The sequence below is a fragment of the Ptychodera flava genome, chromosome 1, assembly GCF_041260155.1.
Source record: "Ptychodera flava strain L36383 chromosome 1, AS_Pfla_20210202, whole genome shotgun sequence".
In the NCBI taxonomy this organism is placed as follows: domain Eukaryota; kingdom Metazoa; phylum Hemichordata; class Enteropneusta; family Ptychoderidae; genus Ptychodera; species Ptychodera flava.
In genome coordinates, this window is record NC_091928.1 from 11,235,405 (window position 1) to 11,307,493 (window position 72,089).

The 72,089-nt window shown below is 38.1% G+C and overlaps 1 protein-coding gene across 1 annotated transcript; it reads right to left on the reverse strand.

Annotated features, from left to right (window-relative positions):
* Positions 1–9,997: 9,997 nt before the first annotated feature.
* Positions 9,998–49,408, reverse strand: LOC139130106 (arylsulfatase I-like). Its single transcript, XM_070695830.1, has 15 exons — positions 49,305–49,408; positions 46,203–46,314; positions 45,197–45,248; positions 44,712–44,815; positions 32,437–32,543; positions 26,448–26,512; positions 17,742–17,843; positions 17,280–17,343; positions 16,039–16,136; positions 15,447–15,589; positions 14,946–15,004; positions 14,628–14,746; positions 13,632–13,674; positions 12,997–13,089; positions 9,998–10,477 (listed from the first exon to the last, which is right to left on the reverse strand). Exons 3-15 carry the CDS (start codon positions 45,230–45,232, stop codon positions 10,302–10,304), a joined length of 1,209 nt encoding a protein of 402 aa, XP_070551931.1. The 5' UTR covers positions 45,233–45,248; positions 46,203–46,314; positions 49,305–49,408; the 3' UTR covers positions 9,998–10,301.
* Between the last annotated feature and the right edge of the window lie 22,681 nt (positions 49,409–72,089).

Sequence of the window (72,089 nt, forward strand, 5' to 3'; positions counted from 1 at the left end):
ACCGACATCTACATTTTGAAAGCGTAAAGACGCGTCTGGCGTCCGCAATTTTTACAGTGTATGATCGAAGCCACGCCTTAAAGATAACGTTTAAAATCCCATCCTTAAACATACAACGAGCAGAGAGTTGGAACAATGTGAGAGGAACACAGCGGACCCGAGACATTTAGACTATGGGAGAAGCGTATCTTGGGCGATGGCAACTGTCTAGCTTGTCTACAGGGAAATCAAGTCTATATGTAGTACCAATGAACTCTGAACGTCTCGTGTAGTCAATACACTGAAGATCCCCAGGTACCTCTCGGCAGCCAAGGCGAGTTCAACATATAAACTCCCTTTGAAAGAACGAATAGAAAAAGGGTGGTCGGAATGTAGTTACTACTATGAAGAGAAAAAATGTATAGTAACAACCTACTGTACTGTAATGTAACCCGATTAGCCCCTGCTGACCTTCTCTTTCTTTGTTAATTGAAGGTTGATGTACTGCCAGGTCTTCCGCCATTGAATTCACTGACTCACTATTGTATGTGTACCAAATATTCTAAGGCACACCTGCCGTTGTTACTTTCACGTCATCTTTTCAACTGAATCAAATCCGTACTATACTAACAACCTCTTTTTCTCTGGGCCCGACAACTCTTAGGGCGCCTTAAGATTATAGGTCCTAGTTTGAATATCAATACATTGACATAACCCATTTTGATTGAGTAACTCCCGTTATCGGATATCTCGGGTTGTTCCTGTGTGATGCACTAGTTAGTCCACAAAAATGTGTATCGGCTCAATGCCGCTTTATTCTCTGCCGCTCTTATCCCCACACAAGCTTCGCACATGGCAGCTGCCGAAGCGGTTCTGTTGAAGATTTCGACGCTCGTCACAAAATCAAAACGGTTGTGACTTACGTATATGCAGTGGTATATAACTTTGCATTTTTACTTTGTAATAAAATATGTCGCACTTAATATAATAATATAATAAGGGTGATCGAGTCACTTGCGACGTCCACTGTATCGAACCGTGCTCACTGTAAAAATTACACCATGGTTTTGATGGAAACCTTTTTTCATACAACTTTTTGTCAGAACCTTTGGAATGAAAGCCGACATTGTTAGTGATGATTGAATGGTCATTATATTATCTTCGAGTTGTAAGTTTTAAGTGTTTGAGTGTCGATATATTTGAAAAGTATCTAAAAATCCCACAAAATAATTTTAAAGGGACATATTAGTCATCAAATTGTGATTTTTTTTCCCATTTCACATAGGGGAGGGGTGATATTAAGCGATGTAGCATTGTAAATAGGCTTGTGACCCAATATATTTATTTGATGGATATATTGTGCAATATCTGAACAATAATTTATGTGCAAATAATCGAAATTGTTGGATTGAAAATCTGAATAATTCTACAAAGTATGCATGGATAAGGTGTGGTCATTGCTTTTAAATTTGCAACAGCTTTAACTTTTGTTTTGGAAGGCCTGAGAAGTGATAATTTAAATTCATATGCGTATTTTCAGCGGAAAATAGCTTTAACTTTCATATGCTATTCAATGTGGTTCACATGTAAGTAAAACAAGTGCAGCATTTCAAGAAAGGAACTGAAAGCAAATACATCGGGTTGGGCAACGCTAACGGGACATTAATAATTTCTATCATTCCAATAGGATAAAGTGGGTGTATTTCAAATCCTTCTAGCTGCCAAATCGATCTGGTGACGTACTGATTTTTGTCGTTTTCTCATCTTCACATATAAGTCTTACTATTAGAAAAAAAAAACGACAAAAATTGTTGGTAAAAATGAGTGGCTCAATCACCCATACAACAGATAAAAATATGGAGCCCCACCATACAAATCCAATGTTCCGGCATTCCTATGTCCGGCACATAGTTCGTGTCAAAATATTTAAATATGTAAAATCCTATTTGAAACGTCCATGTTTAGAGAGAAGGTGTACATTTTTACCAAATTTAAGAATTTTGATCCTATTCAAAAACTTTGATGTACACAAAATTTGCAATTAGAGCCTATAGTGCAAACCCTATAGTGTTCAGAAAACTTGAATATGATTTGGAACATTATGTCCGAAACTACTGAGATAATATTAGCAAAAAGTAAAAGTTCTACAAATTGCTATACACAACAACAAATCCTGTCATAGATGAACATATTCAACCTTTTTTTAAAATCCTGACAACATACCAAGAAAGTTGAACAATGCGAAAGGAAACTCACAGAAAGGAAAGCATTCGAAGCATTAAAGCTATCGCCGAAAAATAAAACCCAGGTAGTGACGGATTCCCCCCAGAATTTTACCTAGCATTTTGGAATAAATTAGGACCCCACATGGTAAACAGTTTAAATTACGCCTAAGTATACGGTTTGCAAATTTTCCAATACTAAGAGACACGCAGTTATTACACTTCTTCCCAAGCCAAATAAAAACACACTCTATTTACAAAATTGGCGTCCAATCTCACTATTAAACTCTAATTACAAAGCAGCAAGCAGATGTATTGCCATATGAATCTCTAAAGTTCTTCGATCCATAATACATCGAGACCAAAGAGCTATCATTAAAGGCAGGAGTATAACGGAAAATATTATATTAATTTCAGACTTAAAAAATATGGACAAGGAAGATTTATCAGGAGCAATATTATTCATAGATTTCACGAAAACTTTTGACAGCCTAGAGTGAAACATAATGCATAAGGCTTTGGAATTCTTTGGTTTCGGGCAGGTTTCTGTAACTGGATAAATGTATTTTATAATAGTGTACAAAGTTGTGTTGTTAATAATGGCTTCTCCACAGAATGGTTTACTCTAGAGAGAGGTACAAGACAAGGATGTCCTCTGTCAACAGCCCTATTTGTCATTCCAATAGAACTTTTACCGATTGCTTTTAGAAAATCAGACAATTTGGAAGGAATTGCTATTCCTCCAATGTATGAAAAAGAATTTCTGGCTTTGCAAATGATACGACCTGGCTTTTAGAAAATAAACAAGATATCAAAACAGGTATAGCAATTCTAAATAAATTCCCCATATGTTCAGGTTTTGAAATATATTATAAAAACAGACCTTTTATTGTTTTGACGGTTAAGAGATTATTGAAATACTCATGTGATTTTCCGCCCCTTTTCACAGAAATTAATGATCCTTTTAGGCTTCTTGGAATTTATGTTGGACACCATAAAAACACAACACGAGAAGCTAAATTGCTTGAATACGTACCCTAAAATAATTCAAAGATAAATAAGATGCATGGAAAGCCAGAGATCTAACATTAACGGGGAAAGTCACACTTTCAAAATATTTTGAAATTTTTCAAAAGTTATTTACACATTGAAGGCTTTATCTCTACCAGACGACTTTGCAAAAGAAGCCAATTCAGTACATTTTAGATTCTTATGGAAAGGTAGGAGGACATATCAATGGAAGACCTGGATAATGGAGGGCTGAAAATGAGAAATATCATAGAAATGAACAAAGCTTTGAAATTATCTTACTTAAATCAACTATTAAAAGAACGACTCCCCGTGGACATACCTACCAAATTTCTATTTTCAAAAGTTGGGGGAGAACTAAATTTCTGACTAAATTGCAATTGTCCTAGATTTTATTCCAATATTCTGACATATTTTATTGAACTTAAAACATCAACTATACAATCAGCCCAAGAAGCCTCAAGAGAATCCTAAAGTTCTTCAAACGATCCGCTACCTTTACATCATCTGTATCATGTTGCCCGGTACACTAACACCCGCTGTGTCTTACATGTTGCTTCTCAAACATCATTCTAATGAATTTTAAAAAAGTGGGAAGCAGAGCCCGTAATGTGCTCTTTTTGACAAAATGCTGTATAGACCGTGACATTTGTGAAATCTCTTGTTTTATTTATAGTTTAATTTATCCACGAAAAAAGTGAGGAGAAAATATATGTAAAGAATAATTAATGTGAATCCTTGAAACTATTTTGTTCCTTGTCTCGACCACGGCTTTAAATAATTCACCAGAGCACCAGAGCGTTGCCTTAATCACTGCTCTACTTGGAAAAACATTTCCGATACAAATGGAGTGTATAACACAAATTGACAAGCAGAATACTCTGTATTTCAACATGTTGTAGAGAGTAGATATTTTAGGAACATGTGTCTTTGAACAACGAGGAAATGACTACATTAAATATTCTCAAGATGGATTACATGTAATTGGTTTATCTTAATATCGTGGAGGAATCACTATGTCACTGAAAGTCAAGTTTTACAGACGAAAGTTTTAAATTGTTGATGCTACATCTACTATTAGCAATTAACTTTTTATATTATATCCAATCTCTCGAATAGTGGAAAAAGCCGCTTAATGTAAATGAGTGAAGTGTTGATTGTCATATCTTTAGGTAAGCGAAATTGAATATAATACACAGATCGATTTCTTTCTCTCCAAGGACCAGTTCTTATGATTTTACTTTCATCAAATTTCACATGATGATGAACGTAATTTTAGTCATTTCCTACTATCAGTGATTTAGTCCAACAAAATATTAAAACACAACTTTTGCTAAACGAAATTCCAAGTTTCAGCTTCTATACTACTGTTGCACTGGCGACTAGAACGAATTTACGCATAAGACGTAGCCGATCACTTCAATGTCTTCAAAGTCTTTTTAGGATTGATGCATAAATTTTAAATGTCCCTTTGGTAGGTAGATATCGCACTCATTTTCGTCGAAATGTCACTAAATACAAAGCCGACATAAATTTAGTTTGACGAACAACTGTACAAAACACAATCAGAAGCTTGCTGACCATACCATAACGACAGATGGACACTAAATCTTGACCGTATCCCATCCTTTCTTAATATATGGAGCAGATAATTTATGTTAAACCCCCCCCCCCATCCGTCCATACGGAAAAATACAGCTGGAGAAAAGTTTGGAGACATATGTCTATGACGATTTTCTCTTAAAGCCCAACTAGATTGTTGCGAATAAGCCGAATTGATGAATTATCTATCTAGCCACCTATATATCCTTTTTCTCTATCTGTTTGCGCGTGTATACAGAGTGTATATGTGTGTACATGTGTATTGCATGTGTAACATCTCTAAGCTCATGAAGTACCTGAAGTTTTTACAGGATTATTTTTGTGTAAATAGAAGATCAAATATTCCAAATAAAACCATTTTTAATTTCATCTCTCTGTAAATATGATAAAATGGTTTGTTTCTTTAGTCCCTAAATCTGCACGGTGACTCTAATTTTCGTTCGTGTTTTTTGTAGAAAGTTTTAGCAAAGGTTTATGTCTTTCAATTGCGAGGCGCGTACAAGCTTAACATGGAAATATATGATAACTACTGGGTCCTAGAATATTGTTTGGCTCTTGTTTGCTTCTCTGATATGACCTTAGACAACCTATGGTAAAATTTGTCCAGTCTCACTAGACTTTAATACTTTTTAGATCATATGTTGTTGTCACGAAGACTGAAACGATAATCCGACTTTTATAGTGGAAGTTCTTGTTTAATATAACTTGCAGTTATCTGTTATCACCACTGAAGCAGACATCCTCATTCAAAGCAATTGATCCAATTTTATCTATTTGCTGAGTCCACATCAGGAATGAAGAATTCGAAGTATAAAAAGTATGACGAATATTATCTTTCTCTTCCGTTACTATTGGTTGTTAAGCAACTTCTGTGTATGTCGGAAGACCACTTCCTCTGTTCTTTAACATTCCAACTTTTCTCACACAAAAGCTGAACAGGTTGGACCAGTCACAACTCTCTTAATCCTACTGTTCTCAATGTTTATCTCGTCAATATATCTATCACACGCTTTTAGCACTTTTTTCCAGTTTCCTGACGATGATGGGCACCTTAATTGCCCTTTAAAATGGTAGGTGAGGTTGAAAGCAACATTGTAATTACAAGACTCGTCAGCAATTGAGTGAAACACAGGAAAACATGACACTGCATGAAAACCCAATAATTCAGATAAATTCACATTAACGAGTTGCCTATATTATAGTGTAATACACGTGAATTCACATGAATACAGGCTTGCTGAATACAAAAAATGGATTCTTGACTGTATTCATCTGTATATGCACTCTTCAGCTAAAATACAGGCAATAATCCATGTGAATACAGTAAGTATTATAGGGTTTTTATGCAGTGAGACACATTACACATTTTCAGCGAATGCAAACTTTTAGGCCGTCGATGACTGTAACTGCTGGACAAAGAGTGCAGTTAATAAGGAAGTAGTTGTAGCTGAGGAATGACTGTGAATATGTTCCGTTCACTACGTTACCCTCAACCGTGACAATGGAGGGAAACGGTGGCTGAACACTTATCGCCGTCATTCCAACTTTTCCCAACACAGAAACTGAACAGGTTGGACCAGTCACACCTCTCTTAATCCTACTGTTCTCAATGTTTATCTCGTCATTATATCTATCGCATGCTTTTAGCACCTTTCCCCGTGTTCTTGAATCTGGTTAGTCAAAATTGGCTGTTCTGGCCCTCTTGTGGAAAGCAACATGGCAGTGTACTTCAGAAAAAGAAAGACGTTTAAGTAGGAAAGATCAGGTTAGGTTACTCTCGGTGTTTTCCTCTAACCGTGGGCTACTGTCAACATAGCTGGTGCACAATAGGTACGATTCTGTGTGGAGCTATGTGTACATTCACTACGTTACCCTCCACCACAATGAGGGGAAACATAGTGGAGAACACAAAACACCGTACACAGACTTAGGTGGCTTTAAAGTTTGCCAGGATCAAAGACTAGATGTACAATATTAAAACAAGGGCCTCGGCTACTCTTCTTGAGTCTACTCGCGCGCTAGTCCGCTCTGCCTGGCAGGGCTATGTATAATATGGCTACGGCGTACACAGAATCCTAGTCGAGCACCCTTGATTCATACCGGCCGTGGGGCTTATAGCTGGCCATCGTCCTTCGGTTGATACCATGTATGACAGAAAATTAAATACTAAAAGTAACCTCTGTGGTGTTATTTTTCGGTCACGTGTACGTTAGTCCATGGAAGCAGTTCTCTTCTACCTCCATGTTCAGTCACTCGCTACGATAATGGAGCCAACAGTGGAGCTCGTACTTCCATGCTATATATACGTCAAGCTTTGTGTAATTGGTCATTAGCCTACATGCTCACTGTGTTTCGAATGTCGTTATAAACGGCTTTTCTAGGTTTGCATAGTTTCCCTGTTTTATGAATGTCAATGTTGTATTTGAAGGGAAATGTGTGAAACCAACAAATTTGTCTTGCTGTGTTCGGAACGGTAACTGTCGAGTCACACGTGACAAAGCGTAGTCTTAATAGCGATCTTTTACTAAAAGAACGTGAAAAACGAACGGGCTCGTCGTGTTTCCAAGTATGCTATTGGTCAGCTTTCGTCACATTTGCATGTCTCGTCGCAAATTCTGCAACCCGGTTGAACAGTAGCCTAATTAATTAGTAACCGTCAATTCTTTCCGTAGTCTTTTCGTCGCATTATACTATTCGGGTACTGCTTTGTGTCACGGACAAGACAATGGGCAGAAAGAGTTGCTCAAACGGACCATTCATTACTGCGATTGACGGTGACATCAAATTATCATGTAGGGTTATATATCTGGAACCTTGGATTAGCGATGAGATTTCCAGATGATAGGGTTCACATCCTGAGTAGCACGACTTCTATAGATTAGGAGGTAAACCACTCGTTTTTACTGAGATAAAATACTGAGTACACGCACAATGTATCGTAATAGTAACGATGGTTTCCATTCACTTATATTAAGTAACCAGGCTAACGAAACTGGTTGATTGAACAAAATATTGCGAGATTTTCCCAAGCGCAGTCTTCGTACTAAGTTAATGTGGTGTTGAGCAAGAAAGGCGCACACATCAGCAACTACTGAACCAACGGGGTTGGCGGTACAATCCTTTTCTTGCTTCGTTGGTCTTGAAAATATGTGCTTGATGTAAATGTGGTACCGATTAAAATCATGATTGAATATTATGCGATACACCCGATTCTCACCAACTAGTTGATTCGCTGGAAACTTTGTCATAAGCGGATACTTGTTAATTTATCCATCATTAGCAAATAAATGTGTATCATTCGAAATATCCAATGCCATTCCAGAGTCGATGCACAACAGCAACCGAAATTATCCCTTGTTATTTTAAATGACACAACAATCTAGACTGTAGTTCTTTCCCCTGGTGTCACAGATTAGGTACTCACCACATGGTATCGAGAATATCGTGTAAGTGGATTTTGGCCGCAAAACTGACAACAGGGAATGCGTCTTGTGACAGTTCGAGACACAATCGCCGAAACCCATCCCAGAGAATATTCATAACGTCATGCGATTCTGAACAGCCAAGCAACGCGACTGTGACGGTTCCACAATGTAATTTTATTTGATTACAAAATTGGGCTATTCAAGGGATTTTTCTTGTCCTTTTGACCGAGTTACCATCGAAACCAAAATAGATTTTAAAAACTCTCCCTTATTGCAATGAAGAAATACATCTAAGGTGATAGATGTGCGACGTAATATTCAGAGATGTTAACGCTGACCTCTATAGGCGACGTGAATGTATCAAGGGGCGACTCGAGTTAAACAGGTTGTGTTGCCCACAACACTTGAAACACCGCATGCTTTCCAAATGACAAATCCCTAGAATTGCAGGAACACGATGACAGGCGTGCATTTATATCGACACTCATTCACAGTCCTGCTATCCATCTGTCATACGCGAAGCTATTCTCTGATTGGAAGGCATGCATCAACCGCTACCATGGCGGCAATACAAAGCAGTGTCTGAATATTATAATGTGACGAAAGACGATGAAAGGTGATGAGTCCTCATCGGCTACTAATTAATTAGTCTTCCGTCTAATCAAGATGTAGATTTGGCGACGAGATATGCAAATGTGACAAAAGCTGACCAATAGCATGCTTGGTAACACGACGTTCTCGTTTGTTTTTCACGTTCGTTTAGTGAAAGATCGCTAATTCACTGCCCATGTGTTGGGGTTGTCAGCCTGATGTAACAGCCATTCCCCAGATTTCCAATGCATATAAATGTGTGCGTAAACAAGAAAAGTAAACTCATGAATGTTAATAGACGTGTTGGATATGGCCTATTTGGGCCAAATAGGCCATACCCACCACGTCTAAATCTGTTGGGGAAAAGCTGTCACGTATACAAACCTAGGTTGCTGCAAATTTTGCCAGGATAAAAGACTACATGTACTTTAATAAAAAAACAACTCAGCTCAGTACCACCCTGGCATCTACCCGGGCGCAAGTTCGCCCTGCGTGGCATAAGCTGTATAATACGGCTACGTATTTCGTTTGCCATAGTTATTGCAGAGTACTCTTGACTCATACCGTCCTAGGGCCAATAGGTGACCATCGCACATCTGTTGATACCATGAAATAATACTTTTTAGTAAATACTAGTAGTAGCCTCCGTGGTTTTATTTTGCGGTCACGGTTACGTTAGTCCATGGATCAGAGGAAGTGAAAATTATTTTCTACCCCAGGGTAAGTCGTTTGCTAAGATCATCGAGTCAGGAGCGTAGGTAGTACCACGGCCCCGTGGTTGTACATTCATGCTATACGGCAAGCATTGTGAAATGTTTGGTTAGTGCATGCTCACTCTATTACCCACACGTTGGCGTTGCCAGCCTGATGTAACGGCCATTCCCAAGATTTCCAATCGATATAAATGTGTGCGTAAACAAGAAAAGTGAACTCATGAATTTTAATCGACGTGGTGTGTACTGCCGTTTTGCCCCAAATAGGCCATACCCACCACGTCTAAATCTGTGTGGGGAAAAGCTATCATGAATAAATGTGTAAAATGTATTCACACACGACAATGACTTGGATTCTCGCTGCGAAATGACGGAATTACAATGTGCTTGGATCAGTGTAAATGTGGAGAAAGAGAAAAAATACAACACACAAATCACGGGTTGCAAGGATATTTATATTTCTACAGACAGACTGACAGAAAGTGAGTGATATAATTTTGTTCAGCAAAATAATCAAGAAAAACCAACTAATCAAAATACAATATAATGATCCTATAGTTAAATTATTGAAGTGATGTTGTAAGCAAACTTTCTACTTCTTCAATATTTATTTGAATTTTGACACCATTAATCAACTGATACAATGATGTGATCTCTTTGAACAACTTCGAATCATCATTTCGACACTTGATATATTTGAACCGGCTTGATCTAAAACTGGCAGCTCGCAAGATCTTTCTCTAACACCACCCAGGTGAGAAGGCACCGCCAAAATTTTTAGGTGATGCCGCTTCTTTTGTCCGTGGCACGTGCACCACCGGGTAGGCAGTTTCTTTCAGTTCTTTAAGCCTTGCCATCATTTCTGCCAGTTTTGTAGGCATTGCCTCGCTCAGGTCGTTGCGTTCGGTCGGGTCATCTGCTCGTAGTAGAAGATATCGATGGTTCAAAAAGTGGTGTAAAAATATTACACTTAGTTGATTTAATAATTCGCATGGGAATATTAATCACGCAGATCGGCTGTACACACGTCAATCGGATACAATATGCAACATATTAGCATAAGCGCTAGCGAGTGCTATGTTAAGCGCATTGTGTCTGATTGAATTTGTATGTGCCTGGGAGGTGGACCAATATATTATAATATATAATTAAATTGATAATGTGTTTCTAACGTAATTTCTAGTTGTTGTATCTGGAACTTGACAGACCAAAAAGAAGAAAAAAGCTATATTTCAATCGAACAAGCGTCATTGAGAAAAACATAGAAGCCCGGCAGCAAAGGTCCTGAAATGGAACTGAAGCAGCCGATGAAAAGTGACATATACGGCATGGTGACGTCCCTCTGCGTTCCATTAGTCCTATTTCAAATTGACCTACGATTTATGTCTGACACACATGCCAGAAAAAGTGATTGGTGTTTGCGGTCCTATAAGTCCGCTTACAGCTCCCTGATTGGCTGGATCCTTTCTCTAATGTCTCATTATAGTAGTGATCACCTCACGGCACTGTGATTGGTTACCTTGTATCCTTGTCTTAGCCTCGTCCTGTAGTGTTCGCTGCCTGGTAATGTAGTTTCCCATTCCTGGATACCGTAGTGGTTACCAGTTATTTAAATTATTTGCACCTTGTATGTCTTTCGATCCCAACGTACAAGACAAAAACAGAAGGCCGCTTTCGCCAGAGAAACAATGCGTGTCTATTCGGCTTTGAATGCCAGTTAGTAACGATTGAGTTTTACGGTCGCTGGTGCGAACTTACCTTTCTTCTACAATACATTTGATCTGAACAGAAACATTTTGAACAATATGAAATCTACCGACTGCGAAACGATAGGGTTTGTGATCTGTGTAACACTTATGCAATACGAGTGATCGTTTTCAATTTCCGAGCACGCACAGCTTGCGCGTGCAAATACAGAACTCTGATTGGTACTAATGCGAAAAGACCTACTGTATTATTCGCGATGTACAGTGGTTGGTACACCACAGTTGGCCCGCTGCTAGCTCGCCAAGGACCCATTGCTGAAGTGTCGGATAGTAGGACAGCCTTTTGAGTTACATTCGTTCCCTTTTGGTTGGGAGAGCAGCAATGAATGTAAATTATTAGCAGTGAGTACTCAAGATGAAAGAATTCATCTTCTCATTTCATTGCAGTATTTCGATCAATTTTTGTTAACCCCGTATACTTATAACTATTTCTGCGTCAAAATCGTCAACTTACTTAAATCAGCATGGCCCTGTACAATTCATCCTTTTTCCTGGTTTTAAATGCTATTGGTATTTCTCAAAACTGAATCGAAGTATCAGTAAATCTATCACATCAACATTTCTCCTCGAAAATATTTATATTTACAACATCACTATTGAACGTCTCAATTAATGGTGACATTGGTCATAACGAAGACGATGTTCAAAATTTCGCCAGTGTCTTTTTAATACGGGAAATAATGATCGTTCGAGTCATGATTTAGGTGCACGTACACTGTAACCATTGTTAATGTTATGCAATCGGTTCCACCAGACTTCTTTCCACATTGTACAGGATATCATAACCGGGCCAAACGGTTCCAAATTTACGCAAGGACTCGGAAATGCATACAGTATGTGTGCTACCTATTACTGTGACATCAAAATATTACAATTAAAAGGGCGAATCGCTGAACATCAAACGTGCAGAGTAAATAAAACAACCAAATTGAATGGCTTCATGTTTCTTGTGGATTTTAGGCCCTTGTCTTTGTCTTCACGTCGTAGCCGAACCAGTTGCTGACACCAAGAATGACTGGTTACTACAATGATTTCCAGGAAGTAACAGGACACTCTATTACGAGGTAGCGAACACTACAGAACGAGACCATGACAAGGACAAAGGACACCTAATCACATTGCCGTGAGGTGATCACTACATGATAATGAGACCCAAGAGAAAGGTTCCAACCAATCAACGGGCTGTAACCGGACCACATAAAACCGCAAACATCAATCACTGTGGCCGAGACATATGTCTCGGACCTTACTTTTATGGAACAGGACGTCTAGATCTGATCAACAACCGATTTGAAAACTTACCACGCCTTTAAAACAGCTGCTGTATAAGTGTATTTGTTCGAACCTTTCCTTTTCCATGTTGACTAAACGTGGCTAGTTGCTGGATCCTTTTTATCATTGATACATATTTCAATTTTCTACAAGCACAGGCTCCAATCAGAACTACACTTCAGCTTACTATAACACTGATGTCTTATATAACTTATTTCAACTTACGACCCCTGCAGATTTCTAGTCGAACGTAACAAGGTTGTTCGTCTAAATGTAAAACAAAAAACTATCACAATGGTTTGGAATGTAAAAAAACCCCGCTATTCTGTCCTTATGCAACAGTATTTAACCATGAAAGACATCATTTGCAGGTACTAGAGTAAGCCCCAAGTCTTACCTATTATATTAAACAGCCTGGTGAAGGCTTTATAAATGCGGCCATTTTCTATGCCTCCTAGGCAATCGTTTTCGGGAGGAGGCACCCAATCACCTTAAAAAAGAAGTATGTTCGTCAATTAAACAGGTCAACAAAACCATGTATTCATTAGCTTTATAATGTCATATCGTAAATGCGATAGTTAAATGACTCTATCATAGGATTTTTAGAATATGATTCACATTATATTCAGCTGCGGTAATATTGCAAATTTATGACAGCAATTAAATCAAATAAAGTGAACAAAAGTAAACACTATAGTATATCATCATTTATCAGTACAGGTATGCATTACATTCTGGGTGGTTATGCAAAGTCCTGCTTAATTTTCATCATAAAACACTAAGATTATCCACTAGCTCAAGGAGAAAATGGCGCCTCAATTCTATGGTACAGGGATTCAAATAATGACGGCTCCCTTATTTACACAATTGATGGTTTTGTAATGCTATGTGAAAATATGATGAGATCTTAAGATTTCGATAGAAGCAATTTTTCACGATTACAAACCTTAATTTGAAGGCAAATTTATGTGAAAAGACCATATAGGGCATAGGCGTGTGTCAATTCCCGATAACGAGAAAAAATGCACTTACTTGGGTTACCGGCCTTTCCGTGTATTAGCTTATAGTCACCCACCCTGAAATATGACGAAACAATGAATGTAAGGTATCGTAATTTGAAACCTATTGTTACATCTCAGATTATCGAAGAAATGTTTTCAGATGAACTCAATTCTCTTCGAGATATCTATATGAGTCGGCACTTTTTAAAGCAGTGAGGTGTATTAAAATGAAATATTAAATGGTCAGACGATAATGTTTTTGACACAAATTGGCGGAGGATGATTCTATCAGGCTATGTATAAAAGTCAAATTCAGCAAGAAAATGTGTACTAAAATACAGATATCCTTACTGGAAAAGATATATCATTCATGTTAAACTAGCTAAGGGACGTCTTTTTTACAAAACGAAGGCTATATGGGAAACAATCGCCGTATACTGATGCCAAAGATTATTTGTTGTAAATTTTGACGTTTCTAGTGATAAGCAACATTTGGGCTTGTTGAGTTCTGCAAAGCACACCAGACACTTAATCAAACTCCACAGTATGATAACACGCGTGCGAGGTTAACATTGTACGGACGTGCGTACAACAAAACGCATTCAGAGGAGCGTATCAACTCTTTCTCTTTTGTAGTCCCTCTTGTCCTCCACATCCATATGTCATGTCCTCCACATTCATATCTCAAATAGTACAACTAGACAATTCATCAGAATATAACCCGAACGTCACAGAGCGAAAGGATTTGTTATTAAGTGGAGGCGTATAAGGTAAAATGTGTGGTACCGATACAAAATAATATTGTGAGTTTCCACAAGAGGAAATACACTGTTTGACACACATCGCTGAATGATGAATTCACAATTAATGATGTAATCTATATAAGTATTGAAAGAAGATTACAAAATGTAAACCGAAAATAAACGGTGAAAGAAGAGAATTACAGCTTGAATGAAATAACGCTTGTAGATAGAGGTCTAACTTAAAAGAAAGATGATTGAATTATCGTTTGAAGTCTTTGTTCTTTCCTGATTGCTTGATATGGGGGATCTTCTTCGACGTCAATGTTGTAAACAAATTCTGTACGAGGAGATTGGTCGCCTTTGGATACTGTGTCCCAAACATTAAGACCGTCCATGCCTTGGTCTGAAACGAAGTATTAACATAAAAGTTGAGGAGTAAACAAACAAGTAGGTGAGCAAAATATCAAAAAAACAACAACAAAATAACGAGGAACTGTACAATTTCCATCCTATCTCTTCCAATCACAAATAAACGACACCTTGAAATGTACAAGTTTTCTAAGAGTAATTGCCTTGTAAATAACAACTTTGACAATGTTTACCTGATTCGCCGCCAGCCACGTGCACCAAAGTAGGAAACCAGTCAACGATATGTATCATCCTGGAAGAATACATGATCAAAAATTATCATCAGATTTTCAACTTTCAATTGTCCCTAACGACTCGTGATCAATAATAAACGTCAGATTTTTCACTCGGAATTGTCCCTAACTATGTGGTGACAGAATCATTGAAATTCAAGAAGTTTACATTTGACAGGTATTTAATAATCTACTGTTATAATACTGACTATCTGTTTATCTGTTTGCCCATATCTTTGTCAAACGTTATGCTTTCTGTCGGTCTGTCTGTCTGGCTGTCTACTAGTGTGCTTTATGTATGTATGTATGTATGTATGTATGTATGTATGTATGTATGTATGTATGTATGTATGTATGTATGTATGTATGTATGTATGTATGTATGTATGCAGGCAGGCAGGCAGGTAGGTAGGTAGGTAGGTAGGTATTTGGTTGTATATTCTTATGTATTTACATATTTACCCATCGTTTACATAGCCAGTCTTCTCTAGCATTGGGCCATGAGCAAAATTAACAACCCGCGTGCCTCCTTCCCATAAGGTTTTTTTCGAACCACGTAATGGCCAGTTGTTTCCATCTTTTCCTTCAGCTGTTGGTCCGCCGTTCTAAAACAAAACGATAAAAAAATAAACAAAAACACATATGACCTTTGCTATCTCGAATTTGTCGTGTCCCTATTCTAATCCAAACACACAGAAATACATTTATTGATTTCACAATTATGCATTCAGGATTAAAAATATATCATTAACCTTAAGACTATCGGAAAAGGTACCACTTAAGTGTCATGTTGACAGGCAACATTTGTATAAGTCCTCGAAAGGGTGTACGGCGCCAACTGCGATTATAGTTTGACGATCGGCAGTTCAAATTATGCAATCTTTGATGCGCTTTGCTTGTTTGCTTATTACATTTTTAATTCGTCTTCTGACACCTAGCTACAGTTTTAGTTAATCTTGATACCAGTAGTTTGGCGGTTATTCTCAAAATTCATTCATCTAACCAATTATATGTATCTATCTCAGCACGCCTTTCCTTCTCATATTGTACGTACATCTGATAGGAATATCAACAAAGTGTTGTTCCATAACCCATGTTCCTTGAAGGCCTCTACTACAACAGCTACTGTGTCATCCATGGCTGTCGTCATTCCTTGAATTTAATACAAAAGGAGTATATGTGAGACATTTATTAGTGAACACGGAAATTGTTGGCACGATCCCCTTGAAAAGATTAACAAACGTCTAAGGATCTGCGAAGATTTAAAAGGAGAGTTTACAGGACTAATGCCATTGTGTTATAGGTACTCTTCTTGTAAAGGGATTGGAATGATTTCACATCACTAGAAAACAGAGTCCTTACAATTAAAGTTTACAGGGATATTATCACATTCACGCTTTTGCGAATACACGTAAAAAATCACAAAGTATATAGTTAAATGCAACAGCTAAAAAAAAGCGTGAAACACTGTTCCTCTGCTTTTAGAATTCTCCTATGTCATTGTCGGCCGTACTTACTCTGAACACACTTTTTGTTAGGAAAAAACCAGAGGAATGGACCTTGAAAGGGCATATCTGTGAATAAAACATCAATTTTACAAAGTACGTGTCTTTCAGTGCTATCATCAGCACTATCAGAAGCACCATCCCTTTCTTTGAAAGAATCATACTGTGTCAGATCATGATCATGATGGTCATTGACATCATTCGTACACCATGGTCATTATTTTCATCGTCTCTGATGCCACCGTACACTATTTATTCAATTTAATCCCCAGCTTCATGGGGTTCACGCACTTGCACAAAGTGACTAAAGGGAAAAGTCCCTCAGATATACTTAAGTAGGATAAAGGTCACCTAAGGTCATAAAAAACAGTTCGAAACGAGTGGTTTAATGCATACTATTACCCACAGTATCAAATCACGAAGTTTCTTAAGTTACTGAGAGAGAAAGAAATGGGTTGTGGGTCATTTGATATCATCTGAATATTTAAGATATAATTTTGTGCTGCTTCTGAACATTATGCATTATGCTTCTAAACATTATGCAACTAAACATTATGCAACATAAACATTATGCACCAGTTCCTGTAGTTCCTGATATTTGTTAAGTCAATGTTCATCCAAGGGAACTAAAAAGTTTGAAAATTTAACGGTCGAATACGTACCATAACTAAAGAAAGCAAACCTGTTTGTTGATAATGAGGAGGGGTGGGTGAGAATTTGTACAAGAAATGCCAGACGAAATCAACTTCAAAAGAAGCGTTGTTCATATTGTTTCTGGCGATGCCCTTACCAAGCTTAATTCTTCGTCCCATATTGCTCACAAAATAGAACTTTTCAAGGTACTTGTCTGGCACCTATAATAATGGTAGAGAAAAGAATTACAGTCATAAAGCAACGATCTCAAACAATACAAGCACTCATTACGGGTTTGCATTGCAGTACTGAACTTACCTCATTCACATAATTAAACAATTTAAATCTTTGCTGGTTTAACCTCTCTATTTATGGATACAAAAGAGATCTCAGACACTACTGTGCTCTGCTAACGAGCATCTTCGAGTAGTTTTGTGAAGGATGTGACCCTCGAAAGAGTGGTATTGTATGTACATAATTCTAACACAATCTTCTTTATTGTTGCTTTCCAGGTGATATACTCGATACGCTAAACCTGAACAGATCGCAAAAATGAAATATACACATGGAAAGGGGCATCTGACTCGCATTAGAAAATTGTTTATGATAAACAATGTACCTGAAATGGTCCGTGCACGCTTTGCAATGACAGATACATAAACATTGGTTCATTCTTGTCGTGATTGGCCACGTAGTTTGCAGCTTTCTCTGCAAAAAGTTCCTATGGGGTCAAAGTAAATAAAAAACATCATATTTAAACTTGTGCACAGATTCTCCTAATGAAAGATGGCTGTACATATTTTAATGTATTAGTCAATACCAAGGACATTTGCTTGTCATGCTCCGAAGAGCATGTCGAAACGCAAAGTGATAGGTTATATATCTTTTACGAACTGTGCTAAACTCATGCTCTTTTAATAGGTAAATTCTTGTCCTTATATGCTCAAGGTAACAAGTCGTTGCATGGGCCACATTGAGAAAGGTTTTCAGAACTATATTCTAGCCAGCAGAATTTTGAAATAAGATCAAGGTACGTATAAGGTGTATATTTTATAGCTTTGTCAGTATTAATGAATTTTTGACGACACCTATAACCCAGCATAAGCATTTAGGCGGAAGAGAACTTAATTCGTACATTGAAAAAAGCCATATACATTGCAACAAACCGAATGAGGGGTGCGAATATAAAGAGATGAATTTATCCATTTTTTTACTATCGGCGACAAAAGCAAGTGGACAACATGGTTAGTCACTGCGACGTGACAGTGAGACATGACTGCCGACGTTTACATATAATACAATTAATCGGCTGTCCACAACAAGCATAACAGATTCACCAGAAATAAGGTATAAAAAACAAAACAAAACAAAATATGCAATTACGGGGAATTTTTTTTATAGTTTATATCGTTGTAGAGTGTTTTGATAACAAGCTCTACCCATGGAATTTTGAAGACCTTCTAATCATGCCACTTCGAGAATGTTATGCATCAACTGGCAAAAATGGTCAATTATTGTACTAGAAATCCTCCCATCTGGTTTTCGAGCATCGTTTCATCACAGCATTACATGTCCACAATGCCACGCAAAGATTAACGATAGGAAGTTTCAAGTTACAAACTATGTATTTCGTGGAGTCGACAAGAGTATTAAAGCTTATGGCAGCGACACAAAGAAAACAAAACGCATATCGGCTATGGTGACAAGCAGACACTTTCGATGACTCCTGTGCTATCAATTGCACATAACGATGGCCAATGATGTAAGGTCTTGTTCAACTCCACGTATCACCTCGGGACAATGAAGATCAAAGAAGATACCGCTGAAATTTGAAATGTAAACTCGTTCCCGATACGGCCGTGCGCCATCCTGTTTGCCTTTTTTCTTCCCCGAATGAGACCTCAGTTGGTAGGGCATCCGAACTGAATTCGGGGGACGTGGGTTCAAGTCCTACATGGGTCATTTTTTCGAGCCCCAAAAATTTGCTGTGCATAGACACTCAGATGTAGTTGTGTGTTTTAGTCCCCACGGACGAAGTCCGGGGGGACTTATAGATTGGGTCATGTCCGTGCGTGCGTGCGTGCGTCCGTTCACGCAGATATCTCAGACATGCCCTGGTCAATTTCTTTCAAACTTTGCACAAGGATAGTACCCTACCCCATACAGATGCATGTCAATTTGTTTTACAACGCGATCAAATACAGGACTTTAGAGGACTTTTTAGTTTACACTTCCATAGACTCCCGTGTATAAGGCAGTTTTGCATAGAATTCCATGTACCAGTATGAGGCCAAGTAAAATAAAAATTTAGTTTCTCATCGTATTCATATTGCAAAAAAGGATGCAGTGACACAGTTTTTAGCCCCACGGATGAAGTCCAGGGGGCTTATAGATTGGGTCATGTCCCATTATTTTGACAAAATGTCACCTGACCTCAGTGACCTTTGACCTCAAATATACATATTTGTCCATAACTCAGTGATCAAAAGTGCTACACCCTTCATATATGGTATGATGGGACACCTTATGACGCCACATATTGTACCTCATTAATTATGTGCATATCTAATTTTGAGCGAGCCAATAGAGCTAGAGGTCTGATTTTTGGTATATAGGGATAATTTAGCAATACAATTTTTGGACAATATATCACGTGACCTCGGTGACCTTTGACCTCAAACACATATTTGTCCATAACTCAGTAACAAAAGTGCTACACCCTTCATATACGGTATGATGGGACACCTTATGATGCCACATATTGTACCTCATTAATTATGTGCATATATAATTTTGAGCGAGCCAATAGAGCTAGAGGTCTGATTTTTGGTATATGGGGATAACTTAGCAATACAGTTTTTAAATGTCACGTGACCTTGGTGACCTTTGACCTGAAATATACATATTTGTCTATAGCTCAGTAACCACAAGTGATACACCATATGTTATGATGGGACACCTTATGACATCTCATATTGTACCTCATTAATTATGCGCATATCTAATTTCGAGCGAGCCAACAGAGCTAGAGGCCTGAATTTTGGTATATAGGGATAACTTAGCAATACAATTTTTTTGACAAAATAACACGTGACCTCAATGACCTTTGACCTGAAATATACATATTTGTCCATAACTTAGTAACCACCAGTGGTACACCCTTCATATTTGGTATGATGGAAGACCTTATGGCGCCACATACTAATTATGCGCATATCTAATTCTGAGCCGGGCAATAGAGCTGGATGTCTGATTTTTGGTATATAGGGATAGCTATAGGAAAGAACTTTTTTGACCAAATGTCATGTGACCTGTATGTCCTTTTACCTAAAATATACGTTTATGTTGACTCAATAAATAAGTAACCACAAGTGCTATTTCCTTTATTTTTAGTAGGATGGAAGACCTTATGACAACACAAGCTTTACCTCATTAATTATGCACATATCTAATTCTGGGCAAGGGAATAGAGCTAGAGGTCTTATTTTTGGCATATAGGGATTAATAAGCAATACAATTTTTTTTTCAAAATGTCACGTGACCTTGATGACCTTTTACCTTGATTATACATATATATGCATAACTCAGTAACCACAAGTTCTATACCCTCTAATTTTGATAGGATATTAGACCTTAAGATGTCACATCTTGTACCTCATTTATTATGCGCATATGTATTTCTTGGCTGGCCAATACAGCTAGAGGTCTGATCTTTTTTCCCGATTTAGAACCATAACTTAGACATGCCTCATGTGTTTCAAATTGGGAACAACGACATAGACGTATGTGCCCACAGATCTCAACATATACACTGCAGCGATACTTCTTAATGACATTTCCCTGCCCCATCAACACTAATACTCCTATTACAAGTGGGGACTATGTCATTGTCAATGACTTGTTCAATTTAGTTTCTACATTAAATTTCCATGCTAAGCAAAACTGGGGAACCTGTAATATATATATATATATATATATAATATATATATATATATATATATTATATATATATATATATATATATATATATATATATATATATATATATATATATATATATATATATATATACTGTTAAAACAAGGTTACACCAGAGCCAGACTTGCCTCTACATTCAAAGGCTTTTTTGGCAGGTATCGCAAGTTGGTTGATAAATGCAATATCTCTCTTTGACAAATGATTGCTGATGGCATCAGTGGCATTAGATCTTAGTTAGTGACCACTACCTATCTGACTTACTGATTGATATATGGCGGGTGCCACATGTGGGGCAGGATGCGCTTACTATTTTCGAAACACCTGACATCACTTCTTGGTCTTTTGGCCAGAGGCCCATATATCTTTCTTTCATGAATTTGACTTTGTTAGTGTACCGTCTATTTACAGTCTGTTCTGTGCTGTTTTGTGTCTATGTTTACAACTATTGTCTTAGGAATTCTGACCTAGTGTTATTGGATTATGGATTAGTGTGATTGCTTATATATATATATATATATATATATATATATATATGATTGCTTATATATATATATATATATATATATATATATATATATATATATATATATATATATATATATATATATATATATATATATATATATATATATATATATATATATATCCTCGTTTTCCAAACAAGAAGGTCACTTTCTAAATGTAAGCTTACTTTTAGTCGCAACAGTATTTACATACAGAAAGTGGCGTTCAAAATGATCCTCATACGCAACTAGGCGAGTTTGTTTGGCAGGGATGACACCAATACACATGAAGTGGTGCCTATGCTTTGCAAGTGTATTTGAACCCTCCCTATTTTGAGGGATTGTACGTTTGCTACAGACAGTATGTGTTTTCTAAGCACACACAGTACGTAGACACAAGACGGTCTCTGAGACACTCTCAAAGCCCCTCACTGCAGCTGGCTGTGCATTTGTATTGCCTGGCTAAGCAAGAGCCGGCTGAGTTGGTGAAGGCTCGTGCTCATTAAGCCAGAGTAACAGGCTGCACCAGCTCACAAAGAACGAACAGGGCTATGCAATATGTACTAGGCGAGGGGCCAGGCTATGAGCGAGTCCAGACACTAGCTGAGTGTGACTTGCTAGCTCTGCGTGGCGCACGGTTGTGTCATAATATTCCAAATTGGCCGAGAGAAATTGATATTTCACGCTCACGAAACGTTAGCGTCCTTGGACGCGATAAATCAAGCTTCGATTCCTCTTTCTTTGGACTATAACAATACTGGTGCTACGAAATATCAGCACGGTATGGACAACGTGGTCTCATCGTTTACAAATTTAAAAATTCACCCTGTAACTATGTTTCTCACAGAGGTATTCTGCGTACTACACCACGTTCTATTGTATTTCAAGCATTTGTAATGTTGGGCTGTCATTATCATTTTCATTTATTCATGGTGTGTTTTAAAACAAAAAAATTGTAGCTTGTCACTCAACGGAAAGTGATAATTTACACTTATATATCTTTTCTTACGTCGGTATAAATCAAAGTATTGTATCTCATCTTATTTTATTCTTAATGGCGTCGGTATCCGACATAGCCAAGATGTTGTAAAAATGGACTGACTATAGGTAGATACATTTCACTTAGGGACCAACCCAGGCAGATACACTCACAGACAGACTCATGTATCAACGGCTGGGCCGTGACGCCTAGCCACAGTTCCATGCGTAATACACGTTCAAGTTCTGCGTCGTCAGTTCCAGCTTCTTTGCATAAGTTATGACAGGGGAGTGTTAATTAACCGGCAATGCAACACCAAGCGGAGTCATGGCCGGTGCAGTTTGTATCCCCTATCGATCTTATCCCAGCCCATGCTTCCCCAGGATAGATCGGCAGCTATAGTTGTTGATTCGCTTCTGTTGCCTATTACGCCCCGTCACAAAAACAAAGTTACTTTTCGGCTGCGTTCACAAAAATGGTGATGTAATGAGTTTCGAAAATTGAGGAAGTAGAGGGGGACTTGAAGGTTAAGCTCTCTTAAAGGGGGATTTGAGTTTTGGTTTCCTTTCATTTTTACGATTTCTGAAACAAAAGCCAGGAAGCTCGGTGATTCAAGAAAAATAAACAACATTTTAATGACATCCAATGGTTCTAATGTTAGAAATCATTGTACAAATTTTAGAACCGTTTTGTCGCAGTTAATGACTTTTGTATCGAAAAAATCTAGAAGGCATGAATGCTAAAGGTTAAATTGAAATAAAAACAAGTTGGTTTTGTAACGGGGATGAGCTACAACTGTAATCGGTAGTTTTTTATAAATATTTCTATGCCATGTATCAAATGCAGTTTCTTGCTGTCTCTCAACAATGAATGTTTGGCGACAAAGCCCGCATAAATAAATACTTGTAATAATCGAATTTAAGTCGACACTGAAAGTAAATTGTCATGACACAAATGCTCGGTAAACATACACATGGTGTGTGCAAGATGTATACGGGACAGTTCGACATGATGTATGGAGAAGAAGAACAAAATACTGTCACAATTATCAAAGTTAATACAACTGCTGCCCTGCTACTGCTTACAGGTAGTGAAACTGTCACTGCCTATCGACAGAGACAGTGATAGCTGTAACTCTGATGTAGATGAAGAGTTTCAGTCAAATGACGCCCATGAAAGTGAATCATATTTGTACACAAGATCAGGCCAGAGAGCAAGACATGGAAGACCGAGAGACTTGACACTAAGTATATCGCTAGTTTTTGAATTCTTGCATACTAAATAAACAAGTATTAAAGAAAAAAGATGGTTTCACATTTTCTACCAATCAAACAATGAAAAATCACTGTTTTCCCCGAAAATCACTTAAAACCAGTATGTGAAACCATCATTGCTAGTACATGCTGTGAATGAAATTTTCACATTCTCATCGTAAATAACACAAAAGTAAAATTGTTAACAGAAAGGAGTCTAATTTAAAAGAAAAAAAGCCATCACTGACTAAATGGAATTATTTTTCATAAATTTGTCATTATTCCTTCCAATTGTCTATTAATTAAAATGTTAACTTGATAGAATGTTTTAACCTTCAAGTATTGTCGACTTTGATAAAAGTTTTTTTCTGTAGCATCTGAGTCATATATGTCTTAAACTTTTGAAAACATGCTCGGTAGGGTACCGTGCCGAGTTTTTTACTATTTGGCACTTCAGGAATTCAAAATTTGCATACTCTCATAGGATTGTCATTTAGTGTGCTCTTCAGCAGGTGCCGTGCGGACCTCGCCAGAGTTTGGTTTACTCAAGCCATCGCTTCTTCAATTACTGATACATTTTAAGTCGTTTGAGGTACTTGTGCAGGGCATTTGTTGACAGAGTGACAGGCCACTTTTTTTCGGAAATGTTGGCATTTTTCTGACTTAGAAGACAGAGATGCAAGAACAATACAAAATTGTTTGACTTGTAAGTCGAAAGAAAATGACGTCCCTAAAACATTCATAATGACAGACAGTATAAAATGCGCAACTTTCAAAAGTCGCACATTCCGATAACCATGCCAGAAATATGATATCTTTTTACATAAAAAACAAATGACTGATATATGTACAACCTACAGGGCACCCCAATCTATGATGAGAGGCGAATTATATACCTCATAAGAAAATAAAACAGCTGTCAGACAAAATTGGCTTCTGGTGCCTTTTTATACCTTGCCGAGCTTTGCCGAGGTTATATCGGCAGCTCTAGCTGCCGATTCGATTGCGGATTTCAACCTTCGTCATAAAATCAAAGCTATTGTTACTAATGTCTTTACAATATATAAAGTATGTAAGATTTATATTCTTGAAGGTATTAAAATATGTGTTATAATAATATGTTGTACTTTAGATAAATGATAAAAGGTTTAAAACGGATGAAAATCTGCCAATTAGGCTATGGCTATTTATTATGCATTTTCAGTTATTGGATGTACATGTTCAGAACATTTGTTGGCAGTCTGACTTGACATTAATAACCAAAATGTCAGCATGAAACATTTGTAACTTTTCAACACTTGAAAGTTTAACCATGGCTGAAAATGGCATTTAAAGACATCCATATGACAGACAGTATTACCATGCCAAAAATCTGGCCTTGCTTTGTATGAAGCATTGTGAGCGCAACGTTTTGTCAGTTGCGACCATCATTATATCAACATCTGGTAGTCAATATCTTGTTTCGAAAATGAGGATGTAATATATTATATATATATATATATATATATATATATATATATATATATATATATATATATATATATATATATACATATAAAATTTTCCGATTCAATATATATCTTAAAAAGTTGTTACTCTGTACCAAGATCGAATGTACATTTAACATTTGATATGCAATCCAAGTCTGCATGTAAACTTTCGAGCTGTATCCAAGTCGACACTGAATGTACAATATCCATCAAGGCTGAATAGAAAATTTTGCAGCCGTATCGAGCTGTATCCAAGTGGAGGCTCTATGCATGTATGTGTATCCCCGGTTACGAAGTAAGTCACATGATTTGATCTTCCCTCCCATCCTTGATTGCTGGTATCTGCCACAGTGCAATGCGAACACACAGCTACTGCGAGGAGTGGTGCTTGTGCGGGCAGAAACTCGGTCTAATATAAGGGAATTAGTTTTCTTTGCCAGTAACGAAGACGACGAAGTTGGTCTTTCCACATGATAGTGTATATTATTTGTTTTTACATTTGGCGCCTCGTACAAGCTGGTGCAGAAGACAACTACCCTTTTCACGCCCGGATGTATGCCACTGACAAAGACCGTTATCTATAGCAATTCTTTTACTTTTTACTGTCTATGGTTTGTATAGAAACTTATTTTGAAAGTTATGGAGTAGGAACTGTTTTTATCGTCTTGTTTTCGTGAAAATTACAAGAAAATTAAAAGTTTTCTTTTTCTCCGTATAGTAAAAACGGGTAATCGACAATCTTGATTTCAGGTGTCGGTAATTATTACGATGTGTATTTTGCAAGAAATGGCTTCTAATTTTCTTCTTTGTAATCAACGAGAACGGTTTTAAGCTTAATGAAGGTGCAATGAATGAACAACATTTCTTGGCGCGTATTATCCAAGCCGGACAATAGCCCTAATTTTTTTCATTTAAGTATGTTGAAATACAAATAATTTAACTTTTAGCACAAATTCAATATGAACAGTATGCAAACTTGAAGTTATTCATAAGCGGACAAATTCGGTACATAACAATACCATAAGTTTGGGAAACTAAGCTGAATAAAATTTTGGAGCACAAATATAAATTTAAAGCAGCATGAAAAAGAGGAACGAAATTAACTTTTTAGCGAATGCTCACCGCAGAATAGACTCCATCTTGGTCAAAGTCAGGCGTAAAATCTTCTCGTAAGTCCAAGAACTTACCTACAAATATAGATATGATCACATATGATGGTGTTTAAAAGAGTTATGCTGCAATACTACTTCAAGTAACAGACAGGAACTGAAAATTCTCACGTGTTTCAGTATATATTGCATGTGTGTATGTTTAAAGTATGCAACAATTTTGAAACCTCATTTAAAGTGATATGATCGATATCATCAATAATAATCACCACACATTAATTACAAAGGTCATTAAGTTTACAAATATGAGATTATACCGTACATATTTCTTTGACTGATGTCATTGTCTCGGCACTTAATAATAAGTGTAATTGCATTTGGTCAGGCTTCATACTACAGGCTTTACCAGTCTTTATATGCTAAAGTGTGCAAGCTCATTTGATATGCCAATTATAAATTGGATGACACAAAAATGCAAATATCTTTCACTAATATATCACAATTGTCTATTCATAGCAAGTTACATAAACGTTTTTAGACTACTACCACTCTCAGTAAAGTTAGTTAAATATGCAAATTAGTAACTTGCTGAAGTTAATATGCTAAACAACCTTAATTGATATCTTATATCATAGTTAATATCATAGTTTCTTCAGTTTACATAGCAACTTCAATCGACTTTGATCAAGTTAATCAAGATTTAACATAATTCAAAAAGTTCATCGAATAAGTAATAGTAGTTGGATATTCTAGGATATCAAACCGACTTTTGGTTATATTATAACATATTGTCGTCGATGAAAATAGCACGTTTCGTCAACTTTCGTGACGTCAGTCAAGATATACTCATAATAAGGAAAGTTTTGTTAACATGCAAATTAGTGATTAGCACAAGAAAAATGCTAAATGGCTTCAATAATGTTATATCGTAGTATTTTCAATGTGCATACCACATTTTGTCAACTTTGATTTAGCCAATCGAGATATATGTCTCTAATTAGGAAAGGTCGTTGAATATGAAAATTAGTATATGTTTTAGAAAACCTAAATTAACATTTGCTTATTATAGCTTCTTCCACTTTCAGAGCAAGTTTCGTCAATTTTGATCAAGTATCCCTAACAGGAAAAGTTCGTTATATATGCAAAGTAGTAAAAGGTGAAGTAATATGCATAATGAATTTAAATCATGTTGGTTGATTAAGTATCTTTAATGTATTGACTTTGATCAAGTCATTTCAGATACATATCCCTAATTAGAAAACTTATTTCAATATGCAACTTAGTGATAAGTTTATCTTAAAGTTTTAAAACAACTTTCATGACTGTTATATCAGTGTATCTCAAATATATATAGCAAGTTTCGTCAACTTTAATCATTCCAACGCAAATATATGTCCCTAATTTGGAAAGTTCGTTCATTATGCAATTTTTTGATATGCTGAAGTGAAAATGCTTTATGACTTCCTTTATTGTTTTAAACTTGTATGATCAAAGTAAAAAGCATTTTTCGCCGACATTAATCTAGTTATTCCAGGTAAATATCCCTAATTTAAGTTCATTGAATATGTATATTAGGATTTGACTGAAATACAAATTCTGAATGACTTTCAATTATGTCGTATCATAGTATCTGCAATGTAAGCTTATATAGCAAGTTTCGTCAACTTTGTTCAATCCAATCAAGATATATATCCCTAGTTAGGAAAGTTCATGAAATATGGAAATAAGGAAACCAATTGGCTGAAATAAACATACTTAATGACGTTTAAAAATGTTATATTGTAGCATATTCAATGTACATAGCAGTTCATACATATACACCAATTAGAAAAGTTCTTAATTATGCAAATTATGAATAAGTTTAAGTAAACAATGCTTAATTACCTTTAATAAGATTGAATCATAGCATCTTCAATATACATACCAAATTTCATCAGTTTAAATAGAGAAAATTTAGATATATAATCAGATATGTAACCCCGTTGTGTCCTTTATGGCGGATAAATCCTTGTGAGATCAAGAGTTGTAGCATACCTCATCCAATTCTGTGTAGCCGTTCCGAATGTATGTTTTTTCCTAAAATTATTAACTTTGCAAATGAGCATGAAATATTTAAGCCATACCCACCAAAACAGATCAAATCTAGCCATTTAAAAAAATCTAGGTGCCTGGTTTGATTATAATCCGATCAGCAATTCTTGATATATCGTGGCCACACCGACGGACAGACAGACAGACAGACAGACAGACAGACAGACAGACAGACAGACAGACACACACACATCGATGCAAAATAAGCTCATATCTGTGAACACTTGAGCTTAAAACGATTGATTATAAAATATCCATCTGACCAGTTTTCTTCTTATAAAAAGCACTGGGAAAGTTAATTTGGCATACAATTTTAGCAATACAGTGAAGCAATTGAAAGAACGATGACAAGATTGTTTTAACGCTACATGATATATTCAAACACTTTCAACACAATTTTTGAACGGAGCTATGTGGATTTTATACATTTAGTGTTAATTTGCATATATATATATATATATATATATATATATATATATATATATATATATATATATATATATAATATTATATATATATATTGAACATCACTGTGGTTGAACACACGTTAAACACAGTAAGGTATTTAAAATTTGAACAGATTGAAAGGGGATGTTACACACTTGAACATAGCGTGCGCAATCAAACTATATTATTTAAACTTTTTAGATATGCAGAAAAGCTGATTGAAGCTTTTGTGCTTTCTCTAAATACCTTCCCACCTATAAATCTATGTCAAGTCCAATGTTTATCAAAATAAAAATTCGGAATTTATTGAAGTTTCATTGATGATGTGGTTTGCACGCGAATGACTCTTCTTGCAATTTCGTTTTGTTGTGTACAGATGATAGAATATTTTAAGAGCAAAACCCTAAATGCCAGCTTTGTCTCGGAAAATGCATAAGGCGTATTATGACTGAACCATCCGATTTGATACGGCAGCTATTCCAGTGCAAGTTGACAGTTTCGATGAGTATTCATATGATCAGAGGCGCACATGAAGCTTTATCGATGGCAGATGCCTTATGGCACATGTATCCCAGTATTGTTACATTACACCACGGCACGTACATATGCATAAACAACTTTCCTATAGCCGTATACCTTCTGTAGGGGGGGAGGTTAATGAGCAATGACGTCATTTTTTGAAGAGCGCCGCCATCAGCTCATGTGGACAGGTTTTGCTTGTCTTTGAATCACGCTCGATTCTGAATCAACAAGTGGCTGAAAACGTTCTGCACATGCGCAAATCGCAAAACAAAAAGACAACCTTGTAAACAGTGAAAACCCGGTGGAATTCTGTCATTTCTTTCGTAAGTTACATATTTTTGAAAATCGCTCTCAAAAATTTGTGATTTTCCGAAGTTTTCTTGGCATTTTTTCTGTCCTTTTTAGAGGACCTGGAGAAGATGAATGAGATTTTTCATGTGGAAAACGCTAATTTTCCCAGTGACCTGAATACATCACCTAACATTTCCACCCACAACCAAGTCAGGAACGCGACTGTAAATGTATGGAACGGTTTTTTATGCATAGCCTATTTTCCGTCTTTTGACAAATAGGATTGGCTTGTTTGACCTCGAAAATGGAGGAGGTGAGCGGTGATAGACCCTCTGAGGAGAAGCATATCTCGCTGCTGTCACGTTTATGCCGTGTGTGTGGCACACAAGGCCTAAAAAGCCTGCAAATGTCAACTTAAATGCCATGAACTCATGAAGGTGTGCCAGTGCCACCACAATGTTGATCACGTCCGTCCAGGCCTTACCGATACCCCCAGGGCAGTACTTACGTACGCGTACTATAGTCGGCATACGACCATAAAATTACCTCTGAAAACTGTTTCACGCTGCACAATTCGATGACCCCTGCTGGGAAGTAGTTATCCGACTGATGCAGTCTTTTTGTTGAGGCCATCCGTTTGTTCTCTATTGCCTTTATCAATGGGACAACGCGAAATGTTTTGCCGTCGCTAGCCATTGTTTACGTATTGATTTTGAAATTCGCTGGATATTGCGGGGTCAAGTCAGGTCGTAAGCCATGTGCGCATGAGCACAAAATTTACCCAGCAGCATCGGCGAAAAGTTATATGGCCATAGGGCTCTATGGGGAAAGTTGTTTGTGATATGTCAGGGGTTGTGAAATTCAGTCACACTCGGGGAACGACCGCCTGATGTGTCCGACCCATCCATACGATAAAAAATAGCGCGACTTCCGTTTTGATGCAAGACGGGACCCATACACCCGTGGCCACTTTAGTGTTGATTAAGCCTGTCTGGTGCTAGCAGAAATTCTGTTTGTATAAACGAAACAAAGTGGTGATCGGTGTAATAAATGTAAGGTTCACTATCGACACCCCACTGTTAGGATAAAGATAACGTTCTACTAAAACGTCTCGCCTGCCCAATTCAAATCGATCACAACTGTAGACACGCTGTAAGTCTGCACTCCGACAATGAACATCAATAACAACGGTCGCGAATATCATAGGGGCAAATCCTTCAGTGAGGACGTAGCAAGCTTGATTGTTCAAAATATAAGAGATCGTGGTGGCAATCTGGCACCTATCGAGGTACCACGAGGAGCTTACAAAGAAACAAGCAAGCGTTTTAAGATAAGCGTGGAGGGAGCCAGAAAAGTTTGGAAGAGATGTACATGTATCACTATCAGGACAAGTTCCCTTCAACCGGGATGATGGTTACACACGTGTGAATACATGTAATTGTAAAATGCTACCCCGACTGTACTTTACTCTTACCTTTTCTCTCGTACCAAGTGAAATTGGAGTACGTTTATTCACGGTTTGTAGGAAAGAAACATGGCTTAGTGCAAGTGAATGTTTATTTCGAAAGTTTTGCAGTCAAGACGGGCGATGTCTGTTCAAAGTGGCAGTTTCTCAATTCCCGCGTCTGAACAAAGTCTGAACACGACACTTGCGATACACGCTGTAGTATCGTTGGTATTCATTCACTGCAATATTGAAATCGGCACAAAATGTGTGATGTTCTCTAACACTGACTACATTTGAAACACATGAATTTTAGCAGATACTGAGTACTGATAGGGCAAATGCTGTGGTCAACATCATTTGTATACAGTGTATTTTATGATCACTCCCTAATTTCAGGCTAATCGGCGTGTCCACGGGGTACCGATAGTAGGATCATTATCACCACTGATACAGGGTAAAGTAACCGTTTTATCACCCTTCTGCAGACAGAATTTCTGCTTGTACCAGACAGGCTTGATCAACACTAAAGTGGCCACGGTTGTAAGACACGGCGCAAACGTTTTTAGACATAAAATACGATTTTGAACACAATCATAAACATTTCACATTCAGGGTGGCTTCATAATCGTAAATCCATTTTGTTCTATTTTCATTAGACTAAATATGACAAAAATATCGTGACCCTCAATTATTAGCAATTTAAAATGATTATAGCAAACAAACACGATGTATTTTCACTTGAAGTACATTGCAAAAGCAAAGGTGTTTCTGTTTGACAAACAGGATACAAGAGGAAATATATGATCTAACACAGTTATGAAAAAAACCCAGAAATATTACAATTTCTCCTTTTTGAAATTTGATTTTTTATTCTTTGTTTCATAAGTATTTCTTTTTTTTCTGTTTTGCTGAGCTTTTGGACACTTTCTACACTTGGATTTTGAACATTTTATGCTAAAATGTTTTAACGTCGCTATGTTTGTACTTAAGGTTTTAATTGTAATCGTTCAAATGAGGACAGGTAACTTCATCCTGCCGCCTGTTGTTAGCTCTTATAACATTGCATGAATGCGCAGCAATGATCGTATTTGTAATTATTTCATGACTTGCACTGACATCGATACTCTTTGAATCTGATATATTACAAAGAAGTTTACGTAAATGTTAATTAACCTAAGTTGCTTTTCTTCCAGAATACACTTACCGTTTTTGTGGGTGTAATAGTCTCCACCGGCAGTATAGAAACCGTAGAAGTGGTCAAAGCCTCTTCCATTTGGTGTATACTCATTTTTGCAATAGCCTAAGTCCCATCTAAAATGAAACGTAAAAATATATTTGCTTTGTAATTTTATCATTTGTACACGGCGTGCTCATATTTGTAGATATCAGCTATCCGGGAATCAAGTCTGTCTATCTATCTATCTATCTATCTATCTATCTATCTATCTATCTATCTATCTATCTATCTATCTATCTATCTGTCTGTCTGTCTGTCTCTGTGCTAACTTTGGCTACATCTGTCGTGAATTACATTATTGATTTATATTTTATTGCAATGTGTTATTATTGTTTACATTGTTATTCAGTCATTTCCTGTTCAAACCAGTTGTGTTCTAGTATTACACGCGTTCCTGTGGGAAACTGATACAAACTTTATGGACCAGGCCATTCTAGCCAATCACAACGCAGCCCGCTAAAATTGTTTTGTCCTACCGAGCCTATAGCATATAAGCACGCATGCCATGCAGTCTGCACGACGACCGGGCTTTTCCGGTACCATTGCATGACGGGTAATATAGGCAAGAATGGCGTCTTTCAGTGGCGTCATTGAAAGTAAACAAAAGCCAGCAATATCGCCAAAATAAAGACGCGGTTTTCTCATAAACTAAGGTATATTTTCACTGTTTTTGAGATTGTAAGTGTCGGCTATAGGTCTGAAGAATATTGTCGACAAATTTTTGGCAATATACATATTTTAAAATATAATTTTATCAATTTTCAATTGGGTAGCTAAAATTACTTGATTTTGAACGAACTCAACTTTCAAAACTTGTAATTTTTGGTCTAAAGAGACAATCGCCAAACTACGCCGATTAAACGTACCCCATTGTCAATGTAAACGTAAAATAAAGTCATCTGGGTCACTAGACACGCGATCGTTGGCAGAAATGGAGCGAATTCACATGTGTGAATATAGGGCAAAATACAAAAATTTTGTCAATTTGTGGCATAATCCTGCTGTTGAGCACGACGCTGCTTGAAAAAGGCTGCAAGTGTCACTTTTTGCATAGCTTCCACAGTACGGTAAACGGGTGCTAAAGTCCCGCCCGCTCGGCTGGTGACCTCACTGCACGAAGAAATGGAGGGTACATTTTCTATGGGGTTGACAGGACCTCTCTTTGAAACTTTGTAATTTTTGGTCTAAAAATCATGTTGACAATTTAGTATGAAAATAAGGCCTTTAGGTATTACTAATTGTTTAAAAATGATTAATCATTTCTCTGGTTCATTAAAATGTGTTCTCAGCACAGTTAACTTTTGAGCGAAACAATGAAAAACCCTAAAATTTTCAAGCCGATTATGTTCCACCTTAAGTACCGTCAGACTAATGCAAACCTCTCCAATCGGCAATGGTTTGCTCCTGGCAACATACAACTTCATGTTACTCATCGGGGGCTTGCCCCCTCGTCGGTAATTGCTCTGATTGACACGATTTCGAGGAACTTGCAGTGAAAACCATTGATTGACACATGTCAAATCCCAGTCGTAAGGGCGCGAAGCGCGGTACTAGCCAATCCCTTTCCACTTTCTTGAATGCAGCTTAGCTGATTATTATTGCCCTCAAAGTATGACTCATCAGCTATGCCTTAATAAGGTAAAATAGGCGTAGATAATCAAGAAAACACAGGCTAATGACGTGGCGGGAAAATCGCATATGTTGTAAACAAATGCTCGTGAATAGTATCACATGACATCTCAGAGCTGCGCCTATTGGTTTAGAGGCTAGACATAATGAGGTCATGCATAATGAGCTGTCGTGTATTACTCACTCGTGCGTGCTCATTCATAGCTTCACCGGCGAGCTACTCGAAATGCACAAAACTTGCACAATACGGAATAACTCGTCGGCGTATGAGCACATTTTCTGTATTAATGTAATGTAATAGAGGTTGCTAATTACAACTGCATTCAGAGGTAAACTTGTGGTAGCCCGTATTTGTTGAAAAAATCCCAACAACTAAAATTTCTGTCGATCTCACAACTGGTCTGCGATCGCAGGCAGTGTTGCAAGTGTTCGATCAAAGGGTCATACTGCTGCCCGTCACTGCCCTACAGGCAATTTACCTTCCAATATCTGTAATCAGTCGATATCTCTGTACCTGAGCCCATTACACTCTGTAAAAGCAAACAAAATAATAGTCCCAGCCGTCGTTTTCCCAGCGAGTGTCAACGATCATCTGTGGTATGTCCATGCATGGAGGTAGTAGACATGGTCCATGCAACGATGATCGTATCCGGTATCCACACACTCAGTGACACTGCCCGTCAGGAAATTATATGGATGACAGTTTTGAGACAGGATTCAGTAATTGTGAGTAAAAAGAGACGCATATTTTGTAGCTTTCTATAAATGTGGTAGTACTCTTTCGGGGCTGGTACACATCAGCAGGGGCTAAACAGCAGCTCTTTGGTGTTTTAGACATCGAATCTTGACAGTACGGCAGTCGACGGGTAGTTGGACCGGTCGGGATGTTCATGTGATCGCTACATTTAGACCTTTCAATGTAGGTTCGTTCAAACAAAGCCATTTTTGTACGGTTTGTACCTATCTTTATTTCTACTCTAGAAACATCATTAGCTTTAAATTTGATCAGTAACTTTAAGAACCATGTGAGTTTCCTATTTTAATGTTTTGATGTAGCATCGACAGCGGTCAACTGTCGTCGAAGTGTCAACCATTTATGCGGAGGGTGGGAAATTTAACTGTCATAGAACTCGTGCATACTGAGGTTGTCAACGTCTTCAAATCATCAAGAAAATAATTATTTTAATTGAATAATTACGAACAATATCAAATTATTGTAAGATATCTTCATATGATGAAAAAAATTAATTTTTATTTTTACCCTAGCGATTGAACCCACCCATTAAAGAAATGGTTTCTAACATAATGTCACATATGCCAATCACCCTACAACACCCAATCAAATCGCTGGTACCGGCCACACCTCAAAAGCCGGGTTATCGTGCAGACTGATGTACTTTTGGGCACTGTCAGCGTGAGCAGTCTGAAAGGAGGGTACTTCATTTGCATGCATAATTAGGGATTTAGTTCAAATTCGAACAGCGCCCTCTAGCCAATGAGTGACGGTTATGGCATTTTCGCCAGAATTTATCCGCAGATATCTCAGCCTTCGTTTAGCATCCGTCCTGTTTCCAGTTAGCGGCTGAATTGTACTCTTAGTTAGTGTTCGCCGATGATTTTTTATGGGGTTTTATCGATTCGTTTTTGCGTTAGCCTTATTTTCATGGTTTTCGAGCGACCGAAAATTCCGTTCACTAGACACTGCCGCAAAAGCATATCCAAAGTCAAATTTCCATGAGAAGTAGGGAGGGGACGTATCTTGAGTAGGTCCATACGATCTGAAAAAATCTCAGTGGCTTAAGCCTCCGTTTTTGAAATAAGTCTCGTTGAAGTTGACTATGCAGCGATGTTCATGTGTTAAATCTAACATGGCGACCTACAGCGCAGCGTGAGTGTACACGTAAACTCTTTCAGCTCTTTCTCGGTCCTCACCGGCTAGCCGGCTAACTTGGCAGATTTTTTCGGTTCTGTTTATGTTTTCAATGATTGTGACGAGGAAGCAAGACTGCAAGCTTGTGTTACCTCACTGGCCAACACAATCTGCCTGGCTGGCTTCTCGGTAAAGTCGTGGACAGTGCAAATGGAAAAAAAACACTACGGTGACAGAAGGGCTACGTTTATCACTGTCTGCGGCCGTACACGTAGTATAGTGGTAGACACCCGTCGTACTGACTAGCATGTAGCAGTGCTGTTTCGTTTATGAGTGATTTTTTTCCGTTTTCGCATTCTAGTAGCTAGCAAGCATGTGTAGGAAATAACATCGACTGCAAAAAATCTCCGTGGATAAATACGGCTACTCTGTATCCCGCACACGAGTACGTGAATATAGATGCGGCTAGAATGATAGCCGGTAAACAGCTGCGCGTTGCGGCCATCCCTGCTAGCATTACCGTGCGTGCTCGAACTAGACTGGCACATTTTATAACTCATGTAACTAGCAAAAAATTTATTGATGGTCATAATGTGACATTAATTAAATACTTTATTTATATATAACATCAGTGACCCGAGATTATAGGAGTAAACTTTGAAAAAAATGAAAGATTAATCGTGTAACATCCGCGCCGTGTGAACTACAAGTGGTTTGGTCGCGGTAAACAGCGTGGAGTGTACGTAGCGTAACGGGTGTTCGTATACTCATAGACCCTCGAGATCTACGTATACAGCGATATGGTAACTGCATGCCAACATTCAACACTGCCGCAAATACATGTCCATGGTCGCACGGTCATGAAAATTTCACCAAATGTTGATAATAGTTAAATGAATATTTTCTGAAATTTTCGGCTTGGCTTAAGACCTCTAAGGTCATTATCGAGCTGTTTTACGAAAAAGGTGAAGTTTACTTCCGCATTTGGCGGTCGACCTCGCCACCCACTTTGTAGCGATTTAAATAAAATCTTCTCAACTTTTGTGAGTTTACCCAAGGAAAACAGATCATTAGTATGTATGCTACAACTGAAAGCAAAAATTATAGTTCTAGCTATTGTACGTTTTGCTGCACGTCGATATTTAAAGACCACCCTTTCGCCGTATTTTATCCCTCACTGCAGTGGCGGTCAGCGTAACGAAAACGAGGCTCTCTAACACGAACTTTTATGCAAATTTCATAGGCTCCTTTCAGACTGGAGCGTGAGCGAGATAGCACATGTAAGTCATGTAAGGGATGGACCATTAGACCTTGGGAGGGGGGGTGGTCACAATGAAATTGTGAAAATTTTTTTTTTACTATTGTAAATTTCTGAAATTTTTTTTTTCCAATTGAGATTAGCTGTGCAAATTTTTTTTTTCAGAGTAAATTTTCAGATTTATAATTTTTTTTTTAGTTCGTCGCTGTCTGAAGATAAAGCGGCCACGCAAGCGGTCACGGGGGGGGGGGGAGGTCAGGAGAGGGGTGTCCCCCTGCTGCTGTTGGAGCTTTTGAAAAATAGAGATTAAAATGGTGTTATTTGGTGGCACTTGGGGAGTATTTTTGTGGGGGGTGGTCAGGAGGGGGTGTCCCCCCTCCTGCCGTTGGAGCTTTTGAAAAAAAGAGATTATAATGGTGTTATTTGGTGGTTTGGGAGTATTTTTGCGAGGGGAGTTCAGGAGGGGGGTGTCCCCCCTCCTGCTGTTGGAGCTTTTGAAAAATAGAGATTAAAATGGTGTTATTTGGTGGCACTTGGGGAGTATTTTTGCGGGGGGGGGTGGTGGTCAGGAGGGGATGTCCCCCTCCTGCCATTGGAGCTTTTGAAAAATAGAGATAAAAATGGTGTTATTTGGTGGCACTTGGGGAGTATTTTTTCGGGGGGAGTTCAGGAGGGGGGTGTCCCCCCTCCTGCTGTTGGAGCTTTTGAAAAATAGAGATAAAAATGGTGTTATTTGGTGGCACTTTGGGAGCATTTTTTTCGGATTACACATCTTCCTCTGAAACATGGTGTTCTTGCTCCTCAGTAGCTTCCTATAGCTTTGAAAATTGACTATTTTGGTTTCCTGGCTTCCCTTTCTACTGCGTGGTAAAATGGCTACATTCACCCCACCAAACATCATGCATATCTCATGATTTACAATTGATTTTGACAAGCTGAGAAGCTAAAATAAGCTAAATAATATAATTAAATTTGCATATTTGTGTTTTTAGAGCAATTTTTGCTCTTTTTTGATCAAAACATCTATTTCTCTGTAGCAGTATGTCCAAATTGATTGGATGTGTATAGATGTGTTGAAATTTCAATATTTGTCTTTTAGGGCAATTTATGCCATTCATGGTCAAAAAATCTGTATTCTCTGAAAGGGCTTGTCCAATTTTTTTGAAATTTGCTACAAAAAACCGATTATTCATGCAGATTTATTCAGTATTTGCTATCGAGAAACTTTCAAAGTTCACCCCTTTTGTGTGTTTTTGTGTTGGGATTTGTTGGATAGGTGGCATTCTACGTAGTGTATTGTTGAATGTCAAAACATGTGTTTGCTGTTGTTTTTTGAGGCTGTTTTTTGAGAAAAAAAGAATTGAAAATGCCTTTTAAAAGCAAAATAATACATAATGACTTGATATGTTGTTTTATCATAATTGACGTGTTTCTACTTGTTCACCCATTCTTGCATTCATCATTGCAATAAAATGCTGTGAAAAAATGAAACTGATGTGGCCTGCATCTGTTTACCTTGATCTTAAAAGGCAAATACTTTTTCTGTCTTGACAACCATACCATAGTTTCAATGTTTTACCTAGTGTACCTGCTTGGTTTGTACGCAGGAAACAAGTAGAAAACAGGTTCTATAATTTCATAATTTTCAAGTGATCAGAATACAAAAGTCCTGAAAAGATAAGATAATCACAACTTCCAGTATAAGGGATACAGTCACTCTAAATGTATAAATTAAAATTAAAAATGTGCCGGGAGGATATACTAAAAAATACAGAAAGTTGCTTTCTGTCGGTAAAATCTAAAAAAAATCAAAATTTTAAAGACTTTTGCAGATTTTTTTTTACGCCTTTGTCTTCTTATTAATTTCTTTTTCTTTTGCAAACTAGTTTGAAGATTTTTTTTTTCCTAACTTTCTGCTCTGAATTTTTTTTTTCTGTTTTTGACCACCTCCCTCCCAAGATCTAATGGTGCGTCCCTAACAGTACTGCAGTCAATAAACGTGCGTTCCCAGTTACAGTTCAGCCAAGTGTCATTGTCTTGTATCGTCACCCACTCATTGCTGTGAAACGAACCCCCTTCCATTGTGGCTCACCCACAATTTGGTGCCGAGACCAGGATCACAGCCAACCATGCCAACTTTACAAGCTCTACTGAAAAGACGAGAAGAGGCGAAATTCCTTCTCATCGGACATCTGGAACCGATAGATCTCATCAGACAACATGACACTACCACAACCATATCAAAGGATTACCACGAAATCGTCACTGGGAAACCCACACTCGATCGGAAACTTGAAACCCTCGCACAAGAACTGTACGATCAACTAGACATTTCTCATGCAGAATTCGGAACTACCGCCGATCTTGAACTTCGGCGAACTACTCATCCCGATGCTACTCGAGAAATTACCTAAGGAATTCCAAATGCAACTTGCACGTGGTCGCGACGACGATTCGTGGACTCTATCGGAATTAACCAAAGCCATGACCAAGGAAATTCGCGTATTATCAGTCGGAAATAAACTCTCAGATCTGTCTACGGTTGATGGAGATACTACCCCCACGGTTTCTGCGTTCTACACGAAAACCGCTCGCGGATCTAACCACGCTACCACTGGATTTAACCGCCGGAAATCGTACAATACTACTCCCGCGAAACGATCGCCACCTGCTCAAAGAAAATGCGCGTTCTGTAGCGGACAACATTCTCCGAACAATTGTATCAAGATCTCCGAACCAAGTCAGAGACTGGAAATTGTCAAACGCGATCACTTGTGCTTCAACTGTCTAGGTAAACATTCTGCGAACTATTGTAAATCCAGATTCACTTGCCGTGTGTGTAAACAGCGACATCATACCGCCCTACATGATGACAGCAAGGTACGTTCAAGCTCTCCAAACTCGGACTCAAAAGCTAACCAGGCGAGCGTCAACTTCACACACGCGTCACGTGATTCGACCTCTACGGAACATGTGTCTCCTCCTCGCCGCATACTGTTGAAGACTGCGAAAATCCGCGCCAGTTACAGAGGTAAAGAAGCCATCGCTAACGTACTATTCGATGAAGGCGCCGACCGATCATTCGTCACCAAGCGATTTGCCAAATCACTCAACGCAAATGTGCATAACACTGAACTTTTGAAGCTGAAATCGTTCAACAACTCGCAAACCGACTACACGTCCGTTCCTGCTACATCACTACAACTACACACGCGATACGGCAAACGCGTACTTATCGACGTCTTGTGTGTAGAGGAAATATCGGACAATTTGGACAATAATGTAACTTCTGAAATCGCGAATCTACGATACTTGCAAGGACTCCCACTCGCTCATCCCATTTCTGACGAGTCTGTAATATCAATCGACATATTAATCGGCGCAGATCGTTATTGGGATTTCATCGGTAATCGCGTTGTTCGCGGACCGGGACCAACAGCTGTGAGCTCATCATTTGGATTTCTACTATCGGGACCACTACGTCACGGAAAACCGCGTTCGAATCAATCACAGACATTTCACATCACTACCCTGTCTCCTGACGACGAACTTCTGGACAAAAACGTCGCTTCGTACTGGGATCTGGAATCGATTGGGATTCGCGATACAATGAACAACCCCTTAGAGAAATCTACGCCCGACGAACAATTCAAACAATACGCTACAAATTGTTTGACCGAAGAAAACAACAGATTCACAGCTAAACTGCCTTGGAAATCGAGTCATGACCCACTACCCACGAACTATGACATTGCTTGCAACAGAACACGTCACATGATCCAGAAATTACCACGTGACATTGTTTACATGTACGATAGGATCATCTCGGAACAGCTGGAGTCTAACTACATCGAACAAGTGAATGAAGATGATAACACAGAAGGACATTATCTTCCGCACAGAGCCGTGAAACGCGACAGCGACACTACGCCAATACGAGTCGTCTACGATTGCAGTGCAACAGGTGGGCCAGGTCAACCCAGCTTAAACGACTGCCTCGACACCGGTCCATCACTTCTCAACGATTTAACAGCGATCCTACTACGCTTTCGCTCTAATCCGGTCGCATTGACAAGCGATATTGAGAAAGCATTCCTACAAATATGCCTGCACCCCGATGATCGCAAATACACCAAGTTCTTATGGCTATCAGATGTGAACGACGTAAACAGTGACTTTGTAACTTATCAGTTCAGTTCTGTACTATTTGGAGCAACATGTAGCCCATTCATCCTGAACGCAACCGTCAAAACATTGGTAGATGACAATACCGACTTGCTTGATTCACCTCAAATCGGCTCGCTTACTACGAAACGCAACGTTGTCAGTTACTCAGCCAGTTTGTATGACCCGCTCGGACTCTTGTCACCTGTACATATTCGTGCAAAACTACTAATACAGAAACTATGGCAACTCGACCATCAATGGGACACGCCCATTTCTGCTGAATTGCGCAACACATGGTCAACAATCGCCAATGACCTTAAGGAGGTCACCAGCATCAATATCGCACGACGCTACTTTCCACATGACAACTCAGAGTCTGACGTTGAGATACACGCATTCGCCGACGCATCCGACAAGGCCTATGGAAGCGCCGTCTACATCAAGTCAGGGGATCATACTACGCTTGTTATGGCAAAGACGCGCGTCGCGCCGATCAACAAACAATCACTAACGCTACCCCGGTTGGAACTCATGGCCGCGGTAATTGCTACAAGACTCAGTAAATTCGTTACCTCAGCCCTATCAACGAAGTATAATATTCTACGTAACGTGTTGTGGTCAGACTCACAAATCGCGCTCCATTGGATTAACGCGCGCGGTAAACCAGACGTATTCACAACAAATCGCGTAAAGGAAATTAATAGCTTCACGCAAACCTACAAGTACGTCCCTACAGCTCACAACCCCGCAGATTTACTGACTCGCGGAATAACTCCTGATGAACTACGCAACTCCTCACTGTGGTGGGAAGGCCCTGCTTGGTTGAAAAACAACGATAACTGGCCCGTATGTGAACTGTTTGATTCTGAATCTGAAGCGAACATTACAGCTAATCACGTCTCCTTGGCAACGTCTCCTCCAGTGGAACCAGTTCACGGATCACTACCCACTGCCTACGCGAAACAAGATACCGCGTCTACTGCGGACGTCACTACGGACAAAAGCCAGGACAATCACGACATTCCTATTGGCATACAGTATGCCATGGACATCAACCAATACCGCGATTACAACCACTTGCTACGCGTATCTGCCTACGTCCTACGCTTCGTACGTCTACTAAAGGACAAGGAAAAATGCAAACAAACACTACCATCAGCGACCGAACTCAACAACGCTGAACTACTATGGATAGCTCACGTCCAACGCGAATACTATGCGGACACTATCACTTCGCTCAGGAACAATACCAAGAAATATGGAGCTTTGAGTAAACAGCTGAAACTCTTTATTGGAGAAGATAGCTTGCTTCACACTGGTGGACGTCTTCACAATGCCAAACTCGATTATTACGCCAAACATCCTATCTTGCTGCCTCGCGAACACCACCTGACACGAATGATCGTGCACGATACACACGTTCGCTTGAAACACAGCGGTCCCCAGTCAACGATAACCGCTCTGCGAGAAAGATACTGGATACCCTCGATTCGACGCATCGTAAACAACGAACTTAACAAATGCGTTACATGCAAGAGAGTCGACGGACGTGCATATTGCAAACCGCTCACCGCGCCTCTACCTAAATTTCGCGTGATCGAAGTGCCACCTTTCAATGTAACCGGCATCGATTACACCGGCGCTCTCTACGTCCGAAACCCAAACACAAGCAGTACATCTAAGGCCTATGTATGCCTATTCACTTGCGCAGTGACTCGTGCTGTACATCTGGAGTTAGTTCCTGACCTGACCGCTTCATCGTTTATGCTCGCATTTCGCCGATTTGCAGCTCGTCGTTCAACTCCTTCTACACTTATCTCTGATAATGCAACGACGTTCATATCAGCGGCAGATGAACTGAAGGAAATCATGACTAACCCGGAAGTACAGACTCTGCTAGCAGATCGCCGCACCACATGGAAATTTATCCCGAAACGCGCTCCATGGTTTGGAGGATTTTACGAGCGTATGATAGGGATCACCAAAACCTCCATAAAGAAAGTGCTTGGAAAATCATGTGTAACATTCATCGAGTTAGAAACCCTACTCACAGAAGTGGAAGCCTCTATAAATGATCGTCCACTGACTTATGTGTCATCTCACGTCGATGATCTAACACCGCTAACTCCGTCACAACTAGTCAACGGAAGGAACATTTCCGGACTGCCTTATAGTACGCCTCCTAGCGACCCCACGGAATATACTCCGAATGTTCGCAATCTCAACCGTCGTTGTGAACATTTATCATCGCTTCTACGCACATTCTGGAAACGATGGTCCACGGAATACTTAACCGCTCTCAGAGAACGACACTTACATACGACGGACGGTACCAAACATAACACTGTGAAAGTTGGTGACGTCGTACTGATCCACAGCGACGTGGACAAACGCGTAAATTGGCATTTAGCTAGAGTTACACGTCTACTACCCGGTGAAGACGGAATCGTACGCACCGTTGAAATCAAGACCAAGATGGGAAAAACTAACCGCCCAGTCACAAAGCTGTATCCATTGGAGACTAGCGGAATCCCGTCAACAGCTGATCTGACGTCACGTCCGGTGAGGAATCCCCTCATCGAAGATAACGCAATCCAATCACAGAACACGGATGAAGCCACACAAACTGAACGCGCTCGTCCGACTCGCAAGGCTGCAGAAGTAGCCATGCAGAAAATCAAACATTGGACTTGTTGATTTTCGCAACCCTTGAACTCATTGAGTGAACTCAAGTTTTCAGTGAACATTGAACACTCAGATATTATTGTGTTCGTGTTATTAACATTGCAGAGTTATATTTCCATGATCGTTAAAAATATAGAATCAATAATCTTGGAGTTCTTTCTCGCGGCCGGGAGTATGTCGTGAATTACATTATTGATTTATATTTTATTGCAATGTGTTATTATTGTTTACATTGTTATTCAGTCATTTCCTGTTCAAACCAGTTGTGTTCTAGTATTACACGCGTTCCTGTGGGAAACTGATACAAACTTTATGGACCAGGCCATTCTAGCCAATCACAACGCAGCCCGCTAAAATTGTTTTGTCCTACCGAGCCTATAGCATATAAGCACGCATGCCATGTATTTTTGGCACTGTCAGCGTGAGCGAGAGAGCACATGTAAGTCATGTAACAGTACTGCAGTCAATAAACGTGCGTTCCCAGTTACAGTTCAGCCAAGTGTCATTGTCTTGTATCGTCACCCACTCATTGCTGTGAAACGAACCCCCTTCCATTGTGGCTCACCCACAATATCTTTCTTTGCTTAGTATGTTATCTCCAAAATGTAATATGGTATCAACCGCTGCACTTACTTCCCAACCATGTACGTCGAATATCCCAGGTCCTTCAGTTCCTGAGGTAGGATGGTAAAGTCAAGCGATAGTCCATTGGGGGTCCATTTATCCATCACCTCCGCCTGTTGAAATAGCAGACGCTATTGCTGTGGCATAAGTCTTGAACCCTTAACATTTTTCAAAACGCACAAACAAAGCAATAAGCTGAATCGAGTGGCTATAATCTCGACAGTTTAGCGAATCTTCATGTAAACATGATGTGAAATAAGGGCTATGAAAGTCTGTTAAGTTTGTGATTGGATGCACCACATTAATTAAGTGTCCGCATGACGCGCGCAATAGCTCTAATACCTAGAGCCCTAGAAGGATGTAGTCATGAAAAACAGCCGCCGCATTTTATTATATGTCCCTTTGAATAGTATTCTGTCGGCAACACATTCAATGAACTGCGTCACACAGTTCTACCAAATTATGATAGCACACAAAATACAGCGCGATCATACCTGAAATCCGTTGTGGTAGGCAAAATACCCCGACATCAGACATGCTCGTGACCTCAGTAAAACGAAACACGAGTTATGTTAATGCTAATTTAGTAATCGTTGCAATGACGCAGCATTATCTTTATGTAAATAAATCGGGTTAAGAGTCGTGGTAATCCATAATCTTCTGGTGGCCTCTCAATATATTATCCACAACAAGAAAAATCACAAACGAGACCTTTGATGACTAAATACATGAAAAGAAAACTAAAAGAAAGCAGGAATGAAAATTAAAATATTCAAGTAACAATTATGTACATGATGAACAACGGCAAGGTATAAATAATTTGTCCAGGCAAAACCAACTTCGAAAATTTTATGGCAAACAAAAAAATATTTTATTCATGTTTTCTTTGAAAAAGTTAGATTATTTTTAAATAATTTAAAGAGCAGCTACATCGAACACTATCAGGTAACACGTTCTCAGTTATTTGTAGCAGGCAATATTCCTCATCTCCCTGATAACCGATACAGCCGTCGGTCTGACTTGAAGCGTAATTTGCTCCTCGTTCTGATTCTGTCCCCTCCCTCCCAAAATTGAAAAATACGTATATATAGTATTACCCTTATTCATTTTATAACCGTTGTAATTTGATAACTGTATTTTGACACTCAATGTACCCTGACTGAAAACCCACACGTTTTAAAATTATAGATATCCACCACTGGACTATATTGATAAATAAAATGGAAATAATCGTAACTATGGTCAAGACAAACAAGTGTTCGGTGAAGAACATTACTTAACATAAAAGAAATCGTGATTAATTCTTAGTGAAAAAAAATATAATAATAACGTCAAAGAAGAACATTCTTTGTTGTGAATTTGATCACATAATTTCATGACGCAAAACTGTTTTGTATTTTCACGCTGTTTCAAAGCAACAAATATTAAAAATACTTGACGTAATGCCGACGGATGCTTTGGTATGTTTTATTTTTTCCTTTGCGTTAATATTATACTCACGGAGTACATGCAGGTTGGGCGTAAGACTGGTTAAAGATGACACCATCTCGTGCCAGTGCATCCAGGGTCGGTGTGAAGACATAAGGGTTGTTGTAACCGATATCGTTCCATCCTGAAATGAATCAAAGGCATCAATTGTGATCGCTAGCGAGGTTTACCGATCCCTTACTTTTGTATCACGTATTCGGAAAATCCATGCGAGAGTTTTTGTTGCTCGTTATGGGATCAACTCTTCAGATTATAATTTTGCAAAGTACCTTTACTCAAATTAATAATCAATAGCAAATCATTATATTAGCGTCGATGAAAATGCTTATACAACGCCCTCTGATGTGTTTTTTCCCAGTCGTAAGAATTCTTGAAGGAATAAATAAAATGTTAAAAGAAAAAAGGAAGAAAACCCTGCGTGGTTAGAATTTTAACTATCAAGATATCGTCGATTCACTGCGGTCCGAAGGTATTGGTCGGAAGCCCGGCGGGAGAGCTGCGTGGGCGCCCGGGCGGTGCTCGACGTGCCCGTAAAGGGGTGGCCAAAGTTTTCGCCCTTCATGGTGGTTCACGCCGAGACTATATATAAGAGGGAGGTCTGTCAGCTGGTCAGCACGGGGACCGCAGCAGGCTCGGCGGTAGAAGTATGTTGGTGCTGTTGGCCAGACGGGGAGAGCCGTGAGCAAGAACTGTTCTTTTTGGGAGCCGATGGCAGAGGCTTGCTGAGAGCGCGGTGTTGGTCGGAGGCCAGGTGGGAGAGTTGCGTTTGCGCCCGGTCGGCGCCCGACGTGCCCGTGAAGGGGTGGCAAATGTTTTCACTCCCCAAGGTGGTTCACGCCGAGACTATATATATAGGGCGTCATTTTTTATTTTTGTGTTTCTCATCTCCCAACCGACCGTAAATTTCAGCTCCGACATGAAAAAAAAACAAAAAACTTTTTTTAATTGCGCCGCCTCTAGCAACAGCACCACCATCATCAAAATGTGAGATTCCGATGACTCAGACTGAAAGGACAGAGAGCACAGATCATTGAACTGAAGACAAGAAATTGAAGTGACTGAATGGACAGACCATTGAACTGAATCATATACCCCTTTTTGTACTTAAAAATTGAAGTGACTGAATGGACAGAGCATTGAACTGAAACAAATACAGGTTGGTTTTTTGGTACTTATTTTTCTTTATTGCGACCACCCGCCCTGCCCGAGTATTCCTCTGGAGATGAGAAACATAAAAATAAAAGGGTCACCCTAAGAGGAAGGTCAGCCAGCAGGTCAGCACGGGAACCGCAGAAGGCTCGGCGGCAGAGGCGTGTTGGGGCCCCGTTGGGCGGACGAGGAGAGCCGTGAGCAAGAACTTTGTCCCTTTTGGGAGCCGATAGCAGGGGCTTGCCGAGAGCGCGGTGTTGGTCGGAGGCCCAGCGGGAGAGGTGCGTGGGCGGCTGTTGTCAGCTGGGAAAGACCAACGAGTGAGCAATACAACATTGTATCAATTTCTGATAAAATAATATCGATCGTTAACATTCACTGCACGATTACAGTAGAGACCCCACGTTCGTTTGCCTCCGTTTAGTGTTATTTTTCCAGTTTACTGGAATTTTTATCCTTCATATTCGCCCAAATTTTGTATAAGTAACAACAACTTGACAGGTATTTGGTCTGCACAACTTACAGTGAATTTAAAAAAGCCTGGAATTACAACGTGCTAGGATGATTAGAAAAACATTTCTGGCGATAGGAAATAACGCCAACTGCATCCATCGCAAACGTTCTCCTTTGATAGATTTTGTAACAATCTAACCCAATGCGACGTCCACTGTTCTCACTCACAGAATTCGTTGAGTGCAGGAAACACCAATCGTTGCACCGACCAATACACACTGACCGGGAAAAAAACCTATCGTCAGCGTTCTTTGCAGTTCATAGACGGGAAATGCGAAAAAGGTAGTATAAAAAATGTTCAAGTAGTCAATGTACGGGAGAGTTTTTCAATTCTAGTGCGGCAACACTGACGATGTTGACTGTGGCACAGTGAACGTCATATTGGGTTAAATTGTTTCAAAATTTAGCTAAGTGAATGCAGGTGGCGTCGTTTTCTATCGCCAGAAATTTTTTTTTCTTATCACCGAAGCAAGTAATTCCAAGCCATTTTCAAATTAACTGTCAGAGACGCTTACTGAATTCACCCTGATCCAGCATTTGTGAACGCCGTAAGATCGCCATTTATACTTTATGATATAATTCAGTGATCGGAATAACTAAAATACAAATAAAACAAGTTTCGTTAAGAAATTTAAAAATCTAAAGATACAGAAATTTTGTATATCAATAAAAGGATCCCCATGCAACTTTTTACCATCATTGGTTCAGAATTGAGGAGTTTGTACCAGCGAGAAGTGTGTAATCTGTTCGGTACATTAGACGCCATTGTTTTTAATGGGAAATCGAGTTTATGCGCAACATCGTATAATGAAATTAAAAATACATCTGAAAAACCCGTTTGTTTATTTAACTTTTTATTTCGATGTAATTTTTACATTATTTGATGTTACCATCTTACGAATGTTATTAAATCTGTATCGTTCTTTTGAGTTTCCCTCTTATTTTTATGAATTACGAGTTAAAGATCGTTTGACTGTTGACTGTGTTTTTACCTAGTTTTGTATTTAACTATTGTCGCTTAGGTATTTTCGGAATTCCTCCTTGAAATTCTTGCCAAAATATCATAATAGAAAGGGCAACATGTAAGGGAAATGGAATCTACAACTCTTTCATCAATATTTAGCTGTGCAGCGAGGAAATTGGACGAAATTTTCAACATGACGCAGAAGGTCGATTTGACTCTCTACACGCGTACTCAAGTACGTGTGGCGAAAAGTTAGGACGCTATTACTTTTGGTTCCTTTTGGCCGCAGTGTTTCCTCCGAAATGCCGCTTGACGCTCGTTATACTCGGAAACAATGTTTAGTTCTTGAAGCTCCATTACGGCGGATTCAATGTCAATAGTTTTGTATTTTCCCGGCACCAAGGAATGTTACCGAGTCACTGGACTACATTTTGGACATATTTATATGAAATTTATTTAAAAACAAAAAACAGGAAAATTAATCTTACCTAGATCATCTGCCAGAACAAACTATATTTGGACGATCGTCAGCCTGGGAGTCGACAAGGCCGCAGGCAGCCAAGATAGCAATGCAGACAGCTAGGAACATATCCATCTCTGCACAAAGATGCATCCTCTGTAACTCATTATATAATCTAGAATATGCAAAATCAAAAAAGCTCGAACAGGTGGTAACACCGGATTGGCTGTCGTTTTATTGACAACCAAGAACGCCTATATTTGTTAGAAAAATGTATTTCATCGGCGGCTCTTCCAGTATTAATAGCTCTGTCTATAATATTTGTTGCTGTGTCTGATCGTGTTAAGTGCTTCCTCTCAAGGGAATTCTAAATGAACGAAAGACACAAACGTTACGTTTTTTTACATCTTATACCTCATATGCGGTGAATGTAGCTTGTTCATACTCTGAGCATCTTCACTAAATAACCAACACATTCTTTGGGGTTTTTTTCCACGAACATGTCAAGCGCATTGCATTGAGGTAATTGTATTAAATCGTTCTGTAAAGAAAACTAAATTATGTAAAAGCCAAATTTTATATCGAATGGAAACTTCAAGTCTTAGAGTAGAAGGTCTTGCTATGCTTAACGATAGGTTTGAACTTGAATAATTGCAATTTCGTTCCAGTATCCAAAGAATTACAAAATGTTTCTGATCCGCATAACACGATTGGATCTAATTTGGGTAAATTGGATCGTTATAATTTTCAAATTTCTCATAATTGTTAGGTGCCCTATCGCTGAACGTTGCGATATTACAAATTATTCATAACACAAGTGTGTAAATTAAAAAGAAAGGCAGATGTGGTTACATTTGGAGATTATATCGACATAATTTCACAATCCGATTATCCTAAATTAGTTCCAATCGTATTTATTCTTAAAAGTCACTGGTTGTACGTAAATTGTTCAAATTGTAAAAAAAGGTTAAAATCATATCCGGAAAAACATGGTACGAATCCTCAAAATGTACATTTCTTCCGAAGTTTATTCATACGACTTTTGTTTTTAAGAGGCTCGCTGTTTCTGTACACAAAATAACTACTTTGCAATGTGACCAGGTTATATTTTGTCAACCAGATACAGCAAATTGACAAAAGCAGATGTGTCTTTCATCAAAATGTTTATACTTTTCGGATATTCTTTTAGTAAAATGAGCACCACATCTGAAAGTTGACAGTACAATATTGTAGATATGAACGATTATTATTTTCACATTAATGAAATTATTGATAAGATATAGGCTATACTTTATACTGTGTGCGACAAACTAGTTTGTAAAGGAAATTGCTTCTCTAAGCCGTTATATCTCATTGACACTGCTGTCATGTTTCTACATTTGTACCGGTTACTGTAAATCTTCATTCTAGTTATTCGCCAAATTTCAACATTCGCCACTTGGGCTTGAATTCCCACGATTTACCGGAGGTGTAATTCTTCAAAATTGGCGGCAAATTACATTTTCAAGTCTCTTCTGTTTAAATTCAATGGCAGCGCCATTCCAGGCACCCGCGTGTCTCGTGAATTCCTATGATTATGCGTGGAATGTCTCACGCAAGGTTGGACAATAGAAAGACAATGCAGTCGAATTTTTATCAGAACTGTAGCTGTTAAATATCGCCTTTCATATTTTTACAGCTTGGATTTAAAACAATGGTGTTGTGACATGTCTCATATATACTGCGTATTAATCATTGTGAAACTAGCGTTGGCAAGTTTTCTTGCCAACAAAGTATTGTAAATTGAGAGTCGGACTTTGGAGGCCTTGGAGTGAGTATATCTCCAGGCTCTCGGAGTTAAGAGTTGCCCCTGGCAGCCATCAGGCTGACCTGGGGAAATAAAGTCACGAGCGCAACGTTAATTCCTGCGTCGCCTGATCTATATATTTACTCCATCTATGCGTACTATGGTCTGAAGTTCCTTTTAATCCCGATTCAGAACAGCAAGAACACTTCTTTCCTTTTGATACTGCGATGATAATTATTTAAAAATTGCAGTTAATTTGTATTTCCCCGGGGGATTCGCTAGAACGATGAATATTGCTGAGTTTGTTTAAACAATGAGACATCTAGTCGAACGTAAGATTATTACTGGATCGATAAATTGTCTGTCCCATGATAGAAAGCCGTTGTGGGACATGCAAAAAATCCAAAATGTTCAAAAAGTTAAAAGTTTAATAGCTGTGAATGAAAACAATAATCAGCACACTGAACGATGTGATCTGATGATGACCACCACACAGGTTTTCGGAGTCAATCCTTCCATACAGGAAGGAAGGATAAAAAATCTGGTACTTAATTGCCAGCATCCACAGTTGCATGTTAAATATATGACGCGTGCGTGCACTAAATTACTGCAACCATGGACGTAGCAACCAATGGTGCAACCTACCTCGCCATACGGTTGGCATATGCGAAACACTCATCCCATTATATATCACAATATTTTGTCTGTATGCTTATGTTTTGATGAAAGCATTTTATTCTTCTCGCGTTTGAATATAAGAAAAAGAATTAAACAAACAAACAAGGAAAATGAGCAACCCTATCTCTATGAATTAAAAAATCGCTATACCCACCAAGCATATGTCAATTATTTTACACCTTGGTTACTCTTTCCTGAAAAACAGCTAGTGTACTGTTTGCTAATGGATGTCCTGTTAGTGAACTAATTTAAATGGTCATGACTATTGGAGAAATCTATCGAATTGGAGGTCACATAGAACTCCTTCTGAGCATATTGTTTTACCAAGCGTACATAAGTAATACAGGGTTTCATGCACTAGCAGGGTTTAACGTTTTGCCCTGCGTACAACATAAATATCATGCCATGTAACGCCGTGAAGAACTGCCCGGTCGACAACCGCTACAAACGTGAAAACATGCATATATGCAAATCCCTTGCTGAAGCGGCTTCTTTGGATGCAAATAAACAAATAGTGCAGCTGCCTATCATTATGTGAAACCAAGGATTGCCAAATGTTCGTCGTTCACACCTTAACTGTTTCTTGTATGTTGCCTACCATGAAAAACGACTTCTGAGAATACTTATAACAGTAGACTAGGAAGGTCAAGTTTTGCTCTGTGTTCACCGTTCACCTTTGAACGATTTAAACATTTAACTATTTCCCAATCGTTCAGTGTATCTTAATATGACAAAGGTATCTGAGAAGAAAAGCAATTCCATAATTTTAGCTTAGCATTGCGGTCTTTTTGTCCGACAGTAAAACCACAGACAAAGAGAAAGTCCATGGTAAAAAATAGGCTTACGCGGTTGAGTATAACGTCACGTACGTTGATTTTCTTTATTTCGTTGGTGCTTTCCACTAACTATTTTTCTTTGAATTGTTTTCTTCTAATCTACCAGTAGAAAACGATCTGGTAGATCGACATCCGCTACACACTTGTCCGACGTTCTTGTCGTCTACCGCGACACCCATGTCCGAAGCGAAGTTCTCTTCGACATACTTGTCCGACGTTCTCTTCGATACCCGGGACACATTTGTCAGAAGACCAGGTAATATATGGGCCACAAAATGTAAAGCTATTATTTCATTTCCTACTAAAATCAACTGACTTCGCATCATTTTTGTCCGCTAAAATATTTTTTCATGATTGTTTCGAGAGTTTTCTGAGGCATTGGTCAGCTGAGATGGTGATGCCCGACAAGCGATTCGACTGACAGCCTTACATTGACACTTTATACAAAACAACCACCGTTATGTTGACCGGAACTATTAGCCATCTGGTAGATAACTTTGAAATATTTGATGGACTTCCTCCCTTGACAAAGCATACCCTTTTCACACGATCTACATTCGTTGCATAATTTTCACGTGGGAAGCTTTCCTGCTTGAGAGAAAGTTATCTTTCAATCATTTTTTCCGCTGGCATTTCTGACGTTGCGAGGATCACACAAATTACAATCGTACTGTCTTAATGTCAAAGAAAAGTTTCAGAAACTGCGATTTTCGGAAATTCTCTCGCAGCCATGCATTTCAAGTGTAAACGTAATAACAAAAACTCTACTTGTGCTGACCGGTAGGAAACCACGTGGAGAAGAAAACTTGATGGTCGACACCCTTGACGCATGACTGCACTGTCACTTTAAACATTGTCTAGCTTTTCTTACAGTGAAGTACATGCGATCAGTGGAGTCATTAAGAAAACTACGCTGATAATCATCATGTATACTTTTATTCCCGTAGCTACCATCGACAGTGCGATATAGCGTGCTTTAAAAGAGTCAGACAGTTTCAAACAAATAATTGTAATTGACATGGAACCATGTAGAAAATTATCCCAAACAGGATTGGAGTCATTTAGAGAGACTGCCGTACCAATTAAATAAGATACTAAATTATGGCAATGATGAGTTGTACAATTCTTAGACGTTGTAATCATGCTTGTTATATATAAAATTCTTCACTTTTCAAGTAATGTTTACCAGTTGAACTCGTAGTGCTTGTAATTTCGTTTACTCCGCTTCAAAAGAATCTTTATAAATGACTATTTTATGTGTGACACTTATGAAATCAAAGTGTAAACATGTAAAGGCTTTTGAGTTGAAATGAAGCAAGGCATTATCAAATCCTTGCCTTAAAATTATGAATAACTACGCTTAAATGTTTGCAGAATGTTGACAATTTCGGTTAAATCTTGGCATGCAAGATATTAAATTGTTGCAATAATTAGGATGGTAACTGATAATCCTGGGTGGGTTAACCTTTGACGATGTCAACGTCTTCCCAGCTTTTACCTTAGTGTGACCTTGATTATCTTGTATAAAGTATTTTCGATTTAGATTTTTTCTAAAGATGGCCACTGCTGCTAAGTATTAACCACACCGAGATATATCAAGAAATCCTCCATAGTAGTCAGAACTAACTTTGATCAGAATGCCTCGACCAGTTACTTTTAAAATATGTCCAACAAACTGTGAACAATGACCACAAATGATGGAAAAACTACAGTACTGCTGCCATATGGTCCAATCAATACACAAATACTAAGTGAGTTGCCTCTTTATGTAACTGTAAATTGCATTTTATTGGTGATTGAAGCGTTGGATTACCTAGACATTGTTGTTGGTCTTTTTGGACGGTTACGCCATATGATGGTTAACCCATCGATGTTGTCTGCAAAATGGCTCTTTTGTTACAAGTAGCCATCTTGATAGTCATATTGTCGATTCAAAGAGACCAAACATACTGTATGCGAAGAAAAGCACACCCTGTAAACATAGCGATTTAAATTGTGTGATTTGATTTACATATAAAAGGAAAAGCGGTACTCTTTTTCTTTAACCTAGAGTGAAGTTCGTAAATTATCAGAGTAGCCCTTGCAATAATATCCTAGCGAACTATTTGTTCAGCTGCAGATGATGATAAATTGTCGATCGAGGGACCCTTATAGGCGTCACTTTAGACTATAAAGGAAGTAAAGGCTACTTAACACATCGGCTCTACCAAATTTGCTTAATGTCACCATAAGGTGAATAACAGGATCATTGTAGCTATTTTAGGTGTAATATATGTCGAGACCTCAGTGAAAATACAGTGCTTTGACTCTGGTCATGTGATCTGGGTTCCCGGTAAACAGGTTTTATGATTGAGTGATTCGTCTAAATAGTGTTTCGAAACCAAAATTGTGTTCATTCATCTGTCGTTCTCTTGTTATGTATTCCCTACGCTTGGCTGTGTGATAAAGTCATCTACCTTCAAAGAGGAGCTGCCAGATTCGTTATTGAGCGAGTTTGTCACTTTTGACTCCATAGTGAGGTATCCTGTGTGTGGAGTCATAATTTAAATGACCCAGCATCGACCGGAGTATCTGCACGCCTATATAGATTTTTATATAAGGGCATATTTTCAGCGTTTTTAGTGCTTGTTGTGTTAATAGTAAATGCTGTACTAATCTACCAACGATTAGTTTGGTTTAGGCACTTAAATCAAAAGTCTAAAGTTACCTTAAGGAACTTTCAAACCAAGCTTCAAGTAAATGTGTTTTATGGGTACAAACTTTAGGATTTTTTTAGGATTTTGCATCTGTTACCTAATCTGCATATTTTTGACACTTTTACGTTTATGTAAAAAAACAATCACATATCGACTCCTGAGTGTACCAGTATACAAAAAAAACTAAGATTGAAAGTACTGTGGTTTGTGATTTTTTTTATTTGGACGGACATACTTATTTGACGTACAAATATAGACATACAGAGTTATATTCATACATATATACACATAATATATTAAAACGTCCCTCCATCCCTCCCTCCATCCCTCCATCCATCCATCCATCCATCCATCCATCCGTCCATCCCTCCATCCATCCATCCATCCATCCATCCATACATACATACATACATACATACATACATACATACATACATACATACATACATACATACATACATACATACATACATACATACATACATACATACATACACACATACATACATACATACATACATACATACATACATACATACATACATACATACATACATACATACATACATACATACATACATACATACATACATACACGCATACATACATACATACATACATACATACATACATACATACATACATACATACATACATACATACATACATACATACATACATACATACATACATACATACATACATACATACATACATACATTGTTATGTAGATCATTTTTCCCCACACTCAAAATATAAGTTTAATGAGTCATGTTTGAATGTTCTGGAAATTTAATCAGTCGTGTAAGGGAGAAATTTTAGAGCATAATTAGCATATCAATAGAAGTTCTAGATTGTTCTCATATTCCCTTATATAACCTCTTGAGTATAAATAGAGAACCGGCACAGCTTGCAGTCAGACTTGTCGGATCGTGTCTCCTGCGTGTTACTTCAAGTCTTTGGAAACTCCAGCAGTATTAATTTCAAGACTTTTCAAGACCTTCACTGCCACGCTGGATTTATACTGTGGAGTGTGTGCAACCTCAACCTGCAAGCAAGCCAAAGGACTGCTTACTTACTCTGTCTCAGTGTCTGATTTTGAAGCTCTGCCATCCAGCTGAGATAAGTAGCCTGTACACCTTCACAGTTTTGAATTCTATCCCTGGACATAGCGATAAGTTTTAAGTTTCATAATAAATTTCGTTTTATACGGAAATTGCTGAGTTGACATTTTGTTCGTTTTGACAACATTTTGCCAGCCTTTTCCAAACTGCTGTATATTGTGAACTCAGCAGAATTTAATCGTGGAAGTCAAAACGGGCGAATTTATGGAGGACGTTGATCAGGACACATTTGATTCCATCAGGAAAGACGACCTAGTTACACTGGCCAATTTTCTTAAAATGGAAGTTATAAGATCTATGCGCAAGAGGGAAATACAGTACAATATTATAAAAAAAAATAGTTAATTTAGGCCACTTTAAGGAATCAACCTTGAATGATTATGTGTCACAGTCCACCATAAAACTAAAAAATTAGAAATGGAGGCAGATTTGGAGCTCAATAAATTGGCATTCGGAAACATGTCGCAACCACCCCATTACAAAAAAGAGACAGCAAACCTCACTTTTTTATCAGCACTCAAGCCCTTCCTGTGTATACTCTAAGCATTACAGCTCAGGGGAAGCAAACACTGACTTCCTGATAAGACTGAGAATTTAATGTCCTCATCAATAATGTGTACATTAAATAAGCGAATCAAGTATGCAAATCTGTTTTAGGTCTGGGAATTCTTCTTTCATATTTTGAAGGAAACTTTTAATATTTCAATATTTTAGGGGGAATTATTGGAATTTATCAGTCTATTCTGGAGAAAATAATTAAATGTGCAATCCACATAACAAATGACTTTCCCTGTTAAGTAGTAAATTCAAAATCCATACATGGCCAGTTTGATTACATGTTTTAAGTGGTCTGTTGTATCACTGTGCCCTCTAACTACCATGATTGCAAAAACGTTAGAGTCAATTGAAAATTTGCCCCTTTTCTTGACAATTTTCTTCTGTGTCTCAGAGAATATTTATAAGTTACAACTAAAAAATAGGCATTCACAATATTTAGTTTTGGAGACAATTTACTGTAAATTTGCACCCTTCTAGCGAGAGACATTCTCTGAGAAGTAGACACTCTGAGACTTTGACGTACTTACTTCATTTACTTCCAAATAAAACACCAAAATATTCCTGCCCATGAATATTTTGCAGTGGTACTCAGTCTCAGCAGCTGCAAAATCAGTGTTGATCCATTCCTGAATGTGTACATGGATTATGTAAACTTTGATTGTATTGTTTGTGTATTGCATTAACTTCCAACCCCAGTAAACCCGATTTAGAAGGCCTAACACAGGTGTAAGTTTTTTTCCGTTTGTGTGTGTGTTTTTTTATGTATAGTTTATTTCATCGTATAAAGTTTTCCATTTCTTTTTAGCTCTTTTACGATCTAGTAAAGATTCACAGAATATGGTAGTCTCCAAATCGTGTTGAAACACAGCTTTACATGGCTTTTGTAAACACCACGCTTTAAATATCGAATACATTGCAATAGTGATCAAATGTGTCACCGCCTTGTTTGGCATGCCGACAATCAATGATCGCATATTGATTATGGGATCAATGTCAAAATGTCTGCTGATAAGAAGTCTAACCTCATTCCAAAAGGACTGAACATTAATACAGTGAAAGAAAATATGTACTTGTTCTCTGTCACGTGGCAAAAAGCTCAAAATGGAGAAGTGCGTATTTTCCATTTGAATAGATTTAGACCACAAGGCAAAATACAATGTATAAATTTAAAAACAAAATTACACAGTTTTCTATCAAAGGAACATCTACTGCACCTTGTTTTGCAATATATTATTCCATTTTACATTCTGCAAATTGCATGTCTTGGACCATATAGCCTCCACATACGATTTCTTTATTTTGTATTGAAGCAAGTCAAGATAGAAAGACTTAGTTGTAAAATTAACAAAAATATTTCTATTGAGTGTACAATTTCGAGAGGTTACGGTATTTTCAATTAGCAGTGTAATCCAGGGCTTTATTGCATTTTTAAACAAAAAAAGCTCATTTACATAATTACGTTTGTTAACAATGATATTTATAATTTTCTGCATATCTATTTTCTTCCCAGTAATAACATCTTTTACAAACAAAATTCCAGATTTAATCCACGCCGGAAAAAAAAGAGTTTTATTTTTATACCTTCTAAACTGGTTAGACCAGATTACTTGTTGCAGCAATGACGTCACGGAATTAGGCTTCTCAATTACACCTTCAAAAGATTCGTGTAGATAAAGGATCATTTCTCTATAAAATGTTGGCAGAGAACCAGTACAAGGACAATCTACTGGTTTTGTAAAGTTGCTGTAGAAACTGATCACATCAAGGTTATTTTTACATAAATAAAAATTAGGAATAAACATCCAACTTGGTTGTATGCTATCCAATAAAGTACAGTTTTTATCTTTCAAGAAACGTTTCGCCCAAGATGCTTTGAGTGCTTTATACTGAGTCAAAATGTCAGTGACTTTAAGACCACCTTGGTGATAATCAGCTATAATCGTATTGAGTGAGATTTTATGTATTTTGGAACCCCATAAGAATTCAAAATATAAAGCATAAGCTTGTTTTAATTTGCACTGTCGAAATTCAAGCATTGACAAAGGATAAATAACCTTCGAGGCGGCAAATGTTTTCAAAACACCAATTTTCCCATACAGGGTCATATTCAGCTACTCCACGCTTTTAAAGCAACATAAGCTTTTTGTAACGATTCTTCCCAAATCAAATCTTTACACAGCGAAACATTTGAGTAAAAATACATTCCAAGTGACCTGATTAGCGCATCAGGCCAGTTTATGTTAGCTATGCTGTCTGATCTATTTTTCCACTTCCCAATCCAAAGACCGTCGGTTTTGTGTGTATTTAGTTGTGTTCCTGCAACTACCCCAAATTTTTCAACAATATCAATAGCATGAAAAACACTCGTTTCGTCATCTAAAAACAGAGTCGTGTCATCAGCGACTTGGGAGATCTTTATCTGCCTTACCCCTTCTAAACCTTCATTTTGTATTTTGATACCTGATATATTTGGATCATCCCTAATAACAGTTGACAAAATTTCCGCAACCAACAAAAAAGCAAAGCTTATAGAGGACAACCTTGTCGGATACCTCTGGATGGTTTAAATTCTTGGGAAATATAACCATTATTAATAACAGCAGAATCGATATGATTGTACATTGTTTTTACATAATTAATAAAATTATTACCAAAGTTGAATCTTTTTAAAGTTTGAAACAGAAATTGATGCTCAATACAGTCAAATGCTTTTCTGAAATCTAAAAATAAAATGATACCTGGTAAGTCTTCAATGTTGGTATAATCATTTACATCATAAATTAAGCGAATGTTTTGCCCAATAAATCTTCCTGGAATATAAGCCGTTTGGTCAGGATGTATGATTTTATGCACAATTCGTTTGATTCTGTTAGCTAAAATGAAGGCCAAAATTTTGTAATCAGTATTCAAAAGACTGATTGGGCGCCAATTGTCAAGATTTGTCTTATCTTTTTTCTTATAAAGAAGTCTTAAGATAGCAGTACGTTGGCTTGAGCTAAGTAAACCATCGTTGAGACCCTCACTTATTGATTGAAAAACTAAATCACCGATACTTTCCCAAAAGGTTTGATAAAACTCTGAGGGTAAACCATCAAGCCCAGGCGTTTTATCTTTTTTTCATTTTGAAAACCGCATCCTTACACTCGTTTTTTGAAATTGCTTGTTCTAAAAGTTGCTTATCATCTTCTGACAAAGGCTGCTGAACGTGAACATCGTTAAGATAATTATTAATCGATTCAACCGAGGGGTTACTAGCAGAGAAAAGTGCAGTAAATAATCCACAATGCTTTTAAGAATATTATTATTTCCACTAATTTCATGACCATTATCATACAATTTTGAAATTGCATTATTTGATCTCCGTTTCTTTTCAAGGTTCAGGAAAAACTTGGTCGCACGTTCGCCTTCAGTAACCCACCTGGCGCGTGCACGGATTTGTGCACCGCGAGCTTTTTCTTTATAAAGAGACTCAAGCCTAGTCTTCACTTGTGCATATTCTTGTAGAATGGAGGTATACAATGTATCATCAATATGTCTATCTAATTTAGCAAGCCTATTATCCAGAGAAGTTATTTCCTCTCTGCGTTCTTTCGCTTTCTTTTGCGTAAAATCAATAGAAAACTCTTTAACTCTCAACTTAAAAATTTCAAGTTTCATTTGTGCAGAAAACTCCATATTAACCTTGTTCAGGATTTCTTTAACTTTTTCTACATAAATGTCATTTTCAACACAGACGTATTCAACCTCCAAATTCCTTTTCCTCTGCCTAAATTTGTAAGATTATATACTATATGCACAGCCCGATGATCTGTTAAAAAGTGCTGGGATGATAATGCATTTCTCAATGTATTCATTGAGGTGTTTCCACGTGAACAAATAATCAAGGCGTGTAAGAACCATGGGAGATTTGTGGCGAAAGGTAAAAGCTGCAGTGTGTGGATTTTTAAAACGCCAACTGTCATTGACATTAAACATTTGACAAAGAGTTTTCAGTACTGAGCTGGATCTATCCGAGGTAGGATTTCCTCCCCGCTTATCAATTCTACTGTTGGCAAGGCAGTTAAAATCACCGCCAATAATCAAGTTTGACAACTTAAAATCATTCAGTAAGTCAAGGGCGCTTTGGAAAAACGAGAAACGCTCTTTACTTGAGTTTGGGGCATAAACGTTACAAAGTGAAAACATAGTTTCTGAAATACTACAGTTTACAAATAAAAATCTACCATTTACACCTTTAGTGTCAAGCACTTCAATATTCACAGTCCGGGTTATGTCCCATAGAGAGGATATTACGATTGACCAATCAGCGAACCTGCCGCCGCCAACGTCATGAATACTTAACCATGCAAACCTTGGCTCGTACATTGCAACGAGTTTGGAACTTTTCGGCTTGATTTCGCCCTTTATTTTTAGCACTGGGTAGTTTTTAGTTGTAGACGTTACGCACAATGTTCAGTGCGGCCGAGATGGTGACCGACACAAGTGCTTAGTACATTGAAAATTACTTATTTGGATGAATTTCCTGGCCGGGTACGACTCCTAGAAATCAGCATTTGACCCTTGAAATCTACAGTAAGTTATTTGTCGCCAAATATCGCCTATTTTTGGTCAAATTTCAATTTAACCTTGCCATCTGCAGTATGCAGAATTTTTCAAGCTTTACAAAGATGGGTCAACTGTTTTAGTCGGTCATCGGAGCACGATGGAGCACGATTTTTTCGATCACCATGCGTTTCCCGGTACGATTGACCCTTCGCTCAGAAAAACGCGCGCCGGATCAATCGCCGAGAAGTTAACCAAAAGCTGGAAAAGAGAACGAAAAACGTCCAATAACTCTTTGTCGAATATGGTCAAGGGTAAAGAAACTCAGAAAACTAACCCTGAAGAAATCTTACAATTTTTAACACTGTAGAACGTCGCCAATCGACTGGAGCTAAGATGCTTCCGGGTAGCCAACAGTCTCACTCGATCGGTGGATCTGTCAGGTCATATCGCGATCTGAACAAAGTGAACCAACGTAACCTTTGACCCTTGTTACATATACAGTACGTGATTGGTTCTTGCCTTAATTTCATTACATATACGGTACGCCATTGGCTCTTCCCTACTATCCTCTATATGGACATAACCCGGACTGATTCAGGTCTTTCTTAAAAAGAACAGAAACTCCACGACTTTTGCAGGAACCAAACTCATGAACAAATTTTTTTCCACCCCATTGGTTATCAAAATTAAATATTAAATCCTCAGTAACGTGAGTTTCTTGAAGCAAAATAATGTCAGCATTTACCTTTCTAAACCATGTGCAAAGAGATCGACGCTTCAATGAGTCGCGCAGACCTCGAACATTCAACGTAAGTACTGAAGGAGAATCAATCATTACATTTACACATCGCTGTGGCACGACGCTTAGAAAAATTTAATTACAAGTCAAAGTCAAAGACAATGACCAATATTGAGATACCAGTCAAGGGGGAGGGTCTTGTTTATCACGCTTTGAACTCTCCTTGTTTAACTGTTCAGGCGGAGTTGATGATTGTCGCTTACTCAAGCTTCTATGCGGGGTTTCCTCAGCCTTCTTCAATTTCAGGAAAAAGTATCTATTGTAGCCTGCGACACGTTTTCAAGTGAACGTGTGCGACGCACTCCTGAATTTCCAGCTGTGCTCTTTGAGATCTCTACACTTTTCTTTGTCTTTTTTCAGCTTTCTTCTTCTTCTTGCCTTTCTTTCTTTTCCTTCCTTCCTGCACCTCTGAAGCCAATTCATTGAATTTGTCATCAATATACGATTCAAGATCCGCTACAGATACAGATTCAGATTCCTCGGCGCAACCATCAGAGTCAGTCTCGGTAACAGGTGTCTCAGTTGGTTGAGATACTTGACCATTTACCTATTCAGGGGCACCAGCTTTATCATCAGGGCTAGACCAACTCATTGTTTCAGTAGCACGTGTTATAGAGTTGACATCTGCTGTCGTATTACTTTGCTGCCCCTTTAAAATATGCGAACATTTAATCGACCGATTCGAACTCCATACGTAGGAATTGGTCTCTTTATAGCTTTCACATAGACATAAGGAAAGGATGTTTACAAATATTTTCTCCATTTTGAGAAAATTACTCAGAGTCTGAATTGGCCTAGGAAGTCCTGGTCAATGCTTTTGCAGAGTGCTTTGGTGAGTAAAGCCGGAGAAAGTTACATTCTGTTGTCAGTAGAGCAGGCTTCAGATTATGATTCTGTAAATGAATTGATACTCAAGATCTATCAGTTTTTGCCTGAAGCTAACCGTCAGAAATTAAGGGACTGTAAAATAGCAAAGGATCAAACTCGTGTTGAATTTGCTGGAACGAAAGAACAACTGTTTGATCGTTGGTGTTCTTCTGAAAAGGTCTGTCAGAATTACGAAAACTTACATCAGCTTATATTGATTTAAGAGTGTAAAAGGTGCCTTCGGAGTGACATCAAGACGTTTATCAATGAACAAAGGCAGATGCATAAAAGGTTGCTGCACGTTTGGCCGATGACTATTCATTGACCCATAAAACATCATTTGTCAGCAAACCATCTCAGTCATTTTCATAACGAAACAGTGCAGGGAAATTTAACTCCTCCTTTTCATCCAAGAATTTTTCAAAGTAGAGTAGAAAATCAAATGACAACGAACAGTTCAGAAAATTCAAGTAACAATCCCACATCATCAGATCCCAAGTCAATCTCCTTCTGGCAAACAGTTTGGTACACTTTCTTGTAATTATTGTAAGAAAGACGGCCATTTGATGTCAGATTGTTTCAAATTGAAAAGAAAACGTGAAGATCAAAGTGATCAAAATGGATCTAAGCCCACCGGCTTTACTTCTTCATAATCTCGATTAGATTCTAATAATGTGTGCAATGCATTTTCTGAGGTTAAGCCCTTTATATCCAAAGTTAACGAGGTCAAGCTCAATTCCTGTCAAGATAGCATTATGGGTATTTTCGAACCATTTATTCACGATGGTTTTATATCACTTTCTAGTGATTTGTCTTCCGCTACTCATGCAAACTTTTAAGAGATACCGGAGCTTGCAAGTCATTTTCAGGATCTACAGTTCTTATTAAGGGGTAGTTTGTAATAACTACATTCCTGTTCCTCTTCATAATGTGTATTTGTCTTTGGGCCTTGTTTTCAGGACCTGTGACTTTAGGTATTAGGCCTTTTTTAATTTTTGAAGGGATTCCCTTTCTTTTTGGAAACGACCTTGCTGGGGACAAGGTCGTTACTAATCCACTTGTGAACGATTATCCTGGTTAAGATCAAGATTGACAGCCAATTGAGGAGGAAATTCCTGAATGTATTCTTCATGTGCTGTTACTCGAGCCATGTCAAAGAAAACTTCTGAGAATCAAAATATTCTCAAAAATAATGTCACAGATATTGACTTAAATGACACCTTTCTCAGTCAGGTGTTTGATACGGATCATTTCGTTCTCCCTTGTGGATTTTAAACCTCTGGTAAAACTTCTGCTGACCAACGTTAGGTATTTTTCAGATCAAATCTAATTTCAGAACAACACAAGGACCCATACATTTGTGTTTGTTTGACAGGGTAGATGATGAAGGTAAAACTTCAGATAGCTCTGTGTGTTATTATACAAAATCTGGTATTCTCATACGCAAATATAGACCTGTACATGTCTAGGTTGATGACGATTGGACTATAAAACATAAAATTGTAGTTTCGACGAAAGTGGAATATGGCCATCAATCATTGCTTCTTTGACAGAAAAACGTGAACCACATGGCGAGCAAAACACGCCGTATACTCGTAATCCAACTGAACGTCTGTTGGAACTGCATGGAGTCACTTTTTCCATCAAATCACATGAAATTACACACCATGAGAATTCCACTAATGAATTGAAATTAGCAATGTCAGCAGTCAGGGAGTGCTAACACTGGTCACCCATCATCGCAGCAGCCATATCCGTACGTAATATAAATAGCCATCGATATTCGCTAAACGATGCCCCTCGTATACCTCAGGCATTGCTGTCGCCGTCACGTGCACCTTTATCGTCGACTGATGAATATGAGTCATACGGACAATAAACGTTCACTCAGACCACGTAATACACCTCGCGTCCAGCCTACAGTTAACTTTGTCCTATAAGACTAAGTGAATTCTGTTGATTACAAATTGGATAGGATTACGACAGTCATTTCTTAGTTGTCGAAAACTATTTACTCCACATCTTTTTTTTGCATTTGCTGTCCAAAAGTTAGTAAACTTTGGTTTCGTCATCGTTTTATATCGCATTTTGTTAAGTTTTTAACTCAGTAATCCAAGGTTTAAGATATCTTCTAGTGCATGTCCTTGGACATCAGTCTATTACCTTGTTTTGTTCAGAAACAAATGTTTTGTTGTGAACGTCGGTGTACGGGTGAGTCTTTCAGCGGGAGCGCGACATTACATACATACATACATACATACGTACATACGTACATACGTACATACATACATACATACATACATACATACATACATACATACATACATACATACATACATACATATGTACCTACCTACCTACCTACCTACCTACCTACCTACCTACCTACCTACCTACCTACATACATACCTACCTACCTACCTACCTACCTACCTACCTACCTACCTACATACATACATACATACATACATACATACATACATACATACATACGGAGATGCCATCGACCAACTGTAAAAGCTCTATTCGGTGCATACATAAACCAAATGTAAGCTAAAATTCAGCAGATGGACATAAAAATTATCTTTCGCACCACAAAGCTATCGAGATTATAATTTTTTCCTAAGTATATGTCTGTCAATCCAGTAAAATAATTACAACCCAAGGATTTTAGTGTGACTTTATACATATCTTATACACCACGCCTTTAATGGCAGTAGAGTTGTATGTAAAAGACTTGCAAACATTAGAGCTACAAAAAATATCGAGACACCGTAAGGCGTAAGTTTATAGAAAGCACAATTTCTTCAAAACATTAACTCTAAACTACTCTTTGCAGTATCCGGACACGAGAGGGTGAAATATTCGTTTCAGGTTTGATCAATGTGGTAAACCAAATTTACAAAACAAACATCAAGCTTTTAAAATTCGAGTACGCATTTATTTAACAAATGCTTCTGAAATGTTTCAGCGAAACTGTTTCATTCAATCTAGGGATATTACTTCTTCCATTATTGAATGAAGTTGAAAAACGATATTTTTGCAAATTGTCGAAATTCACAACATAATTAATTGATTTCGGCTGTATGGTTAACTCCATTTACAAAGTTTCAATGATAAGCATCACTTTTTTGTTGTTGATGAAAGCTGTGAGTAAAATGTATCATACATGCTGCTAAATATAAACCTTTTCAACATGAAAAACCTGTTTTGTTGCCAATATAATAATTTTATGCTGCGAACATTTTGTAATTGGTATGCATTGTGATTAGTAAACGCATATTGCCTGTATGTAAATAAAGTTCCCATCGTAAGAGACCAGTACTAACATTTACGAAATTACTTTGTAGCAAAGCATGAGTCAGCGCAATCTGCTTGCCTGCAGTTTGTTAATAATTATGGTAAAGATTGAAGTTTTGTAATAGTGTGCGGTGAAAGACACCTTTATATATTCATTTCGAGTACTCACAGGTAACTAAAACTTTACTTTTCACTAGTAAACACTGTCTGGTAATGTGGCTGACTGAACATACATGTAAGTACATGAAACAAAAATAGAGATTCCAACAATTATGTGACTGTTAAGAGAGCATTTGGATTGCAGCGTCTTCATTAGGTGCCCCACGTCTTGTAATCGAATCCGTTAATGTATTGCACTTACATTGCATTGGACCAACAAAAACTTCATTTTCAAGTAAGGTAACCTTGAAAGGGTATGATAAACTTCAACTTTAATGAAATCAATGATACTCTATTTAGAGTTGAATTGAAGTGACAAACATGAATGACTGACACTCTCCAGTGCGCATTTTAGAATATTCACGATAACCGTCATTTTCAATAAAAGCCAAAGGTCTTGCGTTTGGCTTAGAGTGTTTACGGTATTACACTTATCTCTGCTGAATGGAAGATTCCAACTACTTTAAAACAGAAAAAAAACATCTAAATACAACACGTTTTGTCAGAATGTAAGCAAAAATGGATCGTAATATCCCTTGAAACCAATAATGATATGAGTGACAAATTATTAAATATAAGAACCTGTGTCCCATCTGTCATGTCATAAATGAATGAATTATCTCTATGGGACGTCGATCATACAAGCTGGCATACGAGAAACATAAATTCCTTAGGTTCGGGGGGGGGGGGCGTGAGGGTGGTGTCAGACCCAGATTCTATTTTTGCGTCAAAATCTCCATTACAGTTCTGCTGTAACAAACAATATACTTACAGCTATAAAATCAAGCTATGAAACCATACCAGACAAAAGTGAAAGAATGTAAATGCAGACGTATGGGCACAGACATATGGCTGCAAAAGCCCTGGCGACAGCTAACCCACAGTATTCACTAAAGCAAAGGAATATCAGGCAGGTTGGTGATTTGTTAAAACCCCAGCTGCAAAAAAGCACAGTCGCCATACCGGGCTTAATCGGATCTTTCAAGTTTCTCTATTAAGGACAGCAGGGTCAGTTGTCAGTTCTTTTGGTGAACAGCTAAGTATATTTCTGACTGGCAAACACTTGTCATATTAATTAAAATTATGCATCGATATACTCGGAGCAGTGTTTGGTGTAAAGAATTTTTCAAAGTTTCTTTCTTAAAATAAAGTCCTCTTTGGTTTCTCTGTTGAGTTGGAATGGTGCAAACGCCAGCGACTAAATCGCAATATCCTTCGGACAAATCCTGGTCAGAGGCTCAAAGATGATAACCTATATCATTATATTTTACCTCTTATAAAGAAATGTGAACACAACAATTTCCTTAGGCATCTGTAATTCATATGATCCCTTCAGATATTGAAGATGATACAGAGTCGACGATATGCATTGACAAGCCTTGCCAAAACCCTTCAAATTCGTGTCTAGGATTTTTTTTATAGGCTTTTGGTTTTTTTCGTTAAGCACTATTAAAAGTGTTAGAAATAGATGCTTTTCAAGGAATGTTAATTGTTGCGCCTTATAAATTGAATTGAGATTCGAAGAAAAATCGCAGACACTCATGAAGGGTATTACTAAGGCTTGTCATCGCATAAATTCGACGTGAAATCGTACAGAGTGTTCTCTAAAGCGAGGAAAAAAAGCGATGTTCGGAAGGTTCATCAAAGCGCCTGTAACGTGACTATTATGCAAATAATGACTGTGTAATATGCATGGTCTGATTCCCCAATATCAGGGCTTTCAGAGAATATGTACTTTATTTGGGTTTGGGACCTCTATAACTTAGAAAAAAATAAAAATATGAAAGTGTAAAGGAGGTATTAGCTACCTTAAGTGTATCTCAGGAACTCGGATAATAATTGCAACACTGTCTCTTTTAGTCCCCTGCGACACACTTGTCAGACGGCCCCTCGAAAGGGTTATTTCTCCGGGAAATATATATGAGCCACAAAATGTAAATCTATTATTTCATTTTCGCACTAAAAGCAACTTGCTTCACATCAGTGTTTGTCCGCTAAAATACCTTTTCATGATTGTTTTGAGAGTTTTCTGACGCATTGGTCAGCTGAGACGGTGATGCCCGACAAGAGATTCGACTGACAGCCTTTCATTGACACTTTATACAAAAAACCCACAGCTTTGTTGACCTGAAGTATAAATCATTTGGTCGATAGCTTTTAAACTTTTACTGGACTTCCTCTATGGGCAAAGCGTACCCTTTCACACGATCTACATTCGTTCAGTTGAAAAAAAGATATCTTTTAACTATTTTTTGCGCTTGCAATTCTGACTCTGCGATGATCAGATGAAATCCGATCGCACTGTTTTAAAGGAAAGTTGCAGAAACGGCGATTTTTGGAAATTCTCCCGGAGCCATGCAATGTAAATGTGAACGTGGTAACAAAGACTCGACTTGTGCTGACTTGCCGGAAACCACGTGGAGAAGAAAACTGGATGGTTGACACCTTTTACGCATTACCGCATTGTCACTTTAACGAGTGTCTAGCTTATTATTATTACAGTGAATGACGTGCGATCAGTGGAGTCATTTAGAATACTACGCTATAATCATCATGTATACTTTTATTCCCGTAGCTACCATCGACAGAGAGATCGGGCGTGTTTTAACAAAGTCAGACAGTTTTCAAACAAATAATGTAATTGATATTAGACCAGGTGGAAAATTAGCCCTGTACTGCGGCATTTTGTAATACTGACGCATTTTGTAACAACTTACGCAAAATGTAATAAGGGGTATCAGCATTTTGTAATAACTGACGCATTTTGTAATAACGTCTGCAGTATTTTGTAATAAACCAGTCTACACGTTTTGTAACAAGGGTATCAGCATTTTGTAATAAAAAATTGTCTACGCAAAATGTAACAAGGGTATCAGCATTTTGTAATAATTCGCACTTTGTAATAACAGTTAACGCATTTTGTAATAATTTTAAAAACTTTTCCCAGTCTTAAAGCATTAACAGATATTTTTTGACTTTGGAATGGTATTACAAAGTGTGTGTTTACTCGTTAAGTAAGTACAAAATGATCACTTCCTGACTTCCATTTCAAATTAGAATGACTTAATTTTAGACAGCTGTCATCAGTATTTTTACCAACTGATCATCTGAGGCAGGTAACTACTAGATTTTGACTAGATTTTGACTAGTTTTTTATCATATATTTGAGAGAATAATTGGTATACACAGTGAGTTGATTTATTAAATAGAGGATAACAACATTCTTTCTGATGTACATGTATTGCAGACAACCAGCATCAACAGGTAGATACTCAGATAAAATAATATACAATAACATAAAATAAAATACTATACATCTGCCTTCGCAAACAATAGAATCGAGCTTCCGTAAAAACGGGCACGTAACGGGCATGCAGTAACCCCTTTACTTTCATATTGTCATGATAAACATTGCATCATTGAATGGCCCCATACTGAAACTCTATACTCTTGAAAATAACTTCTGATAAAAGAAACAGAAGTAAATGTATTACTGATGTTTGAAGGTGAAAAATATTATGAGGTAATAACGACAGTTCACCAAGACGGCACTGTACAAATCTGGCACGACATCGCATCTCGGCTCGTACATCCGATGTTGGATGAGCGCGCGATGTAAACAAAGATGGCGCTTACCCTTAACCCGCTCGCAGAATATGCCTTTAAAGTGTATGGAATAATGCATCGGAAACGACGGGTGCATATATTCTTGATAAAAAAGGGAGATGTATGATATAGAAATACCGGGCGACGCGCTGACCATTAACGTTTGTTTGTGGGCAAGGGCGAGAGGAAAGCCAAAAATTAACGGGCGAGGCTTGCCGAGCCCGTTAATTTGGCTTTCCTCGAGTTCACGCCCACAAATAAACGTTAATGCTCAGATCGGAGTCTGTTATTTCCATTATATTATCATCGAACGCAAGGAAACCGTCAAAATTTCCGAAAATTTCAGGAGCGAACGACAACTGGGCCCCAGAAACTGAGCAATACGCAACGCACTGTCACGCGTGCTGTCAAAAATTGGCAAAGCCGGAGATGTTTTCAGAAAAAAGTATCTTAACTTGACCTACAAGTGCACCCTTTTATTTTGTGATTGATTATGAATTACGTTTGAGCTATAAAATTACGATACTTTGAGTCGTTAATCTTATTATTCATATTCACGGGCATGTAATCAAACCATTACTGTGTATTTTTGGTAAGTCACGTGGTTTAGCTCGACCAATCAAAATGCGACGGGCAGGGCATGGTAATATAATAACTATTACGAAAATACCGCAAAGTAAGCATTCAGACATTAGTGCAACGCATCGCCGGACGCGCTAAACGCGCTAATGACTAAATCTATGTGTCGTTATACATTCTTTGCGTCATTTTCATAATAACGCTTAACTATACTGAAGTATCTAAAGTAAACAAAATTAAAACTAAACTAAACTAAACTAAACTAAATAGTCAGAATAATCTGATGTTTTAGTGATTTGACTTGTTTGTCCCCGCGGACGAAGTCCTGCGGGGACTTACAGATTGGGTCCCGTCCGTCTGTGCGTCAGTTCGTCCGCAGCCATTTCTCAAACACTGCTGAACCAATTTGTTCAAACTTGGCACAAAGGCATAGCACTATGACCTACAGATGCACATCGATTTATTTTTCGATACGATTCAATATGGCCGCAAGGTGGCCATATTTTTGCGATTTTTCATGTCTTTGAGCCATAACTCAAACATCCTTGAACCGATTCTATTCAACCTTGGCACAAAGGCATAACACTATAGCCTACATATGCATGTAGAATTATATTGCGATACGATCCAATATGGGCGTGAGGCGGCTATTTTGTTGCGATTTTTTCATGTCTTTGAACCATAACTCAAACATTCTTGAACCGAATTTGTTCAAACATTGCACAAAGGCAAAGCACTATGGCATACATATCCATGTATCAATTAACCTTGCGATAGGAGCCAATATGGCTGCAGAACTGCCGTTTTTTGTTGGAATTTTGCATGTCTTTGAAGCTTAATTCAAAGGTCATAACACCGATTTTGTCCAAACTTGGCACAAAGATCATACACTATGGCATACATGTACATGTCAATGTACTTCGTGACATGTTCCAATATGGTTGCCAGATTGTCCTTTTTCCCCAATATCGCTGCTAGATGGTCATTTTTGAATTTCTTCTTGTCTTTGAGGCTTAATCATATGCAAATATTCCTTATCCAATGTTGTTGAGACTTGGTACAAAGATAAAGTACTATGGCATACATATGCATGTCTACTAATTTTCTGCTATGATCCATATGGTCAATAGACAGCCATTTAATTTCAATTTTGGTGTGATTTTTTATGTCTTTAAAACATAAACATGGGTCACTGTCCTTCGATGGACTGATTTTGTTTAAACGTGATATGGCTGCATTCTTGTGCACATTAATTTGTTTCATTATATGATCCGAAATGG

Excerpts from the sequence above, each read along its gene's own strand:
- LOC139130106 (XM_070695830.1), bottom strand. The coding sequence starts at position 45,232 with ATGTCGGGGTATTTTGCCTACCACAACGGATTTCAG. Across the intron at positions 44,816-45,196 it reads CCTACCACAACGGATTTCAG|GCGGAGGTGATGGATAAATG; the intron begins GTATGATCGCGC and ends CTATTTCAACAG. Across the intron at positions 15,005-15,446 it reads ACTGGCTATGTAAACGATGG|GATGATACATATCGTTGACT; the intron begins GTAAATATGTAA and ends GTATTCTTCCAG.